Source organism: Martes martes (genome assembly GCF_963455335.1).
Source record: "Martes martes genome assembly, chromosome: 4".
NCBI classification, from domain to species: Eukaryota; Metazoa; Chordata; class Mammalia; order Carnivora; family Mustelidae; genus Martes; species Martes martes.
Window position 1 is genome coordinate 34,730,687 of NC_137891.1, and position 72,089 is coordinate 34,802,775.

The 72,089-nt window shown below is 45.7% G+C and overlaps 1 protein-coding gene across 1 annotated transcript; it reads right to left on the minus strand.

The window, feature by feature from the left end:
• Positions 1-19,966: 19,966 nt before the first annotated feature.
• ODF1 (outer dense fiber of sperm tails 1) lies at positions 19,967-28,955 on the minus strand (the record flags this gene model as incomplete). Its single annotated transcript, XM_080802463.1, has 2 exons — positions 19,967-20,399; positions 28,639-28,955. The coding sequence occupies 2 exons, from the start codon at positions 28,953-28,955 to the stop codon at positions 19,967-19,969; spliced, it is 750 nt and encodes a 249-aa protein (XP_080658589.1).
• Between the last annotated feature and the right edge of the window lie 43,134 nt (positions 28,956-72,089).

A 72,089-nucleotide genomic window follows, 5' to 3' on the forward strand; every position in this document is an offset into this window, starting at 1 on the left:
GTCCTCCAAAGGGAGGTGATCTTGCCCAAATAATCTTTTTTTGTTTGTTTGTTTGTTTGTTTGTTTTAATGACTCCCTTGTCCTGCCTTTAAAAACCTTTCCCTATCTGTAGGCCTTTGGAGCTTCTTGTGATTTGCTAGATGGGATGCTGGCCTGATTCATGAATCATTCAGTAAAGCCAATTATTATCTTTAAAATTTACTCAGTTGAATTTTTATTATTTAACAGGAAAGAGATCAAGAAATTACCAGACCCCTGGGATCTGAGGGATGGACTGTGCTTTAGTGAGCTTGCTGGAGGCTGGGGGAGTAGAACACAAGGTCTGCTGACCTCTCATTCCTGCCCTTTCCTTGCTGATTCCATTTTGCAATCCTCAGCTCCAGCCCAGGCCACAGAGAATGGAGGCCACCAACTGATGGGACTGCATGGGGGCAGGGAGGCAGAGAGAAATCCAGAGACGTGCCTGGACTTGCCTGGGTGCATCTCAGCCCATGCCAGCCCTGCTGTACCTGGAGCCAGGTGGGTTTCTAACTTAAACTACCTAAGGTAGTTTATTGAGGACCTACTTTGTGCCTCCGGTACTTGGCAGAGTTAATTTATTTAGTGATCTCAAAATACACCAAGGCCGTATCCTTGCTACAGTAAGAAAAAAAAAAAAACCTCAGAGAAACTAGTTACTTGTCCAAGGAACAAAACAAAAATTTTTACCTTCCTTTGTATACATATTTCTCAATTTAAATGTGTTTCTCTAAAAGGTGAATGTGGAGCAAGGAAGTAGAGAAAATGTGGAAATTTTACTAGGAAGTGTGGTTGAAGGAGTCAGGGGATAGAGAAAGGGTTTGCTTGCTTTGCTTTGTTAGAGAAGAAGAGGCACGTGTTGGTGTGTGGCTGGGGAGGCTCTCATGGGGAGAGAGGAACGGATCTTACTGGAGAACGGGGGGCATGTTTGGGGTGGCAGGGCTGGGAGTCAGAGAGCAGGAACAGAACCGAGGTACCTGGGAAGGTCTGGTGGTGGCAGGGGCTGCTTCATCTGGCTTGCTCCCAGCTTATGACACCGTCTAGACTCAGGAGGGTGCAGGCGGGAAATCACTTATGCTCTCTCCATCTCTAGGAGTGTTTTACCCACCGGGGGTGCCTCTTCCCGCTTTCTGCTTGCCGTCTTCCAAGTCAGTGTGGGCCATGAGCCAGCACCACAGGTGTCACCTGTCAGAAACAGAGAACTTAGGGTCCCTTCACCTGTTGAATCAGAATCTACAGGTTAATAAGAGCCTCAGGTGATGTGATAAGCAGTCAAGTTTAAGGAACTCTGGCTTACAACTCCCCAGAGCCCCCAACTTCCAATAGCACCCCTCTTTGCCAGGTCACCTTGCTCCTCCAGACAGATTCTTTACCCATGTCCCTTTTTAAGCCCACAAGTCCAACCCTGGGAAATATGTGCAGGAGTGGGAGGAAAATCTTTTCCCTCTGCTCATCTTCAGTTCTTTGGCTGGGATCCCAGAAATTAGACTGACAAAAGACAGAATAAAAACAAAAAACACATAGAAGTTTAGTAACATGGACATTTGCCTGGAGAGCACTCAGCCATGAGTAACTCAAAGAGGTGGTTAGAACTTGGGCTTATACAGCATGACAAAAGAACAAGAAAGTTTTAGAGAAGTGAGGAGACGAAGGAAAAGAACTTTGAGCTCCCAGAGATGGCAAATTGTGGGAAAGCAAAGATATGGGGAAATAAAGGCTACTTTTAGCAAGGTTTGTTATGTAGATTCCTTTGGTCTTAAAAGAGTCTAGAGTTGTCTCCAGTGATTAACTTCTGTCCTTCCTGGTAGAGAGGACAGGGGGAAAACCTTTATAAATGTCCTGCTTTTAGGCAAATAGGGGGAGGGCAAATATTTAAAAGGGCAAATATTTATAAATTTTTAGGCAAATAGGGGGAGGGCAGGGAGCTTTCCTTGTATCTGTTTCTTCACAATTGCCTTTAGCTCAAAATAATCCTTATACCAAAGTAGCATATTAGGGGTCTCGTGGTCTGCTACTCTTCACATGCTTTCCTCTGGCCCTCTCAGATCTACGGCCCAGGAGAGCCACCCTCAAGCAGGGGCTCCCTTTTAGAATTCCCAGGTGGGGTTAGGTGCCAGCCGCTCTTCCCCGCAAATCCGAGGGACACACTTCAGACTCTCTGAGTGTTCTCTCAAAGCTTCTGTAGGGAGGGAAAAGCTTTCCTTGACCCTCTTAGGGTGCCAGCTAGGTCTGAAAATGAAACTGACAAAGACATGAAAAGGAGAAAAGCATACAGGTTTATTTGTGCTGAGTTTTATGTCACCCAGGAGCCTTCCTAAGGAAGTGAAGACCCGTGTATTTTCACACCATGTCCGATGAAGAGTGGTGTAGATGAGGTTGTGTACAAATATGATAGAATGAGGAGTATGGAGTAAGTGTCATGAACTTGGGGGGGGTGCTGTTTATTAGGGTTCTTGTTGGTGTTGAAGGGGAACAGACTTTGCCACCCCAAGATATGCTTCTTGGCGTATTGATTATTTTAAGCTGATTGTTTTTTTAAGAAACTGCAGACACAGAAGAAGCTTTGAAAGTGGAGACGTTTCCCTTTCACAAGGGACATGTAGATTTAGAAGTGGCCCCTCCATTAGTAAGGGCGCCTCCCTGTCTGTAAGATGGAGATCAGGATGTCTAAATGCTTAGAAACTCTTATTTATTTATTTATTTATTTTTATTATTTTTTTAAAGATTTTATTGATATATTTGACAGAGAGAGAGAGAGAGAGATCACAAGTAGGCAGATAGAGGCAGGCAGAGGGAGAGGGGGAAGCAGAGAGCCTAACACAGCACTCGAATCCAGGACCCTGAGACCGTGACCTGAGCTGAAAGCAGAGGCTTAACCCACTGAGCCACCCAGGAGCCCCTAGAAACTCTTATTGATGAAGAAGGCAGTAGCTTAAATCTGCACAGCAACCTTATCCTTGCTATTTGTGCTTTTCCTGGGAAGCGCCCATAATGGACTCCCTGCCCCAACACTTTCCTTTGTCTTTAGCTTGAGATGGTACTTAAGGTCATGAATTCAGTCATTTTGGAGAGTTCCTTCATTTTCCTGGGTCTCTTGCATGTATATGGGAGGTATACATGCTATTAAACTTTTGTTTATTTTCCTCCTGTTTATCTGGTTTATCTCAATTTAATTATTAGGTCAGCCGAAGAGTGTAGTAGGGAAGAAGGGAAAACTTTGCATCCACTGCAGTGTCCTGTTGTCCTCAGATGCTAGGATGCTCCTTTCCTCCAGCTGTAGGGAGGGCACCTCTCACAGGAGGGTTTTAGGACCGCCCTGGAGAAGGGCAGGGGAAGGTCAAAGTGAATTTCCAGCTTCTGCTGTTTTCTCATACACCTCCAGCTTAAAATATCCAATATGCTGTTTTAAAAAGTTTATCTTAAGAATAAAAATACCAGGGCACCTGGGTGGCTCAGTGGGTTAAAGCCTCTGCCTTTGGCTCAGGTCGTGATCCCAGGGTCCTGGGATCGAGCCCTGCATTGGCCTCTCTGCTCAGCAGGGAGCCTATTTCCCTTCCTCTCTCTCTGCCTGTCTCTCTGCCTATCTGTGATCTCTGTCTGTCAAATAAATAAATAAATAAGATCTTTAAAAAAAAAAAAAGAATAAAATACCAGTTATTTTACTAGCAAAAATGAGTTTAGTTGGGAAAAGCAGAGGTCTGCAATCCAGGACAAGCAAGCTAAGGCAAAACCATCAAAAACTCCAGAGAACGAAGTTGAGGAATGCTCTTTTATGGAGGAAAGGAGGAACTGGAAAGGCTGGCGTAAACAAAAAGTCCGTTGAGTAAACTGGGAGTTTGAAGTGCAGTGGCTTTTTGTTGGGACAGTGTCTCATTGCCTGGGCTGTTGCTGGGGATGAGGAAAGGCTTTCTTCCTCTTGCTGGGAGGGCAAAGGAGTAGCCACGTGCCAGGCCATGGCTTTCTGTTAGGTCTGTGATTGACAGTGTGGAGTGGTAGGGTATGAGGGCTCCCCCTGCTGGCCTGCTGACTCCATTCTATGACATTTCCTTTTACTAGTTTTCACCCCAAAAAAAAACAAAACAAAAAAAATTCAACTGAGTGAATCCGAAGAGCTAATTGACTTTATTCTATGATTTGCAAACTGGGCAGCATCCCACCGAGCAAACAGGAAAGAGCTCCAAGGAGCTGTACTGGAGAGAAGGTTTTCTTATTTTTGTTTAATTATTATTATTTTTTATTATGTTATGTTAGTCACCATACAGTACATCATTGGTTTTTGATGTAGTGTTCCAAGATTCATTGTTTGCATATAACACCCAGTGCTCCATGCAATATGTACCCTCCTTAATACCCATCACTGGGCTAACCCATCCCCCCACCCCCCTCCCCTCTAAAATCCTTGGTTTGTTTCTCAGAGCTCATAGTCTCTCATGGTTCATCACCCCCTCCAATTTCCCCCCCTTCATTTTTCCCTTCCTTCTCCTGATGTCCTCCATGCTATTCCTTACGTTCCACAAGTGAAACCATATGATAATTGACTTTCTCTGCCTGACTTAATTCACTCAGCATAATCTTCTCCAGTTCCACCCATGTTGATACAAAATTTGGGTATTCATCCTTTCTGATGGTTGAGTAATATTCCAGACAGAAGGTTTTGGTTTTTTTTAAAGGCAGAGGGGAGGTAGGATAAAGAAGTTGCAAAGGACAGCAAAAGGATTATTTTGGGCAATCCACCTCCCTTTAGCAGAGCAGTACTAGGTGATGGGGAGGGGAGGTTTTTATCAGGTGGATTGGCCTCAGGTGCTGACCAGGAAATTCCAGACTGACTGGTTAAGATTACATTCCTGGGAAAGAATGAAACAGCAATTACGTTAGTCATTGAGCTGTGGTTTGGTGGTATGGCCCTAGCACCAGTGACTCCATTTTGAACCTGCGGTTTTCTTCTTAACACTGCCAAGGTGCCATATTTTGGGGTAGCATGTTCTGAACCCCATCACTTCCCACACTCATTGAGGTGTGGTACATGTCTTCCTTCCCTTCCAGTGATGTGGGTTAGAGGGTGCACAGCTCAGCACACTGACCTACATCTCTCTTTATGGAAAGCCTCACCACCACCTGCTTCCATGACCAGTGAAGCCCTAGCCTTCTTGGAGATGCTTGGGGACAGCAGGGAGGGGGCGCAAGTTATGAGTACAGACAGCATCACAGTCTCTTAGAAAGTCTTACCTAGGTGTTTGTATTTGTTATCCGTTTCTGTGCACCAAATTACCCCAAGGTTTAGCACTTAAAACAATAGACATTTATTATCTCACAGTTTCTGTGTGTTAAGGATTGAGCTGTGTCCCTCCAAAATTCGTACATTGAAAGCCTAACCCCTTCCAGTACTTTGGAATGTGACTGGGTTTGGAGATAGTGCTTCTAAAGATGTAGGTAAGATTAAACAAGGTCATAAGATGGGCCATGATCCAACATGACTGGAATCCTCGTAAGACGTGGGATAGGTAGCCGGGGTTGTTGGGTACAGAGGAGAGGCCATGTGAGGACACAGAGGGAAGGTGGCCATCCACAAGCCCCGGACAGAGGCTTCAGAAGAAACCAAACCTTAGCTGACACTTTGATCTTAGACTTCCAGTCTCCGGAACTGTGAGAAAGTAAACGTGTGCTGTTCAAGCCCCCCAGTCTGTGGGACTTTGGTATGGCAGCCCTGGCAAGCTGGTACACTGTGACTCAGCAAAGCACAGCTTAGCTGGGTGCTTTAGGCCTAGGCTCTCTCCCAAGGCTGCAATCAAGACGTCTTTCAGGCTGCGGTCCTTTCAAGGCTTGACTGAGGAGGATCCCCTTCCAAGCTCACTTTCCCGGCTGTTGGCAGGCCGCGGGTCCTCGCTGACCGTTGGCCAGACAAGTCAGTCCTTGGCTACGTGGACCTCTTCATAAAGCACAGCAGCTGAATTCACTCAGAATGAGCAAGGGAGCCCGACAGAAGCTGCAGGCTTTTAATAACCTAATCTCATAGTGACATCTGTCACTTGTGCAGTATTCTATTTATTAGGAGTGAATCGCGAGGCCTCGCCCACACTCACGACGAGGCAACTGGAGAAAGGCAGGCGTACCAGGAGGGTCATGAGAAGCCATTTTAGAGGCTGCTTTCTGCCCTAGGCTAGTCTCCACTCTATTAGGACTGAGGAGCACTTAGCGTCTATGGCATTATTTTTTGTCTTTGTCTTCAATAGAAATGTGGACGACCAGGAAAGGACCCTGTGACATCCCGTTACACTAGTGACAAGAGAGAAGGCAGAGAATGTGGATTCATATCCCAGTGGATTTGGTGGTAGGAAGATAAGGAAAGATCAGAATGGTTCTATTTTCCAGAGAAGTAGGAAGTGTGGTCATTAGCTAGAACTGGGACTGTGGAAGGTATGACCAGTCTTGGCTACTCGTACAGCAAAGACTCACGCTCCCTCACATTCCCCTTCCAGATTATAGTGTTGCCCAGCTGGGAACAACATATCCCAGACTCCCCTGCATCTAGAGAGGACCACATGGCTAGTTGCCTGTCTACAATAAGACAGTCTGTGGCATTTCCTGGCTAAGGAAGTTTTGCATTTCTCCATTTTTTCTCATAAACACACACACACACACACACACACACACACACACACACACACACACAAGCTGTTGGGTGGGTCTGGAGAACTTTAAAGCTCTAGGAAAGAGGAGCCACAAGTTAAAAGGTCCCTGGTTCCTGAGAGCCATCTGCCAACAAGAGAATTTCTGTCCCAGACTTTTATGTGAGCAAGAGATAAACTTATTTTCCAAGCTACTGAAAATTCGGAATTTGATTGTTGCATTACTCTAGGGAGCATTCCTCCAACTAATCCTCGTGTGGTAGGTTTGAGACTCGGGAAGCAGTATGAAATACTGGTGTTGGTGAGTGGGCAGAGAGGGAACAGATGCTCTTGGTGGGACAGCCCACCACATGGCAGGACATTGGACCGGGGGACCCACTCAGACGTCTCCATAGTCAGAGATGGGCTGGGGAGGGGCCGCGCTGCACAACAGAGGCTGTGGACCAAAAGACTTCTCAACCCTCTATGCCCCGGACCCTAGTACAACCTAAGAGGAGGGTGCCCTCAAAATGACTGAAAATGGACTTCCCACCAGCCACATGAAAGAGGAGTGTGAAAGTACAATGACTCGTACTCCATAAATATGGGTCTGCCAGGAACATCACACATTTTTACTTTGAATTAAATTTAGTTTCCAAGCCTCCACCCTCCCAAACTCGGTGGAAGGCCAATTCTAGGCATTATTGGTGCTCCAACCCTCTCCCTAATGCTGCATAGTAGGCAGGAGGCCAATGTGGTGTTCCAACAAGGCAAGGCCTATCGTCTTTGATTCAGGATGATCAGTGCTGACATTCTTAAAGGGAGCACCCAAGGTCCTCTGCAGCCCTGCTCTATTCTCTGGGCAGTTATAAGAATAGGACCAGTTCTATGAATACTCAGAAAGCCACTAATCCTGGGAATCTCCCCGTATCTCTTCCTACTCCCCAGAATACGGTCTTTCCCCTGGAGCAACTCTGTTACACGTCTTTGTCCTCTGCCTTCCATGGTCCTTGATCTTGTCATCACGAGAAACAAGCTGAGTGACAGTTTCAGGCGAGTCCAAGAAAAAAAATGTCAATTCTTCCTGTTAGTTACTGTCCTCACTAAGTAAGAGATGCCGCCACTCGGTGAATGAGGTCGTTTCCATTGTCCAAGCATAGCCATTAGGCTTAGTTCGCAAACATTTGTGGACAAGACCGAGGAGGCCAGCGGTGGCCACGAGAACGCATCACTCGTACCCTCCTGCAGGGAGAGCAACTGACCAGCAGCCTCTGAGGCCCAGTTCTGAAATCTTTCTCGCGTTCACACCAAGACCACGCCTCCGAGGGGCTTTCAGCCTGGGAGGGAGCAGGCCCATTGCTAGGGGGCATGGTCTCCTCTAGGAGGCACCGGGTTTGGTCTCTCCATCACTTACTGCCTGACCCACATTATGGTCTGAAGCTGGGCTTCCCCAGCCTCTTCCAGCTCCCTATCGGTTTTCTCTCAAAGGATGTTTCTCCTAATAAATTTCTTGCACCTTTCATCATCTCACTTCTGTTTTGGGGAGGACCCAGCTTAACCTGTGCTCCCCACTCGGTACATTCACTGTGCGTTTTGTAAGTATACCATGTATTTGGATAGCAAATATTAGTTAGTACTTCCTGTATTTCAACTGTGAAATGCTACATACAAGGATAAATGTTTTACGTGTAACTGTGAAGACTTCTCCCTGCCTTAAAGAGTTAACTCTCGTTTCAACTGCACTTTAACATTGATTTTTGCTAAATTTGGCAACTGCTACTATTCAGTCTGAGCTTTAAAACCTCAAGTGGCTGTTGAGTTCCCTCATGGCCCTTAACTTTCCCTAGAAGGTCTGAACTTACTTAAAAACAAAACAAAACAAAACAAAAGTCAATGGCATTGCAAATACATAAAAGCAACGTGATGTCATTCAGAGTAGTGTAGAAGGGGATTTCCCACAATGCCATCGTCCTAACACAAGAGCTGTCGTTTTCTGGGTCCGTGTCTCCCCCACTCGCTCCTCTTCTCTCTCCAGAGTCTCCTCTCTCTAGAGGCTTGTTCACAGAACTGCCTGTATTCAGCAGGAGCCTCAGGTTCTCAGACCTGGAGGCACATCAGAATACTTTCTGGAGCTTTTAAAAATGACCACGCCCTGGGGAGCCTGGGTGGCTCAGTAGGTTAAGCTGCTAACTCTTGGTTTTGGCTCAGGTCATGGTTTCATGGGTCGTGGGACTAAGCCCAATAGTGGGCTCTGGTTCCTCGTGGAGTCTGCTTGGGACTCTCTCTTCCTCTCCCTCTGACCCTCCCACTCGGGCTTGCTGGCGCGCACGCGCACTCTCTCTCTCCCCCCCCCCTCTCTAAAACAAACAAATAAATAAATCTCAAAAGGAAAAAAAATGACCAAGCCCCAGGCCTAAGCCAGATCTCATTAACCTAAATCCTCTCTTCTCCTGTTTTGGAGCCCAGGTGCAGGATAGAATTGGTCAGACTCTGTCACGTGTGCCATTTTACCAGCACTGGTTAATTCACAGAGCTTCGCTTTTTATTTCCTTTGACCTCTTGGTCCCTGATCCCTACTCTTACCCTCCCCCTAAGGGTACCCTAGGGACTTTATATATGTTCTTAAGTGTGCATATATGCTTATAAATGTGTAATGTTCTTTGGGTCTTTGTGTTCTTAACGTAGAGTCATAAATTTCATTGTTTGTTACCTTTTCCCCTCAATACTATGTTTTAAGGTTCTGTCTTTATTGACCTATGAGTATCTATTCATAGCTTCTCATTTCTGCACACTATCCCTCACACTTTGCTTTCCATCTCCTACAGATGGACACCTGTGTTGTTTGTAGCTGTCCTCCGGCTCTAGTGGTTCCACAGCAAGCGTCCTCATGCCTGTCTACCCACCCCCCCCCCCTGCCGTGAGCCTGGGGAGAAACCACCCACCACCCCGCCAACCGGGAGGAGTGCTCTAAGTGACCAGATGGGTGTTAGAGCACATACCATCAACATGATTTATCACTTTTGTTATGACTTTGATCACCTGACTGAGGTTGTGTCTGTCAGATTTCTCCACTACGAAGTTATTCTTTCCCCCCACTTTCTATACTGTACTCTTTGGAAAGAAGTCACTATGGACAGCCCACACCTAAGGAACGGGGAGTTATGCTTCACTCCTTGAGGGCAGAGTCTTCATAAATTATTTGGAATTCTGCATGAGAGATTTGTCTCCTCCCCTCGTTTAATTATTTAATCATTTTTATCCATATAGATGCATGGATCTTTCCTTTATACTTTGGGTTTAATCCAATACCACTTTATTTATTTTCATTTTTTGTATTGTTCCAGTTTCGACCATTGGAATCTCTTTCAATTGGTTTCCATGTCCCTTTGACATACCCCCATCAATGTGGTTTTTGTTTTTATGTTTTTATGAGTACTTCCTTACATTCTTTTTTTTTTTTTTAAGATTTTATTTATTTATTTGAGAGAGAGAGAGAGAGAGCGCGCGCATGGGGACAGGGGCACACAGAGGGACAAGCAGACTCCCACAGAGCACAGAGCCAGCATGGAGCTGGCATGGGGCTCCATCCCAGGACTCTGAGATCATGACCTGAGCCAAAGTCAGACACCCAACCAACTGAGCCACCCAGGTGCCCGAGTACTTCCTTACTTTGGTGCTACAAGATCCTTCAGGTTCCTCTTGTGTATTCCTTGCCCTTATCCTAGAATCCTACTTCTCCAAGGAGTCTTGGAGAAGTAGAGAATGGTATTAGCAACCAAGGTCAGAGCATAAGATCTGCTCATTGCTAGTTGGGTGTTGCTGCTTCTAGGTCCTCCCGGCCGACAAAGCAAAGAAATACATGTCTGCCATACACACCAGGTTATATATACATATTTTTTATAGATATGTATAAATCAATAGATATTCATATAGATATCTATATGAACAGGAGTTCATTTCTATGTCTGCAACTCTAGTACACAACCTAGTCTCTTCTCCTTGCTTATTGGTAAATGACCACTCTGACAGTGAGAAGCCTCACTCCCACCATCCACCAATATTTACACAACTGTTCATTTTCAGCATGCAGGTTTATCAGAATTGTTAACCCCATCCCCTCATGGGAAACAACTTCATCAACACGAATATGGTTTTCTGTGAAATTCTTTTTGCCTTTAGTTTTATAATTCCACTTGTTTCTAAAGCTAGTTAGGTCACCACCTTTTCCCCTACCTACTTCAGTAAGATGTTTTAATATATTTATAATACAGATTATTTTGTGACAGTCTACATTCTAGCCTGGTATCGCTTGACCTCTTACATGATTTTTTTAAAATTTGTGTATACTGGTTTACCCTTTATGCTTTAAAGTTCTATAGGTTTTGATAAGTGTATAGTATCTATCCTGTACTTATATTCACAGTATGATACAAAATAGTCTCACCACCCTAAAAAGTCTCTCTTCATCTATCCAAGCCTCTACCCCCTCCTACCAACCCCCTGACAATCACTCTTCTTACTGTCTCTCTAGTTTGGCTTTACCAGATCTCATATCACTGGAATCATACAGTATGTCACCTTTTTAAATTGGCTTTTTCATTGAGCAATTTGTATTTAAGTTTTATTGTCTTTTTTGTGACTTGATACTTTTTTTTTTTAAGTAGGCTCCACCCCCAGCATGGAGCCCAAGGTAGGGCTTGAACTCATGACCCTGAGATCAAGATCCAACCTGAGATCAAGAGTTGGATGCTTAACGGGCTGAGCCACCCAGGTACCCCTGTGACTTGATACTTTTTTAAAAAAATATGTATCTATCACAGAATTACATCCTATCCTATGGATGTGCTGCAGTTTTTTAATCCATTTGATGTCTGATTGAAGGACATCTTAGCTGCTTCCAGTATGGGGAGATTGTAAATAAAGCTGCTATGAGCATTCTTTTTTGCCCATTTTTGAGTTGCTTGTCTTTTGCTTTTTAAACTCTCTATTAAGGATACATACTTTGTCAAGTTTCAGCTGTTTTTTTCCCTAGCCTATTATTTTTCTATTGACTTGATTTTTGTCTCAATATTTAAAAATGTAATTGACTATATTTATAGTTTTTGTTATGGCTACTGGATACCCTGTCTTTTTTCTTCCTTTCTTGCGGTATTATCAAATTATAATTACATTTTTAAAAATAGAAGAACAGTTAACATACATATTAGTTTCAGGTTACAACATAGTGATTTGAGATTTTTATACATCATGAAGTGTTCACCACAAGTGTAATCACCATCTGTCACCTTACAAAGTTATTACAATACTACAGACCATATCCCCTATATGGTACTTTCCATCCCCATGACTTACTTATTTTATAACTGGAAGACTGTAGCTCTCAATCCCCTTCATGCATTTTGCCCACTCCCCCCACCCCCCACTTCTGGCAACTACCAGTTTGTTCTCTGTATGTATGACTCTGTTTCTGTCCTGTTTTGTTTGTTCATTTGTTTCTTAGAGTCTACGTTATAAGTGGAATCATATGGGATTCGTCTTTGTTTTCCTCTGACTTATTTCACTTAGCAGAATACTCTCCAGGTCCATCCATGCCATTGCAAATAGCAGGATTTCATTCCTTTTTTGGCTGAACAATATTCTACTGTATATATACGCCACCTCTCCTTTATCCATTCATCTACCGATGGACACTTAGGTTGCTCCCATATCTCAGCTATGGTAGGTAATGCTGCAATAAACATAGGGGTGCACATATCTTTTTGAATTAGTGTTTTCATTTTCTTTGTGTAAATACCCAGAAGTGGAATTTCTGGGTCATATTGTATTTCAGTTTCTCTTTTCTTTTTTTTTTTTTAGGTTTATTTATTTGTTTTTAGTAATCTCTACACACAAGATGGGGCTCAAACCCATGCTCGTAAGATCCAGAGTGGCACACTCCTCCCACTGAGCCAGCTGGCACCCCTGTATTTCAGTTTAATCTGAAGGACCCTCCATACTGTTTCTCATAGTGGCTGCACCCATTGCCTTCCCACCAACAGTGCACAAGGTTTCCCATTTTCTTCATATCCTTGCCAATACCTATTTCTCATCTTTTTGACACTAGCCATCCTAATGGGTGTGAGGTGACATCTCTTTGTGGTTTTGATTTGCATTTCCTTGATGATGAGCAATGACGAGCATCTTTTCAATGTCTGTTGGGCATATATATGTTTTCTTTGAAAAAATGTCTATTCAGGTCCTCTACCCAGTTTTTAATCAGATTGCTCATTTTTTTTTGTTTTGAGTTGTATAAGTTCTTTATATTGGATATTAATTCCTTACTAGATATATCATTTGCAAATATCTTCTCTTGTTCAGTAGGTTGTCTTGTTGCTTTGTTGATGGTTTCCTTCACTGTGCACTGGGAACCCTATCTTGCTCTGTTTGTTTTCCACAATCCCAACGTTAAAAAACATCCTCCTGAATTTCTTTTCTGTTACATACTAAGGAAGAGTGAGTAAGTTTAAGCAAAAGGGGTAGAAATGCTAAAGAATAACAGAGGACTTGGGGGATAGTGACTCTGCGGCCGAGAAGCATTTTGCTTGTGAATTCTGAGTGGTCCATTATGTGGGCTTTCTAGGATCTCTAAGTCAGAGTTTTCATGGATTTTATAGACACAGTTTTATAGACACTGTAATTCTAGGAGCAAGGAGCTATGTGGCCAACTTTGGAGAATCAAGACCAGACCCCAGTGTTGTTTCCCTGAGCTCATCCATCTCATTCCTGTATCCCTTTATTTGTATGCTCCATATTTGTCTCCCTCCTAGACTATCAGCTCCATAAAATGAAGAGCCAGGTCTACCTTGTTGCTCCGTCTTTCCTCAAGGTCAGGCATGATGTCCTGTGGGTAAGCAGGTAAGGAGGAAAGAAAAAAGAAGAGGGTGTTGGTCATTTTCCATTCATCTTAAAGTTTCATGTTAAGGGCTTCTCTGTTTTGTTGTAAGCCCTGGGTGGCTAACCTCATTGGACCACATCCCCAGGCTCCCTTGCCCTCCAGTCTCCCACTGCGGTTGGCCAATGGGATGAGATCTCAGGCAACTGGAAATCGGGAGGACAGAGAGGTGAGTTTTTATTTCTCTCACATTCCACCTGCTGGGCGGTCCTTTTGGCAGCAGATGTCCCCTTCTATGGTCCCCTATCCAGGGCTCCAGATGTCACTGGACATCAATGATCCGTTTCCTTCCCTGCCTCTGCAGGTCAGGTTGAGGGCCGCTTTCCTCAGCCGGTAGTTACTGTAGGCATCAACATCCCTCATTACTTATATCTTTAAAAAAAATCCCAGCTGAGGTTCAACTCTGTTTCCTGCCTGGATTCTGACAGTTCCCTAAAGGGCAGGAGATAGGGAAAACAGCAAAAGGAGCTTGGAAGGATAAGGGGGCTCCTCAGAAAAATTCACACAAACCCAGTAAGAACAATTCTTAGTCCTCTCAATTATCCAGTGAGGGAAAGAGGACTTAGAAACGGTTGTGTGAGACCCGACACCCAGTGGCCCACTTGAGTCACCCCAGCTATCCTACAGCTGGTGGCTCTGTCCTCTGTGTGCCCCTCAGTGGGCTTGGTTCTGTCTCCATAGGAATCCCTGATAAGGTGTAATTATAATTTACACTGGAATGAAAACTCCTCGAAGATGAAGATTTGGGTGTGGACCATTTCTGCATCCTGGCTTGCTTTTCTCTTAGGCTGCTGGGCACAGAGTGTGTCCTTGTGTGGGTTCACACAAAGAAGGAATGATGGACCCTGTGGGCCCACTCTTCCAGAACCTACCCTTTCCAAGGAGATGGATCCGCCTCAGAAGCCCCTGGCCAGGCCCTGAAGGCTGAAAATATTTGACCCTGAAAATACCGGAAGGTGACTAAGTTGCTGTCTCAGGAAAACCAACTTCCTCTTCCAAGACAGTTGCCTAATCTGTCATCAAGTTGTTTTGCCCAGACACATGCTGGTCTCAGGCATTCCTACTGCCTTTGAAAGCTTCTTCAAGGGGTGCCAGTTTGGCTCAAATACTTTTCTTTGCTGTTGTGCCCTTTCACTCTGTTGCTGTTACCTGAATGATCTGTCCCAGCCCTTTCACACCTTAGTCAGGAGACCCTGACCACACACCGGCCAGATGCATGGCCCACACCCCTCCATCCCCAAACCAGGACACGGTCATTTGGAATCTGGGCGGTCCTGGAAAATCTGGAATATACACTCATTGTATTTATAGAAGCAGCACTAAGCCTTGATCCATTTTCGATTCAAATGGTTTTAGTAACCACAAACATATGGGGAAGAAGTAGCAAACAAAACTTATTTGTGTTTGACTGTAGTTGTTTTCACAGGCATAGTGAATTTTCCTATATTTTCCATATTCCTAGAATTTTCTAATGCAGTATTAATTTCAAATGTTCCATGAGTGGAAATATTTTTAATGCTAAATATTATGATGTTTTAATATTATTGTATTGCTTTCAATAAGAGCAGTTGTTTACATGTATAATAATGACATTTTCTACACCACTGTAAGATTTTTTTCATCTAAAATCACCAGATGACCAGATGACCAACCCTGGAGTCATCCCAGCCCAGGTACCAGATAGTGAGTGAAGCAGCCTCCAGAACATTCCAGCCATGACCTGTCTGAGTTTCTAACTTACGAATTCATGAGTGTAAAAAATAGACAAACCAGGGTACCACTCTTTTCAGACTATTTTCCTGGGTTTGTGCAAGTATAGTTATCACTGAAGTTTGAGTTGAAGAGAAGGGCTATCTTTCCCCAGAACCTTCCAGACTGGTAATTCCAGGAACTCCAATGCTTAGTGGTCCCCATTCTACCCAGAGCAGAAGTTATTCCAACCAGGTCAGGTTATGCTCATGCCTCTGAGGGGGCTCTGTACTGTGCAAAAAGAGAAAGACGACCTGGAAGAGGTTCTAACTGGTGGGCCAGTTGCCTCAGGAACAGTGAATGCTGGATTTCAAACACCCTTTTGGCATCCCGGTTCTAGGACCCTTCCTGTTACAGACATGTTTTCTGAAACACACCCAAGGCCCTGGAATCATGGGCTTCATCACCTGTCAAAAGCCAGGTTTATGAGCCTTCAAGGCATAGTGCTGTATCCACCAAGTATGCTGACCTCTGTGTGACTAATACCGGAACTTGACAGTGGTTAGGGAGAAGAGTACTTAGTCTAATTGTCAAATTTGTAGACATTCATCAGGATCCAAAGGCCTAAGCAGTGATATATTTCATTATTGTTTTATAATTTGAGGGACAGGAACCAATACTTACTGTACAGCTGCAGACTGGAAAGCAGTGCTTCTGGGTCAGCATGGAAAGCATTTGCTCCCTGAGGGTAACTTCTGAGTTGATCTTCCATAAATCCTGTGACTCATCTTAGAGTCTGTTGAGAACTTATTATGATGCATGCCAACAACCCTACAAACTTTGCTTGAATTCATCTAGGTCACCCAGCCAGACCATCTCTCCCTCCCTCTGGTTACAAACCCACAGTGTCTTCTGGTTTCAGTATCAATTCTACCTTAATTTTCAGCATAATGTCCTCAGCCAAAAGGCTAAGTTGTGCTGTCCCAACCTTTTCCAGTCTGTGACACTCATAGATTTGTAGGGGAGAAAGGCAGGCAGAGAAAGAGAAACAGACACAGAGAGAGACAGAGACAGAAAAGGACTTTATGTGTAGGGAAGAGAAGTTGAGACATTTAAAACTACTTATTCTGGGTCCCTGGGTGGCTCCGTTGGTTAAGCCTCTGCCTTCAGCTCAGGTCATGATCCCGGAATCCTGGGATCGAGTCCCACATCGGGCTCTCAGCTCAATGGGAAGTCTGCTTCTCCCTCTGACCTCCCCTCTCATGCTCTCTCACTCTGTCTCTCTCAAATAAATAAAATCTTAAAAAAAAAAAAAAACCTACAAATTCTAACAGTTCTGGGGACATGAACAATTTGTAAATAAGATTATTTTACAACTGAGGAACAGTCAACTGAGGATCTTTGACGTCATTTTCTAGAACACTACATGAGTTTTAAAAGAAAGCTCTCACGGGGCACCTGGGTGGCTCAGTGGGTTAAAGCCTCTGCCTTCAGCTCAGGTCATGATCCCAGGGTCATGGGATCGAGCCCTGTATCGGGCTCTCTGCTCAGAGGGGAGCCTGCTTCCTCCTCATTCTCTGCCTGCCTCTCTGCCTGCTTGTGATCTCTGTCTGTCAAATAAGTAAATTAAAAAAAAAAAAAAATCCCTCAAACAATACATGGTAACCAGTCGGGATGGATTCCCCTCAATCTTGTACCTGAGAAACTTAAGTATGATGCTATTAAGCAGCTCTTTGGCTCCAGAACATACTCTGTTTTCACTAGGAAGTGTAACTACCTTCATCTCCAACTTTAGTTCTAGAATATTTACGCAGCATGCGTATTAGAAGGCGGCATGTTAATATGTCCTCTCATTGTAACATGGCGGACAGCAAAGCAGCTCAGAGGCTCCCTCATCTTTCTGTTAGCCCTGGGCCAATTTCTCACCTCTGCCCACTCCAGAGTCTCCCTGCTGTTCCCATCTCCCCACTCTGGTGGACGAAGGAGGGTGTTTCAGGTGGACTCAGAGCCATAGAGCTGTCTGAGCCCCAGGGGTCCATCTGACCAGTAAAAGGCAATTTTGAGATGAGCAAATGTTACTTCTCCTCCCTCATACCCACTTTCTCCTCCATCTCAGGAACCTAGTTAGTTCATGCAATGAACCCTGCTTTCTGCCTTCCTTCCAGGATGCAGACAAGAGCCCCACCCAAGCCCGGACTCCTCTGGCCTGCGTCACTTTCCAGCCGTCCTCTGTGAACGGTGGGCACTTCCCACCTGCACCATACCATTCAGTTCTTGAGTCCACACTGTCAAGTGTCTTGACAATACACTGCAGGTGTTAGTCTGGCCTTGCCTAGAAGGAAGTCCTGGAGAGGTACTGCTCCTTTATAACGGCTCCTGGCACCGCGCTTTGCTCAGAGCAGCTACTCAGCAAGTACACATTTGCCTTTATAGCAAGTCTTTCCCTGTGAGGGTGGTGAGCAGACTCGGACAACCAACCCACCACCCACCGCAGGGCAGTCTCTGAGCTGAGGGCTGGCCACTGGCTTCCCCTGAGGCATCGTCCAAGGTAGTGATGTCAACAATGCATTCCATGCAAAGGCCCAGCTCTGGAAGGCCCTGCTGGCCTCTCCTAGCCCTTGTAAATTCATTGTCTTTGGCATTCCCTTCTTCCCTAATCCCTCCACGCTCCCCCTCCTTCAATTTAATTTCAGGCATTTGTGAAAGGGGTATTTTCTTCTCTCCATCCCTGCTGCAGAGCACCGTACCTGGCATTAAAAATCATAAAATCTACGGGGCTCCCCATGTATGAGGGCAGCGGGAGCAGGAGATGCCATGGACCCAGCTGATGCCTCCTATGCTGGAGCTTGGAGCAGACTTACGGCAAGCAACGTGACTTCAGTGGCTAAAGTGACATATCCTGCCCAAGGGGGGCTCATAACCCAATTCAGACTACTCTCCCCTGTCCTCTTAAAAAGAAAAAAATCATAAAGACTCACTGGATGAACGAATTACTGGGCTGACGGGAGGGTGTGTGGGTGAGCGGGGAAATGAAGGACTGGACAGGTGCCAAGAGCGGTGTGGAACGACACTTTCCAGAGGACAGAGATTTCTGTTTGTCTGAGACCCACATGGGATTCTGTTTGAATTCACGGGGTGAAATTTTTTCAAAATCATTTTCCAAAATGTGTAGCTTAGAAACTAGAATATTTATAAATCAAGTTATGGCAAGACACTTGTAAGTGTAACTGTACAATTTGGTACACACAAACATACTTATTTATATGTAGTTCCTAAATAATAAATTTTTGAGATGTTCGGTGTTTTTTATTCACCACCCGTATTAGAGGGCCATTACGTCCCTCAATTGAAAGCAAAATATGTCTGCCATCACCATCAATATTCTTTAACCTTGAACTCGAAGGAAGCTTTTAAAGAAAAAAGGCTGGGAGAGCTTTAAGATCCCAAGCAGAGTTTCTCAACCTTAGCTGCAGGTTTCAATTACCTAGGGAGGCATTTTCAAGTCTCCATGCCCAGGCTGCACCTCAAATCTATTAATTAGAAACTCTGGAAATGGGAGCCAAGCATGAGTATTTTTTCTTTTCTTAATAAAAGGCCTGTTTTTCCTTTTTCTTTTTAATATTTTTCACTCTCTCTTTTCTATTCTTTTTTTCCTTTGGTTTGGTGTCCATATTTTTAAAGCTCCCCCAAGTGATTCCCATGTGCAGTCAAGGCTGAGAATCACTGCTTTAATCCACACGTAGCTGAGACCATTGAAAGAAGCCCGTGCAAACGTGAGGTTTTATGTTCCCGAAAGGACTCAGCTCAGAAACTGGCACTTGTCTCATTCTGATCCCTCCCAACAGGTGCTTCTTCCTTTTCACTTATTTCTGTCTTGGCCATCCTGGATGGCTCATGGGTAATGTCCGGGAGGACCCACGTTCAGGCGATAGATGATGATTTTGTGATACGCTAGCAGGTTGTGAAAGCAGTAGTTTTTCATTCACGAACTTTGAACTGAACTTCTGTGTCTACAAGAAGTTTCAGGGCTTGATAAAAGCAGTTGAAATAAATCACAAGGAGGTTGCAAAGCAGCCTGAACCAGAGCTGGGCATTCCCTCCAAATCACAGAAATGTTGAGAAACGGAAAGCTGTTAAAGGACACGGCACCCTAAGTCCGTGAACGTGCATCTCCCCCCTCCACCCCCACCTACCCACCCACACCCACTCCCGTGCTTTGGCGCTCTGATCCGTTGACCCAGTAAAACACCCCAGTGCATTTCCCAAGCAGAGCGCGTGCCCCAGTGCGCCCCACTGCGGTAGCTTTGCAAAGTGCTTGCCTTCAACCCCACTGGTCTCCACGTGGGCTTTATCAGCTTGGTTTCCGAGCTAGGCCATCTCACCGGATGGCTTGGAGAAACAGCGTCTGGGGATGCCCACCCAGACAGTATCTTTTCCTGGAAGTTGGCGGTAGCTGGTACCGGGAGGACACAGAGGGGCCCGACCTCCCCGGCTGGCCTTCCTTCGGTTCCCCACCGCCTGTTCCGGGCGATGCCCACTAACCGCGCCGCGCTCCCGCAGCAGGTTGCGCCAAAAGACTTTCACACGCCACGGGTGTGTTGCAGTTATGTATTCAGTTTCCTAGGGACTTGAGTACCACGGGCCGTGGGAAGAGGAAGAGAAACACTGGAAGAGCTGCCTGGCTGGAGTACGGGCTTTCCGCTAAGTTATGGGCTCCTACGCTTTACAAAATCATCTTTCTACAGGAAAATCGGCTCCCGCAGGGGTAACACGGGCTGCAGGGGTCGCAGGGGTTGCAGGGGTTGCAGGGGCTGCAGGGGCTGCAGGGGCTGCAGGGGTTGCAGGGGTTGCAGGGAGACGTGCAGGGGTAGCATGGAGACTCGATCTTGACGCAGCTGCCCAGCCCGTAGGAGTACGTCACGTCCTTCTCGTCCACGCACGGCGGCAGGCTGAACTCTTTGCAGATGTTCATGTAGCTGTACTTCTTCGAGCCGAGGCAGTCGTACCTGTTCTCCCGCTCGGCCGACACGCACACCTTGCCGTCCTTCACCCGAACTTTGACTTGATCGGGCTCAAAGCCGCACACGTTTACTGATCCTAAAATGTTACTGCTACAGCAAGAGGAGGCCAGGATTCTATTTGTTGTTCTTCTTAGTCTGCAATTGGGAAAAAGGGAGAGGGTCTCAGAAGCAGATCTCAGACACAGCTTGAGAAATAAGTATTAGTATTATTATTATAATATATATGTTATATATATATTATATATATTATATATTATATATGTTATATATATTATATATTATATATGTTATATATATTATATATTATATATATTACATATTACTATATAATAGTAAATAGTATTTATTATTACTATTATTTTTTAAGTAAGCCGTCTGCCCCACTTGGGCCTTGAACTCAGGACTCCAGGATCAAGAATCACGTGCTCTAGCCAGCAAGGCGCCCAATCTCTCTATTTGATTTTGTTCTTGTTTTTGTTTTAAATAGCAAAACTAAACACTAGTCATTGTGAAAAGTCAAACTTTATGGAATTGTGTAAAGTAAAAAATGAGAGCCCTCCCATGTAAATCGCACTCTCCGGCGCATAAACCTCTGAACAACAGATGGCGGCTTGGCCTTCCAGATCTTTCTCTTGCATTTGAGTCCCAGGTCCTTTTCTTATTAATTGTGGAAACTTGCCTCAGTTTCCTCATCTGTAAAATGGAAATAATAACAGCACCTACATCTTAGGGCTTTGGGAAGATTAGATGAGATTATAAGTTTTGCTTAATGCTGTCCTTGATCCATTATAAATCTTGCTTAATTGTTACTGTGATCATTATTACTACTGTTAAATGGAGACTCCTGAGACTTTTTTTTAAAGGGGATCCTACTAATATACCATGTAAAATCTGCATGTTAAAGATAGCTGCCAGCCTCAGAACCCAGCCCTGCTACCCATGAGACTGGGGACCCCATTGGGCCATCCCACAGACCAGGCCTGAAGTCTCCATCAACGAATGACAAGGTGAAAGCGCCCCAGCAAACAGAGGTCCCTGTGGTTCCTATAGCGCCATTTAGCAGTCCTGAGTGAATCCTTCATAGTAAAAAAATAACACAGCAGCTCTCACTGATTGAGCACTTGTGGAATACTGAGAAGTAGGAAAGCCAAGTGTCTAAAAGCACAGGTTCTGCAGCCAGAAATTTTAGGTTCAAATGGTGGCTCTTATCCACCTAGGATAAGTTACTTAGCTTCTTTGTGCCCCAGTCTCCTCATCTGTAAAATTGGAACAATAATAGTAGCCTACTTCTAGAGTTGTGAGGTTTAAGTGAATGAATGATAAGTATTTATAGCAGTGCTTGGCACACAGGTTAGACAGCCTTGGGTTAGCCCTACATGCTTTGACCTTCCTTGGGGTCCTTTTTTTTTTTTTTTTTTTTTTTCCCTATTTGCTGATCCTTCCAAGGACAACCTAATATTCTGAAATGGCCTTTTTATCCCTTAACAGGAAAAAAAATCTGTGTTCTAAGAGACAGTCCTGGCAAATCTTCTTGCATCTCTTAGCCTTACTGTTGGTAGGAATGCAAGTTGGTACAGCTACTTTGGAAAACATAGTGGAGGTTTCTTAAAAAGTTAAAAATAGAGCTACCCTATGACCCAGCAATTGCACTACTGGATATTTACCCCAAAGATACAGACATAGTGAAAAGAAGGGTCATATGCACCCCAATGTTCATAGCAGCAATGTCCACAAGAGCCAAGCTGTGGAAGGAGCTGAGATGAATGGATAAAGAAGATGTGGTCCATATACGCAATGGAATATTTACTCAGCCATTAGAAAGGCTGAATACCCAGTATTTGCATCAATGTGGGTGGAACTGGAGGGAATTATACTAAGTGAAATGAGCAGAGAAAGACAATTATCATATGATTTCACTTATTTGTGGAACATAAGGAATAGCATGGAGAACATTAGGAGAAGGTAGGGGAAAATGAAGGGGAGAGAATCGGAGGGGGGGATGAACCATAAAAGACTGTGGACTCCGAGAAACAAACTGAGGTTTTTAGAAGGGCAGCAGGTGGGGGGATGCATTGGCCCAGTGACGGGTATTAAGGAGGGCAGGTATTGCATGGAGCACTGGGTGTTATATGCAAACAATGAATCATGGAACACTACATCAAAAACTAATGAGGTACTGTAGGGTGACATAATTTAAAAAAAAAAAAAAAAAGGAAGGCCTTGGAGTGTGCAATCTCTAGAACCTCTTCCAGTTTGACAAATCTAAACTTTGTGATTCGATGATTGGTTTGAGATACCTTTTTAATTCTTTCCTGTTATGCTGAATTTTGTTTATACTCCTCTTTTTGTTATGTAAGTTATATGAGTTCATTGCAGAAAACTTAGAAAATATACAGATAAACAAAAAGATGGAATATTTTGTAAAAAAAAAACAAAAAAAAAACAAAAAAAAAACCCATAATCCTATAGAGCATGTAACATTTTCATGTTAGATTTTCTTCCTGTGTGTATTTCTACATACATATGTAGATTCTGGTGTGTGTCCTTATTAAACCATGTTACACATACTGCTTTGAATGTGTATTTTTCGCTTGATGGTCTCTAACATGATTGGTTTAACAAGTGTGAGCCCTTAGACCGAAGGTTACAAATCAAGGCTCTTAAGAGGCTAATTAATTACAAATGATTAAATGGAATAATCTAGAAGACCAACAGAAACAACTGTGCTGGGCACCCAGAGGACTGTGATGGTCAGCTTCGTTTCCACCTCTAGCTCCAAGGAACGTGGGGTGCAGGGGGTGCAGATGTCTCTCGTGCCCGGAGTATGCCAGGATACCCACAGGCCACACTCCGGAGAAAGGAAGAGAACTGGACTTAAAAAAAAAAAAAAAAAAAAAAACTTTAAAAAAAAATCTTTATCTCTGTGGAACAAAACAAACAGGAGAAAACACACTCTATCTTCCATGGATGGACAGAGAATAGCTTCCGAAGATGCCCCGTGTCCTCCCTAGATGGCCCAGGGCCTGGAAGGCTGAACAGCCAAAGCCAAGAGCGGAACAGAGAGCAGAACGAGTGCACCTGGGTCTCTCAAGAGGCTCCCATGGTGTGGATGTGGGCTGAGAATGAGAGTCCTGTTCAGCTCAGACCTTCCCACTGGGGATGAAAACACCAAACCTTGCCATGAAGGGGGCTGGGCCTCACAAAACAGGGCCAAGGAGCCCAGGCAGGGTTGCTAGGACCCCTCACGACAGCCTTACTGATTCCATCAAACGCCTCCTGCCCTTTTCAGGAGATGGATCCGGCAGCCAGTTCTACAAGCCAAAGCCAGCTTCCAGATCCTTCTCCTTCTGTCAGCCATCTAAGTCTCAGAGTGCAATTGCATGTGTTGTCGTTGTGGTTGTTTTGGCTCCGGCCCTGCCACTCGGGCCCCTTTGCCCCTGCAGCAGCTACACAAAGGTCTCACCAATGCAAGCCTTCAGGAAATTGCTTAAAAAGTCTTGGCCAAGTTAGGTCTTCTTCCTTTCACTTCTCGGTCAGGGGTTATCAGCGGGGATGTGTGGGTTTCAGAGAAATTGCAGGAGCTGTATTTTACTCATCAGCTCTAGCTCTGAACTTGCAACTTGACTCCTGTCTGGCGATGTACCTATCACCCCGCAGGGGAATGCCCTTGGCTCTGCGGTGTTCTGGGCAAAGGGAGATCCCCTCCTGTAATTGTGATCATGAGGTTGGAGCTGGACCACGTAAATGTAGGGCAATCAGCCCCTTGGTTCGTCGCAGAAGCCTGGCAGAGGCGTTGAGGGAGAGTGAGTGGCCGACAGTGTCTGGGTCTGCCACTCTGGGCTGCCAGCTCTCCTCCCTGCGGCAGCTCAAGTTCTCCAGAATGTTTCCTGGAAGTGAAACACCCTGCCCCCGGCAACAGTGAGCTATACGGTCAGCCCTTTAATCACAAAGACATGGATGAAGTCCAGCCTTGTGCTAAATAAAATAATGAAGATGTCAAAAAGGCCTCTCTCTACCCAGGAGCAGAGGGGAGCCGGTCTTCTTGTAGCAGTCCTGGGAGGACTTTGCCTTTTCTCCTAATGGTAGACCCCTTCCAAAGACCCACGGAACTCCATTCTTCCTTTCCAACTCATCTTTCATTTTCTCTTCTTTTTTTCTCCCTCCTCCCCTTCCCTGCCCTGTCTTCCGACTTCTGTTTGATACTGAAGAGCGGTGTCATTCCGGGAGCAGAGTAGCAAACGCAGGTGCATTGGAGCTCCCAGTGGTGCTCGTTAGAACACAGCTGGCTGCGTCCCACCCCCAGAGTTTCCAATTCAGTGGGCAGGGGGAGGAGCCCAGAATTTGCATTTCTAACAAGTTCCAGGTGATGCTGGTCCGGAGCCCACTCTTTGAGAACCACTGACCAGGTGGTTAAGCGCATGGATTCCAGACTCAGGCAAACCTGGCTTCAAGCCCCGGCTTTCTCAGCTCCTCAAGGTCAAGAACATGGCTCCTGAGGGAGGCCTGGGTGGCTCAGTTGGTTAAGCGGCTGCCTTCGGCTCGGGTCATGATCCCAGGGTCCTGGGATCGAGTCCCACATCGGGCTCCTTGCTCAGCAGGGAACCTGCTTCTCCGTCTGCCTGTACTCACTCTCTCTGACAAATAAATAAATAAATTAAAAAAAAAAAAGAACATGGCTCCTGAATCTGCTTCAGCATCTCTAAGAGAGCCAAGATGTTACAAGGATCAAATGAAGATGAAAGGTCTCGCCTAATTTTCACTCAATAAAGGTAAGTCTCTTTATCAGGCTGGACCTGGTGCTGCTGGCGGGGACTGAGCTCCCAGATCTGGGGTTAGGAAAGGATTAGGAAAGGAACAGCGGGCCACACTCGTTTCCTCCTCTGCAGGGACGCTGATGGTCAGAGTGTTATGCTCTGCCCTGTGGGTCAGAGCTTGGAGGGATGGAGAGATTTCCCGAGGGCTTAGACCTGGGCAGGGACTCCCAGATTCCCCCCACTCCCCACCCCCACCCCCGCCAAGGCTGATAGTCATCAGCCACACCAAGCCCAGTGAGTCAATGAAAACCTTAATCCTAGAGGTGAAGGAAAACAAGGAAACAAAGGAGAGGGCGACAGCAGATTTTTGAAGTTTGCAGAAGATGGTGCCCCTCCGGTGCGGGGATTTTCAAGGGAATATCGTACTGAGATTCAGACCAACCATAGACGGTGGTTGGGGGAGTGAAGGGAAGCGCAGTCTCAATCTGAGTTTCCAGGTATTAATTAGTAAAGGGTGTGAGCTTGACCCCAATGCACCCAGATAGCACAGCTGTAATCAAGCATTTGTCAGCAAGGACTATCGCGCTGGGGCTCGGGGTCAAAAAGGGGCATCCTTTCATTAGACAATCAACTCCTTCCCGCAGGGCAGAGGAGGGGCTGGCTTTCCTTTACACCCTTTCCGTAGGGAGGATCCAGAAGGCTTCCAAGCCTCATGGTGAATCACGTGCAAACTTCAGACAGGCTGGTGGCTTTGGCTTCTTACAAAGGAAGCCAGACCCCGTCCCTCAGTCCCTCCAAATCCAGAAGAGGCAGGAGGAAAATCAGGGGAACCACTAGTGCTTGAGGCGCAAAGGGTAGTCTGGGGAGGAAAAGAGAATCTCAAAGAAGCTAAGAAACAGAAGTACTTACTTGAGTGCCGACTAAAGAAGTTCCTGCCAAGGTATCTTTTGAAGCCGCTGCTAGGTACACAATGGCAATGGATTGGACCTATACCTCGTCTAAAAACACACATGTGCATCAGCCAAATAACATAGACTCAGGAATGTTCATGCAACTTAGGGCAGAAATGTCAGCCAAGCCTTCCTACCAGTTATCAAAAGAAACAGTTTGACTCTCACACAGAAAAACAATTTCAGTGGGGGTATGGCAGCTACAGACCAGGGAATCTTTCCTCTTGGACGAAGAACCTCAGGATAACACGGGCTGGCATCCGAAAGGACATGTCCTACCTAACCCAGCTGGTAACATCATTTAAAGGGGTCGGAGGTCACATGAATATGATTTCTAAACTCACAAAGCCTTGGGCAAGGTTTCATACCCAAGATTGTTTCCAAAAAATCTAATCAACATGGTATTTCTGGATCTATTTAGTCATGCTTTGGGGGCTAGGGTTGAGATTAGGAAAAAGAGGCATTTCGTTGGAAGAAAAAAATGTTAACGGTAGGAGTCTTCTGGGACTGGGACTAGATCAGGGTTTAACATTTTCATCCATGGTCAGGAAAATGGAATACTTAAGTTTGCAGGTGACACTAAGCCCTCCTGGATAGTGAAATGTCAGGCTGTCAGAAAGAGAGCACAGAATGGCTTCACAAGGTAGTATGAATGGGAAGAAAGTGGCTGGGAGGAGACACAGGAGAGTAAGCCCGAGGTCATTTCCAGAATGGACTCAGAGTTATCAGTTCAGAGACTGGGGAATTCATGTAAAGACATCACCAAATTCATACACTGCCTCAGGCAGAGAAAAAAAAATCAGCAAAAATCCATTATCGAGAAAAATCTCACAGCCCACAGAAAACATTATCTCTTGTATAAACCACACTGCTGAGAATTAAGCTTGAGGTTGTGTCCACCACATGCCGAGAAATAGGGACCGGAGCTGGCGGAGGGTGTCCAGAGGGCGAAGAACAGAGAGGCATTCTTGGAGAGTCTGGAGAGGAGGGACAGCCAGGAGACAAAACCTGGAAGGACTTGGATGGAGGGGATTCAAGGATTCAGAGGCACAGGGACAGTGGATACAGGCCTGCTCGCAAGTAACCCTCCCTGTAGACCAATTAAAAAAGGAATCCCTGACTCAGTGCGCAAAACTTACGTAACTTGATGCTCTGAGGTATAAAAATAAAAACTATTTCAGATTGAGTGTAGATGAATTTAGAGGCAATAAGCCCATCCCAAACTATGGACAGGTTCATTCCTGACCTTTGGTGACTGATGACCTGGCCAATAGTTGCTCTATTGCCTTTTCTAGTGTAATATTCCAGTCACTGCTCTCAAGTGTCTGTCTGTGTCTCAAACTCTGTATTTTTCCATCCATCCACCCACCTACCTATCTACCTATCTACCTACCTACCTACCTACCTATCTACCCATCTAATCTATTAATCTACCATGGGGATAGGAAGGATGTAGTTTAAGGATAGAAACTTGCAATGAGCAGTAAATAAGTTCTGAGATGTAATGCCCAGTATAGGGAACCTAGACAATATGGTGTTATGCTCGTCAGACTTGGTAAGGGACTACAGTGCAATTATTCCAACCACTAAAAAGAAATGATCCTCATGGAACATGAGAAGGGTGCTAATTATCACTACAATGACAATCATCATACTATGTAAATGTATCAAACACATGATACACCTTAAATTGACACAATCGTATATGTCAAGTATATTTATCAAAAAAATCTATCATCCGTTTGTGCCCACCTTGCTAAAAGCAGTAGCATATTAAGTAGTCTTTCTTGCCTCTTTCATTCAATATATCAATGTAAAAAATGCTTCATCATTCTGCTCTATATCTACCTAGTGTCCCAGGATATGGCTTATTTATTTATTATCATAAATAAATTTAACCATCATTTTCATCAATTGTACCAGACCAGCTGGCATACAGTGCGAAGTGAGAGACGGAAGGCTTTCTCCGGCCATCAGAGGAAATGTAATCAAACAAAATTGTAAAAAGTGGCTTTGAAAATTACCCAATTCGATTAAAGCTCTCTCAGCTCTGCTCTGAAAGCTACACCTCTCGGTTCTGCAGTTCTTGTGCACAACCTCTGCTGCCGCTGGAGGGGAGACCACAGAGCGGGCCCTGCTCCAGATGGATTTGAAGGCGGCCTGGAGTTGGGGAATGGGAGGCGGCTTTTCCCACCAAACCCAGGGAACGCCTCTGTTGCTCAATTTGCTCCCCTGACTGTTCTTGAAGCCTCTGGCAAACATTAAGGAGCTGATCAATTGTTATTGCTTCTCCCGTAGTCATTTCTGTAAGCCCAAATATACTCAAATCACTTTACTCCTAACCAGAAAAAATGTTTAGTCTGCTCCTTCCAATAGCTTTTTAACGACGCCCCCTCTCTCTTCCCCTCATTAGAGCCCCGTCATTCATCACGTTGGCACTCCAGCTAGAAGCCCACAACCATCTCGCCCATCAACATCATTCCACTGTCCTTTGAGACTCTCACGATTGCCACCGCGACCCATGGACTCTTCTTTCCTTAAACCTAGGCTGAGACGGGACCCGTTACCCCCAGTCCTTCCCATCTTTGTGTGAGTGGCCACCGCTCCGCCCCCTCCCCCCAACCCTCCCTTGACTCCTAAACCTTCATGGGGCGATGCTAAAAATCGTACTTAGCCAGCTCTCTTTTTTCGTCCTCTATGGCTCTAATGGCTTTCCTCTCCAAACTTCTGAGCGACGGTCGCAGGCAGTAGAGCTTGACATCACACAGGCAGCACGGGTAGAGATCGCAGAGGCCGCAGGAGCGCGCCCGCTTGGAGTAGCAGAGGCAGTAGGGGTAGGGGTGCAGGTCGCAGCAACAGTAGGGGTGCATGTACAAGTCGCACAGACACCGCGTGCACTCGTCAATGCATCGCAGCTGCCTCAGCTCCCGGTCCACCTTCTTTATGTCCCTTCTAACACTGTCCAAGAGACAACTCAGTGCAGCCATTACAGTCACACCTTATTGTTTCGTGAGTACCTTTGGGAAATGGCACTCAGGGGGAAAAAAATTGTTCTAAGCTCTTCTCAGAAGTTTCTTTTAAAAATAAATGAGGCCCACATGGTCCACTTGCTTTAAAGCTGGGGGTCTGTGACCTCACCACCTGCTGCGTATTATGACATAGTCTTCTGGTTACCACGTGAACCGCACCCAGTCCTGGTCTCCAGAGACCCACCTTGGGGTTACAGAGCTGCCCTCAGAACCACACTGGTGTTGAGATTTCATTCACCCTGAAGTTGGGTGGGTCCCCTCAAGCAGTCACAGCTCTTTGGGATTCATGGCCATGACCTTCGGCGTCTTTGGCTTGTGTATGGCCTCAGCCTGACTAGGGCTGCAAAGATCACCGGGTGGGGGAAGGAAGGAGCCGCCTGGCTCCTTTCTCTCTGCCCTTCTAGCTCCAGCTTGACTGGACACTTAGCGCCTATAGTCTAGGAGTCATTCTGGCTCCCAGTTGATGTGTACAAAGGCTTCTTTCTTCACAGAGCTTTCCTGTGTTCTTGCCGAGTCATTCTCAAGTCAGCCTCCGTCCTTGACCTTCTTAGCCCCAAGTCTCTGAGTCTTGCCCATTCTTTCCTTTCTTTTCTTTCTTTTTTTTTTTTTAAGATTTTATTTATTTGAGAGAGAAAGAGGGAGATAGAGACAGAAAGCACAAGCAGGGGGTGGGAGGAGAAGAAGGAGAAGCAGACTCCCTGATGAGTAGGGAGCCTGACACGGGACTGGATCCCAGGATACTGGGACCATGACTTGAGCCAAAGGCAGACGCTTAACCGACAGAGCCCCCCAGGCGCCCCGTCCTGCCCATTCTTTGATATCTGGCATCTTTGCTTCCCTGGAGCTTCAGTTCTCTGGTGCCCAGGGTCCTGCTCTCAAGCTCCCATCTCCCAGTGCCCAGGATCCTGTTGGTCACTGCCTCCCAGCAATTTCACCTCCAGCCTTCTGTCCAAGCCTCTAGGGGCCTTGTCTCCAAGTACCCCTCAAATGTTGCTGCTTGATACTCTAACAGCCGACTGTCCAATGTTGCTTAAAGCCAGCTACCTGAAATCCTCATCTGGGCCAGTTTCCTGTGCTCCCAGCAGGATCAGTATGCTGGACCTCGGTCAGCCTCAGCCTTGGTGCAGGTACTTCTACTCCTCTGGGCCAGTCCCTTCAGACCACTCTCCGGCTCTCAAATCCCCTATTTATGGAGTAAGTCATAGGGTACTTGAGGGCAAGCACTTGAATGTAGCACCAGAAGAGACAAGAGCCAGGTGTGAAGGGACTCGTGGGCCAACTAAGGGGTTTGAACTTGATTTTGAGCACAATGAAGAATCACTAATTTTCTTTTCTGTTGAGAGGAGTTGAAAGATAAGTCTGATAGATAACGTTCAGCCCCCAGCATTGTAAGGGGACAACAGCAGAAGTAACTTCTGCTGGAAAGAAAGGACAACCAAAGTCTGGACTAGGGATCATGGCTGTAGGGATGGTGAGAAGGAACCCAGTGGGATCCCCTTCCCCTCATGTCTGCTCAGACTCATCCCATCTACTTTCCACATTGCAGCCAGCATGATTTTCATGTATGAATCGTCACCCCCCAACCCCGCCCGCCCTTCTCCGTCCTCTTAGAAAAAGGGCCCAGTCCTTACAAAGTGCTGAACAATAGGGCCTCTGCCTCCCTCTCCATCTCTTCCCCCATTATTATTCCTGTAATTCATTATGCTTCAGCCACAGTGACCTTTCTCAAGGTCTAACTCATTTCACCTCCTTCAGGACTGGTGTGCACACTGTTCCATCTGTTTAGGAATTGAGCTCCCCACCCCATGCCCTTGATCTAGAATTAGTTAACTCTGGAGGGATTCTTTATTTTATTTTAAGTATTTTATTTATTTATTTGACAGAGAGAGATCACAAGTAGACAGAGAGGCAGGCAGGGGAGGGGGGCGGGAAGCAGGCTCCGCACTGAGCAGAGAGCCCGATGCGGGACTCGATCCCAGGACCCTGAGATCATGACCTGAGTCGAAGGCAGCGGCTTAACCCACTGAGCCACCCAGGTGCCCCTGGAGGGATTCTTTAGAACTCCTTTTAAATGTCCCTTCCTCAGAGAAGGCTTCCTGCCCCCCCCCACCCCCAACTAAGCATTTATAAGCACACATTTCTTTCATGACATCATTTGTCTATTTCCCCAACTAGGCTGTATGCTCTATGAAGGAGGGACCTTGTCTATTTTTGCTCACCATTAGATACCTAATGCAATGCCTGGAGTGTAACAGGGGCTTAGAACTTATTCATCGAGTGAACAAATGAGTGAATTAAACTGAACTTAGTGAACAGAATGAGGATGAAGGGAGGGAGGAATTAGTAATGACTCCTAGGTTTCTAGCTTGGCAGAATGGTTGCCATTGACTGAGGAAGAAGAGTAAGTCTAGGGTCTAGGCTAAATATGAGGTGTTACTGACAAGTTTAAGGTGGAAATGTTGAATAGCCTGCAAATAAGTGGGTCTAGAACTCACAGGAAAGCTGGGCCAGAGATACAAATTCAGGACCCACCAGTCCATACACAGTCGGAACCCTGGAGCAGACAAGATCCTTCAGGAGAAGGAATAGATTGAGAAAAGAAGGGAGCTCAGGTACGATCCCAAGAACAATAACAAGCAATGGAGAAAGTGAAGGAGCTCCTGATTACTCCTAGAAGGGGTCATCAGAGAGGTGAGAGCCACCTACACAGACGTCTAGACCAAGCCTAGCATTCCCCAGTGTTCCCCAGCCGTGACCTAGGGGGCCCCCTTCTGTGCAGATGACATGTCTTAGTAAAGAGGATAAGTTTCCCTGGAGGTATGAGAACGGGAGGCTGGCCCCTGACTCATCTGGGATATGATAAAGCAAAAGTGAATCATCTTCCTCTATAGACAAATGCTTACATCTCTCAAGAGCGATCCCACCCGACTCTGAAGCATGAACTCTGTTAATAGGAATATGGCCCGCTCTTTCCTGAGAGTTCACTGAAGGAATTATACAGATTTCTTTAGCTCCAAGTGATAGACTTCTGAATTCCTACATCATGATGAATTCTATCCCTTAGCAAATGTCAGCAAAGGTTAAAACAAGTAAGCTTTTGGTTTTAGATTCTTAAACACACAGGTTCCAGAATTTAAGTGCACACATCTGTATATACATGGCACATTACTAAGATGGTTACAGCTTTATTTTAGCTAGGATTCTTCCATGATCCTATCCTCCTAGTGATTTTACTCTTCACCGTAAAGCATATTCTTGACATCATTTCAAGTGACTCAACAAAGATAAGATCTCCTTTAAAGATCAAATGGAAATATGACCTATCCATGTCAGAAGGAGATTATAGAAATTTACCAGATTTGATAGAAACCCACAGGAAAGATCTACAGTCACAGCTCCCTGAAGCGTACACACAAGAAGCTTCCATGGGCTCTAACGTGGAGATGGGGGCCCTTTCTTACATAGGACCATGTCTGTGGAGGCTCCCATCCCCTGTGGCTTGTGCCCAGACAGAACCTCCTCTGGGATGGAAGGCAGGCCTTGGCAGTTTCCCAGGCTGGGAAAAATGGATGCTTGGTCCTCAGTGTTGGTGGAACTATCAGCTAAAGAAGGTCTTTCTACCTCTTCCACCAGCTGGCCAGCTACAGGTCAAGTCCATTCAATGGGGCTATATTTCAAACATAGTCCTCTACCAATCACTAGATCGATATGTGATACTTACACACTGAATACCGAAATCCTACATATGAGGAGTTCTCAACTGTGTTAACAAGAATTCATTGAAGGTGAGAGACCCCTTGGGAATGAACTGCGGTTATCTCTGAGTAGTGGAATTATAGATGACTTTTTCAATTCTCTTTCTAGACTTTTTGGGGGATTTTTAAGTGTCCTCAATGAGGATATTGCCAATTTTAGAATGAAACTTTTTGAGAGTGTACTATCTGTCACACTATCAGCTTTGCCCTGAATCGCTAAGCCCACTGCTGGCCTCTGCCTCTCAAATCCAAGTGGGCTTCAGGACCACCCTCTGAGGTTTGCTGTCCAAGAAGTCTTCCTATGGTGGACATCCAGTGTTTGGCCTGCCCATTTTCCAGAGCTACCTCCCCTCCTACCCTGCCTTCTGCCGTCAGGTACTGACAGTAGAGTTGCCCAGTCAAAGGGGAGGTACGCAACCAAAGATGGCCGATCCAGCTCTCTTCTGGGACTCTGATCTTTCACAGGGAGACTAGTGACGGCTGTGGCTGACAGTAGACCCTGAAGAGATAATACCTTAGTTACTTGCCCTTTTCTGTCGTTTTCAAATTAGTTCTTCAACTTTGCTTTGAGTCTGTGAGCTCTCCATATTTTTCCAATAAATTTCTGTTTCTCTTACGTTATTCTGTCGGTTTCAGTTACTTATGACTGAAGAACACAGTGATACAACAACTGTCCCAACCCACCGCCCCGGACCTGTCCAAGGGGGACCACTCCAAGCTGAATCCGTAGGTCAGCTGTTGCTCCAGTGGATGTGGTCCCATGCTAGCCCAGCTCCTTCCTCTTAACCTAGAGCTAGCTGCATCAATGTAGCCGCCGTGACTGAAAGCCCTAAGTAAGTGCACGATAGCACTTTAGACCACTGACAAATTAAAACCTGATGCTGCTAAGAAAAGTTGCTTCATAAAAATGAATTCTCTCTCTCTCTCCTCTGAGAGGGAAAAGGCTAAGGACCGGAGAGAGTGAGCGCAGGAGGCTCCCAGAATCTGCTGTTTGTATGACCCATAATTGGAGCTTGGGAAGAGATGAGCAAATGGTTTGAATTGTGGTCATTCAAACTAGGGAAATGTCTAGAAACACCTGGGAAGGCCCATCCACGGACACTGGCTCTGGGGCAGGAGAGACGTCACTGAGGTCAGAACCTCAGAACCTCAGAACTCAGGCTAATTTTTAAAACCAAGATTGCAAAAAATCTTGAGCTTTGGGAAACTGGAGTCATCCAGACCCACTTCCTGCTGAGCCAGGAATCCCTGCTCCAAGCACCTCAGGCAGGTAAGCTTGGAAGAACTGGGGTTTGTATACAGATGGGGTGTCCCCTTACTGGTTTAGGGACTCCTATGACCAGCCATAGCCGCTCGTATAATTTTATTCCTCTTTCCCCACCCTCCACCGGTCCTACAAGGTCTTTAACAAATATCTTCCTGCTAAAAAAGGTGAGGAGGGATGAGGAGGAAGAGGATGTTTGTCAATAACTTTCCAGCTACGCCCAGCAGGAGTGAAATTGGGGAGGGGCGTTTGCTCTTCGCAGGCAGAGTCTGAAAAGGCATCTCAGCAGGTAGTTCCTTTTCTTCTTTCGGCAAATGAGATCATGCAGGCGTTACTGGAAAGGAGGCATGGGAATTTTATAGGCCAAGTATATACATGAGTAAATTTTCTCACTAAGATTTGAGGAGTGGACATGGTGTGTGAGTGATCACCATCTGGCTTTGCCTGGGACTGAATACTTTCCTGGACGTGGGACTTTAATGTCAAAACTGAGGCAGGGGATGCAGCCAGGAGAAGAAGGTGGGAAGCCAAAGTGCCTCTCGTGGCCCATGCATAATACACCCGGTTAAATGATGGGGCTGGCCTCCGTGGGGTGCAGACCTGTGTTCCTGCTTTAAAGGCTGGTAAGGAGCCTCACTGAGTGTTGGGTTCTCCGTGACAGCTGTGGGCTCTGACTCCTCTTTTCCCTGCCCTCTCAGATCCCTTCTCCTCCCCCTCCCCTTGAATTCTCCAAGAAAAATCATTAGCTCATTCTGGATTGTTCTTGATGAGGACAGAGACCAAAACCCTTCCTTGAACTTCACACTGGAGTTATTCACACGTAAGAGCACACTGCCTGTTCCCCCGGCCAGAAACCGAAGGGCTTGCCTGTACTGCGGACAGTGTCCCAGTTAGCTCGAGGGGGTCGAGAAGGTTTATTATTCTCCGACCAGCACCCCATGACCACCTACATCCGAACAGATGCTTGGTTGAACCGTAATGATAGTTTATATCTAGCGAGTGCTTGAGCCTGTGTCAGGCTGATCCTCACAACGGCCCCATGAAGAAGAGATTATTTACCCCCATTTTACAGATGAGACTGAGGCACAGAGTTCACACAGCAAGTGGCAGAGCTCAGTTCCACCCTGGCAGTCAGCCTCTAGTGTCTTCATCTTCAAAGATCGGTGGCCCTTAAGATGATATCTCTTGGGCCCCCTGGTGGCTCAGTTGGTTAAGCGTCTGCCTTTGGCTCAGGTCATTGTCTCAGGGTTCTGGATCAAGTCCTGCGTTGGGCTCCCTGCTCAGGGCGAAGTCTGCTTCCCCCTCTACCACTCCACCCTGCTCTTAAGAGCTCACTCTGTCTCGCTCTCTCATGCTCTTTCTCTCACAAATAAATACATAAAATCTTTTTTTTTTTTTTAAAGTAGCAACAGGGGGCACTTGGGGTGCTCCGTTGGCCGTCTGCTTTTGGCTCAGGTCATGATCTCAGGGTCCTGGGATCAAGCCCCATGTTGGGCTCCCTTCTCAGCGGGGAGTCTGCTTCTCCTCCTCCCTGCTCATGCTCTCTGTCACTCTCTTTGTCTGTCTCTCTCTCTCTCAAATAAATAACTAAAATCTTTAAAAAAAAAAAAAAAAAGCAATAGTAAACCCATTACATATTAACATGGTAACATTTTATTATGGGAACTCTGTTTCCAAAACAGAAAACATGTAATGGTGGGGCATTATTTTGCATTTTTACAAATCTTTCTAATATCTGGCTTTATAGAGGACAGATGACATATCTTCTTCTGCCTTCCCGTCTGTTGAGATGGGTCATGTTTTGTTATAGTATGTTTGCTTTAAGTACGAAAGGGAAACCAGCTTTACACAAATGTGTAGTTGAAGAAGGAAGAACATCTCATTCCCCTACAGGGGTCTTGGGGATCCCATGCTGTGAATCACTGCTTTCCTTATAGTTCTGGAAGTTAGCCAGCACCCTGGCATCTCGAAGGTACCATAACTAAGCTTTTCCTAAAAGCTTTAATTCAGCCTCACTTTGGAGAACTTGTTCTAGAGGTTCTGGGGCATCTGCTTACCTGTTGATCCCTTCTCTGATGGTGCATATTGATAAATAAGACCCATATAACTGTTTCCTCCTGAACTGAACCCCACTACCATCCACTGGGGGAAGACTGGGGGGGAACCTGGCGATAATCCTTCTAAGACCTGACCTGCTTCCCACCCTAGGTATAAATTTCTGCAAGAAAGGAGGTCCCCAACCAGAGCTAGTCAGCCAGGCTCTTTCTCCTGGGACTTGGGCATTGGGGAATGTGCACTATGGGATTTGAACTCAGAAATTGAGGCTGCCATTGTGGGTCAACCTCCCTAGCTATGGAGCCCTTGGTTCTTCATGGCTTCTAGATCCTGCTTCAGATGTCTCCAAGGACGAGGCTCCTGTTTGAACATATTGCTCATTTTTTACCCCATTTAATTGTTCTAGCAAACATCCAAAGGTCAATAGCAGTTGTGGCTCTCAAAAGAATGGGAAGAGTTAAAAGTTCAGACTCCAGCTGTGAATGTGTGTGTGTGCATAACTGTGGGTGTAAAAAAGAGAAGAGAAGTTCATTAGTTATAAGTGAAATTTTAAAGACATATGTAGCAGGATCCTGGCTTCCGTCAAGTTGTAACCCCTTCAGGGAGTTGGTTGGGTCTGATTCATCCCATGGTCTGGATTGGTAGGTCCAGCTAGTGTCCATTTGCTTCTTGAGAAGGAACCCCCTAAAGGCAGAGGGAGCATAAAATTCAGATTGGAGGGAATCCTGGACACAGAGCTGCGGGGTGTCCACGGCCCCATTCTATTCTCAGCCCTGTGCTATGTCCATCCCCTGCCCTGCACAGATTCACCATGCAAGGTCAAGTACAGGGATATAGCCAAGGCTTACAAGAGAGCTATTCTGTAAGATCGGTGTTCTAAGCAGTAATGATAGCTACCCATCCCAGACAACATTCGGGGCTCTGGTCACGTGTTTGTGCAGTCGGTCCTCGCTGCCAGCCCTTTGAGGTGGCTGCTGCTATTGTCACCATTTCACAGGGGAGGGATCTGCAGCACAGGGCAGGACTGCCCAGCTGACAAGTCCCCCAAGGAAAAGGTGTGCATGGCGACATCCCTGTGGCTCCCAGCATAACCCTCTTGGCTCTGCCCCCCAACACTTTCAGTGGGGAAATGGTATTCTTGGAAGCTGGCATTAGGATTTCCCTTGGGGGAAAACATTCTCTATTTGAGAAGGGGAGGTAGAGAGGGGGTCAGGAGAGTGAACTGTGAGAGGTCAGGAACCCCAGGCAGAGAGACAGCTCATTTCCTGTGCCTTAGAAACCAACAAACAGGGGCGCCTGGGTGGCGCAGTCGGTTAGGTGTCTGATTTCGGCTCAGGTCGTGATTTCAGGGTCATGAGTACAAACCCTGTGTCAGGCTCTGCGTTCGGTGGGAAGTCTGCTGGAAATTCTCTCTTCCTCTGTCCCTCCCCTTGGGCACACATGTGCATGCGCTCTCTCTCTCTCAAATAAATAAATCTTTAAAAAAAAATTAAAAAATATTTTAAGGAGCGCCTGGGTGGCCCACTTGGTTAGGCGGCTGCCTTCAGCTCATGTCATGATTCCAGGGCCTGGGATCTAGCCTCACATCAGGCTCCCTGCTCAGCAGAGAGCCTGCTTCTCTCTCTCCCTCTGCCTGCCTCTCTGCCTACTTGTGCTTTCTCTCTATCTCTTTGTCAAGTAGATAAATAAAATCTTTAAAAAATATATTTTAAGAACAGGACCTGCAGGTTCTAAGACAGGAGTGGGAAGGGAGAGGAGAAGGAGGAAGATGAGACACAAGTCAACACGGCCAATAGAAAATCCCTCGGGGGCAGGAGGACTTTAGTGACCGAACGTTTTATTGAAGAATTTACTCAACCTATGTCTTGAAAGCGACAAATCATGAGCACCCAGCCTGGTGAATTCTCACACAGTGGACATACCATGTAACCCGTACTTACCTCAGGAGGAAGGACATTCTGAATGTGCCAGAAGTCCCAGCCAGGACTCTTCCCCCGCATTCGCCATCTCTCCCCACCGGCTTCCTGGTGCCAAAAACTCATTTTGCCTTTTGTGTCTCCCTTGTCTTAGTCAATGGCCTAGTTGTGTCTCTGTTGGTGCGTGTAGTTATGCTTCACCTCCTTTTCACTGCTCTGTGGTAATCCAACACGCCACAGCCTGCTTACGCTTTCTTCGTGGACGAGTGTTCCTGGATGGACATTCAGACATTCTCCATTTGGGGCTGTTGTTGGGACTGAGGCCGTGCGGTCTTTTTCACACACATCTTGGTGAACCATAGCGTTCCATAGCGTTTTTGTGGAATGTAATTCCTGGGTCAGCGTGTAGGGGAGGCACGAGTTTCAACTCTACCAGCTACTGCTGACCAGTCTCATAACGTGTGTGTACCCATATACGACTGGTGGTGGGTTCTTTTTAAGACTAAGGGATGTCCAATCTCTTTATGAATTTGTCCAGCTGGTATAGAAACTTCCATCTCCTCTTCAATGTTCAGTAATATCTAGCACATTTCACATCACTTATATGAATGGAAGGGTTTTTTTTATATACACGAAAATCAAAGAACAAGCTGAGGTTCACGGCAGGGCCACACTGGTATAGCATGTGGGTGCTGGTGAGGGACGTCCGAGGCGGATGTGTCCAGAGATGACCTAGAGGAGGTCCCAGCAATGTGGACAGAGGCCTCCAGGAGCAGTGCCATTCCAGGAAATTACTAGAGGCAGCACCGGTGCTGGGAGTCCCAGGTGATGGCACCCTGGGCTAGGAGGTCAGAGTCCTCAGGCTACAACTGGCCCAGGAAAGGTGACAAGACATCTGCAGGTGACTTCTAGGCTAAATGACCAGGAACATCCATAGAGCGAGTGGGAACAGGAGATGAGCAGAGTGGTAGACTCGGGTGGGGCCGGGGAGGGCCACTTGTGAGCTTCTGGAAACACTTATGCAGAGCTCCCAGATTGGACAGTAACTAGGAAATACTCAGCAGAAGCCTGGGGGTGCTCAACGATGGGTCGGCGCCACCCAGAGAACTATGGTCTGTTCCTGTTGAAGTTAACCCTCTGGGGGTACCTCTGGGTGGCCAGAGGGTCAGGGCACAGTCAGAGTACTAATAATGCCTGAATTTACGTTTCTCTTTTTTAATTTCATTTGCTCCTACTTTTGGAAACAAATGTTTATCTCTTACGTAAATAAAGCTGAGTGTCGTTTTCCTGATGTTTCTCAAAGGTCTGTCCCCAAACCCCAGCTTTCACTGTGATCCTTGTTACGCTACCCCCCACAACAGTGCGGTCCACCAGCAGCATCAGGGAAATGGGAGAGCAGGGTCTGGGGTCATGGAAGCCTCCCTTACAACCTCCCCACGCTCTCCCAGGGCCCTGGTGATGGCTGGAGGGTCCGTGGTCTCAGACATGGTCTTCTCATCCAGCAAGCCTACCCTCTCCGTCTCCCCCACTAACTCCTGGCATCTCTCTGAGTCTTTAGCATCTCGACTTGCTGGCCTCCTGCGACCTTCACCTCACCTCCGGTCCAGCCCCAGCCTGGGTCCCTCCAGTTTTGGTCGTCCAGAGTTCTTCACCTCTCTCATCTTCATTCCAGAAGCTCTGCTTTCTGAACACCATCTCTTAGCCTCCAACTTTCTTGTTTTTTTTAACAACACACTGAAGGGTTTTGTGGGTTGTTTTTGTTTTTGTTTTTTTTAAATGTATGGAGGACTTCAGTCCCTGAACAATCCACCAGCTGCCCCCTCTCCCCCTCCCCTAACCTATGAGCTCTACCTTGCCTCTCACCACCTCCCTACCATGCCAGGACTCAGTGGCTCATCTGAGCTGGGTGTGGGGTGGCAGGGGAAGCTCCCAAAGTGAAGGGGAGCACTGATGGCAGACAGCAGCCCACACCTCCCTCTTTCTACCCCAGGGCCTTGCTGTGTCCCTCCCGCGTCACTCCCCTTCCTTAGTTAACCCTGCTCATGCTTCAGTTCTCAGCTCAAACACCTCTGTCCTCCTGTGCCAGGCTCTGTCTCAAGCACACATCAGGTGTGTCCGTGGGCACATGTCCAGAGACTCAGCCTGCCTCATGCCCCTCTGTGTGCACAGCGCCCAGCACCATGCCTGTTGCACAGCAGACACAGTTGGGTGGTTTGGGGGTGATGGAACTGCCAGAGAACATGTAAGGGGCTGTAGCTGATGGCAGTGAGGTGGAACCCAGGCAGGGCTATCTTTCAGGGTCAAGAGAAAGACTCATGCTCCTGGGCCCCCTAGCCAGAGGCACTTCACCCTCCTCTGGGCTCTTCTCCTCCCCTTTGGCTGTGGACACCCTCTGGCCACAGAATGAGACCAGCCTCTCCCAACACCCCTCCCGACTTAGCCAGGGCACGTCCTTGTGGGAGTTTCTAAGGTCCCCTCATGGCTAGTGCCTTCAAGGGGACAGCTGAAGAGGACTTCCTCTGGCTGTATTGCCATAAGCCCCGTCCCCTAGGAAGTGTCCTGTTCCTCCCACAATTCCACCCTCTCTTTCACATGCACAGGGGACCCATTAGTTGGTTGAGATGGGGACAGCAAGTGATTTGGATGCATGTATGATAACGTCACTGAAACACTGAACTGGTCACGCAGGTTGCATGAACCACCTCCCTCCCCTCTCACACAGAACACTCTTGTGTTATCACCCCTAAGAAGGGTATTTTTGCTGAAACAGAAAACACAGTCAAAGGGAAAATGGGACTAGACAATAAAGGGGCCTTGTTAACCTCCATGATGAACATGTATAATCTGCCTGTGTGTACAACAGAGCTGCAGGCATGGTTTGATCAAGACGCTAGCTCCATTTCTCTGCACTACTTCCCTCAGTTCCCTTTTTGGGTATTGGCTTCATACTCGGGCTTGCTACCCTCATGCTCACAGGATGGCTAATAATAATAACCAAGGTTACAGGTTTCCTGAGTTATACCTGGATGAGAAACAGAGTTCACTCTACAGCTCTTGACAGGAGTCCCAGGCTTTGTTCTGATGGCGCCAGCTGATGTCACGTGCCTACTCCTTATTGCTGTAGAAAGTCATTACCATTAGGATAGTGCTCAGCGCATCCTGTGTAAATACTTGGACTGGAAATTTTCAAGTCTAGGTTTCCCTGTGATGCTATCTTTAAGAACAAGGCTGATAGCCACTGCCCTTTCTCCTCTATTTGATTCCACGAAGTTGTAAATGATGCAGGATCTGGCGCCAGGGGCTCCCAGGGCTCCATGCAAGGAGATGAGTATTTCCTAACACTTGTCTTGCTAGAGTTCCACTGCCAAATTGAAGGCTCTTTTATTCGACAGAATTACAACCCTGCCCCCTTCCCATGGTCCACCATGCCAGCAGGCTTGAAATCCCTATACTTACACTGCCCTGAAAGTCAAGGGCGTCCTCCCCTGTCAGGTAGTGTAATGGACTGAATTTTGTCACCCTGAAATTCCTACGTCAGGGCCCTCACTCCCAATGGGATTGTATTTGAAGATAGAGCACTGAAGGATGTAATTAAGGTCAAATGAGGTCATATGAGGGGCCCCAATTCAGTGTTACTGGTGTCCTTCTCTGAGGAGGAAGAGACATGAGGGTTGTGCACAGAGAGGTTGGGTAAGGACCCAGATGGATTGTGGGCCTCCGAAAACCCAGGACAGAGGCTTTAGGAAACCAACCCTGCCCGTCCCTTGATCTTGGGACTTCTAGCCTCCAGAACTGTGAAAACAGATATTTCTGTTGTTTCAGCCACCTGATCTGTGATATGTTGTTATGGTGCCCAGGCAGACTAATAAGATACATGGTTATGAGCCAACCTTGCAGTAGGGTAACTTGCCAGCAGCAATGTGGCAGCTGGTCGGTGACAACTGGCCCCCCAGGGACAATCTGCCCCATGTGGAGGATTCGCCGGTTCCCGTGGTGTAAATGTTCCTGCTAGGGCCTCACTGAAGCTATCAGTGTGACGTCATTGACGACATGATGATGTATGGAGTCGAGAGAAGTACACCGCTGGCTCTCACCAGCCGGGGGCTCCAGCATTTGTCAGCCAGTCCCAGGAGCAAATACTTAGAGTAGCTCATTGTATGGCAGGGTCTCATTTCTTGTTTTTTGTTGTTGTTGTTGTCGTTGTTTTTTAATGGTATTTTACGAACTTTTCCTTATTCCCACCCCAAACACACACACTCTAGGCTTGGATTCTGAGAACAGGAAGTAGCTTAAAAATAAAGCGATCCTTCTATTCTGCTATCCCTCAACTCCGTATCTTTTACTACAAATCTGTTCAATGCATTAATGGAACATAGGAACAGAGCAGAGTTGTCCACAGTGAACCGGCTTTTTTTCTTTGCTGGCTTTTGTTTTGGATCCAACCAGTTCTCCTTGAGGGCCAAGAGCGGGAAAGCTATTTCCCACCCAGTTTGGGATCTGTGTTTTTGTTTCTTCACTCATGCAAAGGAGGTAATTCCCAGAGACCTCTCTCTGCTTTCCTTCCCCACTATTCACCCAACACGTTAGCCTACTTGAGAAAATATGTGCTAATTTTATATCCATCCTGGGTTTCACATCTCTTCCCAGAGCAGTTCTTTAAAGTACTTGAAATTCATAATGGAGCATCATGGTTACTTAGACACAAATTTGAATGATTAATTGGAGATCTTCCATTCCACTTTAATTCAGTGCATTATACCGAACTCTCCTACCTCTGCCTGTGGCAGCAGCTGAGGCTGAAGGTTCTGCTTACGCAAGTACCAGGGCTGCCGGCAACACCCCCATTTCCCATACTGCGAACTCTCGAGTCTTTACTGAGTGATTACTAGCAGGGTTCCATAAGAGCCCCCTCACCCCGAAATTCTGAGTTCCTGCTGCTGCTGCCTGTCCCCACTTCCCTAGAACACTGGGCTCTGCCTTTGGCCGGCGGCTGACTTTTTGTTCAGGGAGCGTGTGCCTGGGCATCAGGTATCAGCTCCTGGTCGGGGGGGTGGAGGGGTACCTGCTGGGCTCAGTCCATGTGCCCTCAGTTACCCCGCCTGTTCCTGTCCTGTGGGGATGCCACTAGAGCACACTTCGGTGATGCTGCTGCAGATACTGCTTGGTTCTTTTCCGGGAAGACCTCCTATGAATTCGGGAAATATCCCGAGATGTGCTGAAGCGGGCGTGTGGCAGGGGAAAGACCTGATTGCGTGTGTCTCCTCTCAACTTCGCGCTCAGTGATGTCACCATGGTGGCTTGAAATCGGCCAGAGAGGGAGTATTTACCGCAGGGAAACCAGCGAACATTATAAATCAAGACTAATTCTTTTTTCCCCCAGAGCACCCACTTCCGGCACACCCCTAGAAATACCCCTTTAAAAGAAATCCCTCCAAGGAACCTGGAGCCTGTGCAATGAGAATCTTCTCCATGCCACTCCCCACCTCTCTGGAAGCTAAGTGGGAGCAAAGCAAATGTGCATCACACATCCTCTTTGGAAGGACCCATTTTCTTTTCTACCCTTCTTGAACACTGTTTGCTCATTCGGACATCTGGTAGACTCCACTAACGGCCAAATTACAGGTGCCTGACCAATTGGTATCTCCTTTCTTTTCTTTACACTGATCTCTCCGGGGGGTTCTCTCTAATAACACCATGAGCCAATAAGCAGTGCTGTCTGTTCCCAGAGGTTCCAGAACCCTAGGGAGGATTGCAGTGAATACAGATCTCAGGGCCCAGCCTCCAGGGCATTCTGTCAGGGGCTCTGGGTTGGGGCCCAGGAATCTGTATTTTCAGTAAGCCCCTCACCCCTGCCCCCACACCAGGTGGCTCTGGTGTAGTCAGCAGAGGTCCAGAACCCTGGGTTGGGCTGACGTCTGGAAACCATGGCATGAACATCTGCAGGTATGCTGGGCTTCTCCTCGCAGCTTCTGAGCTGGGAGTCAGCAGGGTAAGGCCGTAGGACTCCCTCAGCCTGTTCTGTTTTCTGGGTTGACAGGCAACATCTGAGAGCTTCTGCCCTGTCCTCCTTTAGCCCACAAGACACGGGAAGTCTCAGTGACTTTCCTGATGACCCAAGGACACAAAGGCTGGCTCTGAGGTACAGGAGGGGGTGAGCTGATTACCCGCCTCTTGCGAAGCATAATTGCACATCATTTCCTCATTTGTCATTTCCAGAGGAAGCACAGAGGCTACCAGGTGAGCTCAGCTGCACCTAATCAAACGTCAGGCATGTCGCTGCCCTGACTCACAGTTACACCCCAGTCTTGCACTGATGATGAGTGGGCGTTCCCCCCTCTTCTGGTGACTCCCAAATTTCAGGATGCTGATGAATCACCCAAGGAGCTTGTTAAAAAGCCTGATTCCCAGGCTCCCGCCCAGGCTCCTGTTTCATTTGGTCCAGGCTGGATCCGGGAATCCCCTTGTTCAACAAGCTCACCAGGTGAATTTATTTGATATAGCTAGTTTTACTGAAAGCAAAAAGTTTTATGTGAAATGTCTAGTCTTTAGGGTATTATCCTCCCTTAAGGAATTCCTCTAGAGTAACAATGAATCAGCTTTTTCCATAGCTCTTTTTAAAAATAAATACCGAGTTTCAGAAATCCAACCACGCATTCCAGCAGAGGAAAGCGAGTACCATGGGGGGCCATCTGCCCGGCGACACGTCCACGCCGAAAACTGGTACATGGTGAGTGACAAGAGAACACCCCCAGGCAGGTGGGCTGTTCCTTCAAGAAAGCCCCGGCTGTAACAGCTGGATGCGATGTTCCCCCACCACGGTTAATTCAAGTGGTTTCTTTTTGTGAGGGTAATCACCAAATTAAATGTTTTAATTACCGAAATTATATATGCATTTCTTCCGAGAAAAGAGCATCATCGGAACACAGTATCCACTCCCCAGAGGGGAAAGCTGCTTTGCTTGCTGGGAAGGGGCTGTCTGGAGGAGTCCATTTTAATTTCATTATAAAACCAGCTTGAGAAATAAAGGCATAGACTGACACGTATTCCCAGCCAGCTGTGACTTAATGAGCACAATTCAAAGCTCGGAACCTGCCAGTCACATCCATATTAATATGGCCGTGAAACAAGCAACAACAACAACAGAGAAAGTGACAAACAGCTATTTCTAGTATTTGAAATGAATTTTAAATTACTGTTAAAATGGCTAACGCGGGTGAGCATCACTTCGAGGCAACCCAGCTGTCGGCCTCCTTGCCTGTCAATAAGGCCCCTTGCCGCAGAGGCAGACGGGGTCCCGGAAGGAAGGGACTGTTTTCACACAGACTGGCAAGCCCCGAGTCCTGGGGACAAGTCAGTGGGTTTGGCAGCACAAGTGTGGCTGCTCCGCTCCTGGTTCTGAGCCAGATCCATGCCCCCGCCCCCCCGCGCCCTGCACCGCCCTCCCTCCACCCCTCGCTGGCACCAGGCAGGCCCCCACCTCTGGCGCTTTCCTCTTTCGCATTGTTTGCTGCATGGCTGTCCAAGTCATCACGATCATAAATGTCTTTGTGATTCCGATTTCCCTAGTCGTGAGCCCAGGAAAATAACAAAAATATCTTGTTCCAACCTTCTGAGATCCTAAAAATAAAAGGTGCTGGGTAAGCCTGCAGTGTTAATAAGTACAAAGTGAGAGGGTGGGTGGGGGAGACAAAGGAAATGCAGCCTGAAGAGAAACCTTGGTGTGTGCATTTCAACAGTCAACAAGAAATAGCCACCTGCTCCAGCAGAGGAGAGAGGGCCCCTGGGGGAGAGTGAGCCATTCTTACAGGACCCTGTGGGTGGGGGTAAGGCCCCTTCTCATGGTTCTGGAGAGCAGGGCGTGAACATTCTCAAGGTGAAGATATTTGCATCTCCCTGAACTTGAACTCTGCTGAGGGTTGGTTGGTGGTGGTGATGGGTGGGGGGTGTGTGTGGGTGTGCACGCACATGTGTTGTGTAACTGGGGGGCAATCATGATTCAGAGCATGGGCCATCAGACCAGACAAATCCTGACTCTTCCACATATGAGAGTCAGTCAGACCGTGGGCCTCCATTTTTTCATCTGGAAAGGGGGCTAGAATACTGATCTCATTGGACATTTTCTGTGAGTTAAGTGAGAAAATATAAGTGCACGCTTAGACTCGGGGCCTGGCCCGGGGTCATGATTCTTGGTACCATCTCCGACACCGTCCCAGTGTTGTGGAGTTTCCGCTTATTCCTCAATTAAAAAGATTTTCCAGCACATGCTCAGCCACCCAAAGTCAGCATTTCGATTCAGTGCCTTGTCATAAAACTCCGAGTTGCAGCAACTTTGAGAACAAGAGCAAAACGTTTCACTTCTTCTTTCGTACGCGGCTCATGGTTAAATCCAGATAAAGGATGTGACTCAGTGAGTCAAGTCTAACACAAAGAGAGGGGAGACTGGCCCCGAGATCACTGACTAGATTCTAAAGCTAGCCCAGGAATGGCAGTGACAGAGGCACCACCACAGACCGCAAACCCCACTCTCTCTGGTAGACCTCAACGAGAATCCCAAATCGATCAAGGCCTAATCTACAGACTGCACCAGGCCTCAGTTTCCTCATCTGTAAAATGGTCATGCTAACACCTACAACACAAGTGGAGTTCCCTGGGGACGTTGGCAGCATGCTTACTCCAGTGCTGTGCACGTAGTAACACTCAACGTATTTCCAACTAGGTGCAGACTCGAACCCTTCCATGTGCCTGAGGCCTGGTGAGTCCCTCGGGGACACCCGTGGCGCTTAGCAGTCATCCTCCAAAGCTTAGCAGCTTGGACCGTCTTCATTGCCATCTGTTATGGCTTGAATCATGTCTCCCCTAAAAAAAGATATGTGAAGTCCTACCCCCAGTACTTCTGAATGTAACCTTGTTTGCTGATAGGCTCTCTACAGACGTAATCAAGTTAAAATGAGATTAGGGTGGGCCATAAGCCAGTCTGACTGGTGACCTTCTAAAGGGGTATTGTGACCCAGAAGACAACAGTAAGACACACAGCGGGACCCTGCGTGAAGACCGAGGACGGAGCGTCGCGTCTACAAACCGAGGAAGAATGGGGATGGCTGGTAAACCTCCAGAAGATGGGAGAGGCAAGAAGAACTTCCCGTACAGCTTTCAGAGGGAGCAGGGCCCTGTCAAAACCTTGATTGCACACTTCTACTTTCCAGAACGGCGAAGGAATAAATTTTTGTTGCTTTAAGCCACCCAATTTGTGCCAATTTGTTAGGCAGCCCTAGGAAACTATTACACCATCCTTCTTACAGAGGAAATTTGGTTATGCATAGGATAGAAATGAAGATTTAGGAATTAGGTCAAAGCGGGGTTGTGGGAACGCACCAGAGTGTTCCTCTGGGATAAAGTGAGCAACCGAACTGAAAAGAAGAGGTCATTTTGCTTTGAGATGTACGAACACACACTCATTTTTCACCTCGAACTACTTACTATTTTTCAAGCTCTGTTCCCTGAAATCTTCAGGTTCCTTGGAGAATTTTATAAACAGTTGCTTTCAGGGTACCTGGCTGGCTCAGCCAGTAGAGCATGTAACTCTGGATCTCAAGGTTGTAAGTTTGAGCCCCTATGTTGGGTGTAGAGATTGCTTTATAAAATCTTTTTAAAGATTTAAAAATGCTTTCAATTTCTGTTTCTTTAGCATATTCTAATTATTTTACTGGCTTTAAATGGCATGGTCTTATCAAGTTCTTTATATGAATAGCTCATTTAATCCTTACAATTACCCTATAAAGTGGGTGCTATTATCCCCCTTAATCTACAATTGAATGAACTAAGGCATAAAGAAACTGAGCAATTTTCCCTAGGCCACAGAGCTAGTAAATGGTAGAGCTGGGATTCCAACCTGGGGAATCTGACTCCAAAGCCTTTGTTCATAACTACTTCACTCGAGTGTCTCTAAAAGCTCCACACACACACACACACACACACACACACACACACACACACACAAGCACATACACTCAGACATTCCATATCAGATTGCAACGTCGCGGACACTCCCCTCGCACAGACTTGTGCTGCCAGACTAACCCTTCTGTAGGGAAAATCTCTTTCATTTATTCATTCCGTGAGCACACATTTATTGACTATGTATTATATGCTTCTGTGATCTTCCTGTAACTACACTGATTAGGAAGATCATAGTTTTATCTTCACTGCTGAAGAATATTCAGATCCGTGCATACCCATTCACCTACAACCCAACCTCATAGTGAGTTGTGCAATAATTGGTACTTCAGGTGGTAAACACGCCATATTAATCATCTTAATGTTTATTGCAGTTTTGGATGATATCCGATTGCCTTTTATACTCATAATAAATATTAGCACTTAGAAGAGAATGCTGGTGATTCAGTGTTTGAGACAAAAAGTTTCTACTACTCTTCTTTCAAGCTTTTAGATCAGTGTAATTGGAGAGTATCCCGAAGTTGCAAGGCAGGCAGTTAAAAGCTGTAACACTTGCAAAAAACACAGGTGTGGAGGGGTGGCTGGGTTGCTCAGTCATTGGGCATCTGTCTTCGGCTCAGGTCATGATCCCAGGGTCCTGGGATCGAGCCCCATGTCTGGATGGCTGCTCAGTGGGACCTTGCTCCTCCCTCTCTCTCTGCTCCTCACCCCTGCTTGTGTGCATGCGCTCTCTCTGTGTGTCAAATAAAGAAAATCTATTTTAAAAACTGGATTTATATATATTGGAATTCAGTGTAAAGTTTCTTTTGAAAACAGATAAAAGGTCTGCCAGACCACCATCCATCCAGATGGCTTGTGGGCAAAACAGACAGGGTTCATTTTTCATCTCTGTTCAGCTGCCTGGATCCCCTCTGCCCCATGACCATGGATCCAGTCTTGGGACAGTTACTTCCAATCAAATGTGCAATCTGTTCTAGAGAATTCTCAAGTGGCAGAATGTCAGACGCTGTGGCTGGAGGTCACCCCAGAGGCTGCTCATTCTTCCTGTCCCCACAAGGCAGAGTAGGGCTTCGGAAAAGTCTGATTCAACCTTGTGGCAGATGAAAGTGTCCTCCTGGAAATTCTCTGCTCTGAGAGGTTCTGAGCAAAACACAAGGACTTCTCTTCATGGAAAGTCTTCAGTGTCAAAGCTGTTTTGCGCTTCTAATGAGAAAGAATGAATTCCATGAAAGGGAGCCTCCTTCCCAAGCAAAAATGAACAGAGTGCCTCCACCAGTGACACATCCATCAACCTGACTGGAGGAATGGTTTCTCATTATAGAACTGATTTCATAAATAGTTTATTTTCTTTGTTATATAGTTAATACACGTTCATTGCCAATAACATGAGAACATACAAAGAGCAAGAGTAAAAATAAGTTAAGATATTCATAGTCTAGATACTCAAGAAAACCCACTGTTAACGTTTGGTATTCGTCCTCTAGATCCAAACTCAGCAAATTTTTCTTTTAAGGACTGGATAGGAAGTATTGTAGGCTTTATAGGCCAAGAGCTAAAATGGAGGGTATTATACAGGTACTTAGACAACAAGAGAGAATACAAACTGCCATAAAATTCTTACTGACAAAATTCAAAATATAACAAAAACAACAATAATAGGTGCACTTGGGTGACTCAGTTGGTTAGGCATCCGACTCTTGATTTCAGCTCAGGTCATGATCTCAGGGTCGTGAGAATGAGCCCCGCACATGGCTCTGTACTCAGCAGGGAGACTGCTTCTCTCTCTCTCTCTCTCTCTCTTTTGCCTTCTGCCCCTCCCCCTGCTCCTGTGCTCTCTCTCTCTCTCTAAAATAAATAAATCTTTAACAACAACAATAACAATAACAATGCAAATAATTACCAATAACAATTACCTAATTTTCAGTAATGTAGGTTTACTGATGGTAAGAGTGGAATTTTTTTTTTTTTAAACTAACATTTTGCTTGATTGGGGTTCAAAGTTAGTGTTCCCACTAGCATTCATCAAAATCTGTTCCAAATGTTCATCTGTTATGACTGATGTATAATGAGATTTCATCTTTGAAAATGTCTTTTCGTACAGCTAGGTACTATTAAGTACCACTATCAATCCACAAATGTAATGTTAATTGGGTACATTATTAGAAATCTATTAGATTCTCTTCTTACTGGCCTGTTTGCATATCATTGCAATGCAATAATCACTTTCAGTTGAAGGTTATGTGGAAGTTCCTCAATTGTGGTCAACTGGATTTTAATATGGAAATTCCCTTTATACTTTCATGGAGGTTCAAAAAATGCTGCTGCAAGTATAGTTTGAGTTCTGAAAATATATGTGGGATTGGAGATCTGTCTTCTCATTTTAACCTTTGAAAGCATGGAAAGTATATAAAACAACTTGATTCTATTTGTGATTCAAGCAACCTTAGGTGTCATCAAATGACTTTATTGTAGTATAAAAGTTTGGTACACACACAGTTTGGTCTTTTAATTTTATATTGAATTCCTTAAGAAGCAGTAGCAAGCCTGCAGCGGAAGTCAATTTTCAAAGCCATTCAGTGTTCAATAATAATGATTGTGAAATAAATAAATAAATAAATAAATAAATGGGAAATGTTTCTCATTCAGAAAAACGTGAATTTCAGGTCCAAGTTCAAAAATTGCTATAAATCTTTACCAGTGCTAAGTCCCAGAACTGTAGGGTAGTAGTGAAAATCCAGGTATTTAGCTTTAATTTACGACCCAAATCCCTAGAACCAACAACGGTGAAGTCCACAACAAATGACGCTACCAGTTCAATCCCACATGATAGACTAAAATATTTTCTACCAAATACCAGTGGACAAACAATACAATGAATAACCATAGGTTCTTAATACCCTTCATTTCTACAAGCTTTGTAAAATTTCCAGCTAATACTTTCTCTTTCTGCTCCACACCTATTTTTTAATCACCATTAGTCATTAACACGTCTTAGCAGATTCCACCTCAGTTTGTACTGAATGAGTTAACTTCTTTGCAAATATCCTCAACTCTAGTTGCTCTACGCAGACTCTTCACAGAGGTTCATTCCTCAGCCACTTCAAACTTGGCATTGACTTTTCAAACAACTGACCGATATCAGTAACATCTATCATCTCACCGACGGCCCCAGAAAACCGCTCAAAATTATTTGCTTTGTTTTTTAATTGACTATTTATGTTGCCCCCAAAGTCCTTAATTCTTTAAGCAATTGAAGAAAATCGAATAAACATGTTTATTTTCTCTGGACCTATTTCATCAGCTGTTGTGATCAAATGTGATTTCATTAACTCATTCTCAGTAGTTGGCTTTCCTTGTTGGGCTGAGAATGGTGAGTTGCTTCGGTTGCAGCTTTGTTCTCATTGTTTATGTTCGTGAAGGAATTCTACTATCATGAGATACACCATTTTAAATTTCCTAACTTTTCTGATTGTTGCTTTCCTGTGAGTCGGGAGCACTGGGATGAGTATTGAATCTAGGACTGCCAACGTGTCCTGTCTTCTTTTGGCATAGCTACAGTGTGATCATACGCTTTGCCTTTGGATTCAACAATACCCACACTCCGCTGTACCCTAAAAAATGTGAGATTCCAAGTCCACTTTTCTCTTTTTTTGTTTATTTTGATGGGACTGGAATACACATATACACATGTATTATGTATGTATAAAATGATAAAATACATTTCATGCCACCCCACTGCAGTGTGATTTGACCCTGAATATACCGTTGAATTGTAACCACGCCACCACAATTTTTTGTGCCCTGGTGCGACGCAATTCTGGTTCTAACTACCAGGAAGTGGGTCAGATTGCACAGGTGAAAGGCACAGTTCTCTCCTAGATTCCTCTCACTTTGGACAACAGTCTCGGGCTCTGGGGTTTCCAGGTCATCCACACTTCTGACCAGCTGGCTATAAAGTTAGAAGCCCTCACTACCCCCTCCGGTTCAAGAACGCACTAGAATAACTCACAGAACTCAGGAAAGTGCTGTACTGTGATGACTGTTTTACTGTAAAAGATACAAACCAGGAACACCCAAATGCAGAGATGCAGAGGGGGGAGGGGAGAGGGTCCCCAAAGTGAAATTTTCCATGTTCTCAGGATATGTCACTCTCCCACTATTGTGATACATTTCAACAACCAGGGAAGCTCATCCAAGTTTTGTGTCTAGAGTTTTAATTGGAGTTTCATTACGTAGACATGACTGAATCAATGGCCAAGCAAAGGAATTCCATCTTGAGTCCGCCTTCCTTCCTCAGAGGTCAATCTGAGGTCAATCACATGGCTCAAATGGTTCTAATCACATGGTTGGTCTTTCTGATGTCCCCAGTCTGTACCATCACATTAGCATAAACTATCAGGGCCCACCATGAATAACAAAAACACTCTTAACACTTGGGAAATTCCAGGAATTTCCAGTAATTTTCAGGAACCAGGAACAAACACCTGCTCATCTTTAATACACGTAGCCACTGAGCTATGTGCAATTCAGTAAGGGTGTCACTTACCATCTCTGCTGCATCCATTCAACTCTGCCTTTGTAGCATGAGAGCAGCCATGGCTGACACGTAAACAAACAAGTGTGTTCCAATAAAACTTTATTGGTGGACACTGAAATTTGAATCCCCTACAATTTTCATGTGTCACGAAATATTCCTCTTCTCTTCACTTATAAAAGTCTTCGTTAGCTCACAAGTTACAAAGACGAGATGCAGGCAAGATTTGGCCTGCAGGCCATAGTTGGCTGACTCCTCTCTCACTGAGATAAAGGATTGACCAACTACAGCTTGGGGGCCAGATTCAGCATGCTGCCTCTTTTTGTAAGGAAACTTCCGTGGGCACAGCCATGCTCATTCATTTTTGTATCGTCTGTGACTGTGGGCTACAGGACAGAGTTCTGTGGTCCCAACACGGACTATGGTCTACGACACCTAGAATATTTACAGTTTGGCCCTTTATAAAAAAGTAGGCTGGCCCCTGCTAGATCCATGAGGAGGGGGAGTCCAGGTACTGCCTTGAACACATTGACGGCATTGTTTCACCTAATCCTGTCAGCACGGAAGGTAGTGAGGTGAAGGAACTTGTCCAAGGTCACATAGCTTGTATGTTGAAGCCAGAAGCAAACTTCCCGCCACTGTTGGCATTTCTTGGCTCGTAGCCACATGACTCCATTCTCTGCTCTGTGTCTCATTGCCTTCTCCTGGGTCAAATGTCCCTCTGCCTCTGTGTTACAAGGATACTTTGTGACTGCATGTAGTACCCACTTGGATCCTTAATCACATCTGCAAAGATCTTTCTTCAGTATACGGTAACGCTTTGAGGGACCAGGGATTTGGACCTGATTGTTGAGAACCATTACACAGCTTCCTAAAATTGGTAATGCCCAGTATCTATAGAGGTATTATAAAGAAATAGGTGCTCTTTCCCACTGCAATTGGGTGTGAAATCATTAACATCTTTCTTTATGGAGCACTAACCTCAGTATGCCTCTCTCTACCCTTCTCTGTCCTCCTGTGCTTCTGGGGGCTGGCCATCGTGATCCTGGGCTCTGGCCTCTGGGTGAGTCCTGCTAATGAGCGTCATGGGAAGGACCTGGGAAGCTGGGAAGAGGGTGAGGATACTGTTTGCCTGGCTTCCTCCGCTGCCCAAGTTTGCTGCATCTCTGCACAAAGAGAACAGCTCTTATCAGGTGACCTTTCCCATAAGTTACCCTCTTCAGCTTCTGATAAGTGCTCCCTTCTGCCCCCTCCAGTCTAGGTGTGGTAATCTCCCTCGGCTCAGTACCCTCCATAGCTGGTTTCATCCCTTTGTATACCGTCCTTTTATTAGATGTCTCTCAATCACCCAGTTTTAGTGTGCCACCTGTTTCCTGTCAGGCCCTGACTTGGGCTGGCAGTATGTGTCAAATCAAAGATCTATTTATAAGGAAGTCCATTAGCAGAATTATTTATAATAACAGAAACTCAAAACAGCCCAAATAACCAAAACAGGAGACTGGTTAAGCAAATTATGGTCTCTCCACAAAGAACATAAAAATATATTAACAATCAGGGCACCTGGATGACTCAGTCATCAAGAGTCTGACTCTTGATTTCTGCTCAGGTCAAGATCTCAGAGTCAGGGGATCAAGCCCTGCATTGAGCCTTAGGTCTGGCTCCATGCTCAGTGGGGAGTCTGCTTCTCCTCCTCTCCTTCTGCCCCTCCCCCTGCTCATGCACACTTGCTCTAAAATAAATGAATCTGGGGCACCTGAGTGGCTCAGTTGGTTAAGCAACTGCCTTTGGCTCAGGTCATGATCCTGGAGTCCCGGGATCAAGTCCCACATTGGCTCCCTGCTCGGCAGGGAGTCTGCTTCTCCCTCTGAGCACTCCCCTCTCATGCTCTCTTTTTTCTCACTCTCTCTCAAATAAATAAATAAAAATATTTTTAAAAATAAATAAAATAATCTTTAAAAACATATATATAAACATATTGTAAAAGATTATTACCTAAAATATATTCCTAAGTAAAAAACCCCACAAGATAGTGTATATAATAATGTCCCATTTTTATGAAGAAAAAATTAACGGGGGAAGAGAATTAAAACCATATGTAACATCACATTTTAATAAAAAATGTATCAATATATGTTCTATATCTTATACATAAATGTGCATATTTAGTTGTATATATGTTATACAACATACTATATGTTATATAATGTAATCATGTTATATTTATATAATATATACTATATGCTATTTAGATTTATTATATTGTATATGATGTCACTTGTAAAGAATGATCTAGTACCTACTTGTCATGTGTGTTATATATAACATAAGTAATATATATGTGATAGAAACCATGCGTGTATATGTATGTATGAATGTATCTCTCTTCCAGATGTGGGCTAAGGTCATTCAGCTCTCTGGGCTTGAAACAGAATGGGTGGTATCCTCTAATCCATGTTTGTGTTAAGTACAATGTACGTTCAAGATTCATCCAGATTCCCAGGGGCTCACGGCGGTGTCCAGAATCTCAGCCCACCCAGGTTCCTCTTCCCCCTTCACTGCCCCAGCTCAGACGTGGGATTGAGCCACTTCTCTGGAACTGGAGAATTTTGGGATTTTTTCAAAACCACCTGCACAAGGCAGATGTGTGTGTGGTGGACTTTGTCTTAAGGTTCAGAGCACTACGCTCCCTTTCCTGCCGTCAGCATCCCAGGGCCCCTTGCCTCTCAGGCTCTGCCCACAGTGGGGGAGGGCTTGGCTGTCAGGGCTGGTGGGCGTGGGTGGGCGTGGCCGTGGGAAGCCGTGGGTGGGCGTGGCCGTGGGAAGCCGTGGGTGGGCGTGACCACGTACTCAGCGTTAGGCCGGACGCCAGGCCTGGACAGGGCCTTCCTCTAGGCTCTCCTAGGGCTGGTTTCCCCCACCCCATCTTTACCTCGTGCTCTCCACCACAAGATTACAGACCGAGATTCCTGGCTGATTCTGGCAGAGGTCACTCTGGGACAGAAACGACCAACCAGAGGACACTGAACCGTGAGTCCCTCCGCTACGCTAGTCTCTCAAGGGAAGCCGCTGAGCCCTTGCTTCCGGCCTAGACTGGAGCAAATCCTGGCTCGACGCTTGCCCGCAGTGGGATTTGGGGCACAGGCCTTCACGTGCCTCAGTTTCCCTATCTACGAAATGGGGATGGCACTCACAACTAAAGGGGTACATTAAATACAGACAAGTATCTTTGGATTGGATGGTAGACAAACGTTTCTTAGAGTTAATAAATATGGAGTGGTCAGGATGTTTGTCTCAAAGTAAATACTGTTAAATGTTAGCTCTTGTATTTCTTTTCTCCACAAATAGGCATTATGTTTCCCATGAACATGCAGGAGTGGTAACTGCAGTTTGGTTTTGAATTGTATGTATGTAGCTGGGGTTATATCTAAAATATCAGAGAAAAATATTTCAATACGTGGGAGGTGGGATCATGGTGTTTACTTTTTCCTTTGTGCCTTTGCAAGTTTCCCGAGTTTTGTACATTGAGCTTTTGTTATTTTTGCAACTATGGAAAGATGCAAATTTTTTTTTCAAAAGAAAGGCGAGTGAAGTCTCTTGGGATGATGGTGGTGTAGGTTAGGAGAAGTCTTTCCCCCTGTGTGTAAGTAGATTAAACCCTCAAGACTAGGCAAGGCTTCTTGGCTCCTTGGGAGATGGGTAGTCCTTTAAAATTAATGACTCCCCATTGTTTGAATTTCATAAGAAACCTGTGATTATTTATTGCTTTTCAGACTTGCCATTTCAGCATCTTAAAAAGAAACCAAACAAAGAGAAATTAAAGTGCAAGGCTCGATTGCTTCCTACAACAAATTGTTCTGAAAATTTCCCCTTCGATTCCTAGATTTTAAGAGGCTTAGCTTGCTTCCTGCCCCCTAATGGCTCTATTAATTTAATCTGTTCAAAGTCTCCCCGGAGTCTAAATCTTTGGTCCTCAGGGCTGGTTCCGGCTGGTTCTGGCTGGTCTGGTCTCTTCCACAGAGTTGTGCTGAGCTGTTTCACACGTTACCCTGAGTTCTATTTTGCTAGCTTTTTCCTTCCAAGAGGGTTTCTCCTGGCCTAATTAAGTGAGCTCCGGTATTCGCACGAAGTTGCACATTAAGTGAAATGATGCACACTCATTTCCCTTTTCTCCAGTAGACACCTGGAGCTACGCATTTGTCCTAATTTTCCTGTTTTAGTTCCTGATCATTTCTCTTATGGGCACTCGGTAGCTTAATGTTTATGTAGCATAAATCGGTTCTTGGCATAAAAACAGACCTCAAGCAAGTTCGTTCACTTTTGTTTCCTTACCTATAAAGTGGGGATAAAAACATATGTATTGGTTTCCTAGGGCTCCTGTAACAAATGACCACAAACACGGTGGCTTAAAATAACAGAAACTGATTCTTTTCGTGATTTTAGAGGCAAGAAGTATAGAGTGGTGGCATCAGCAAGGTCATACCCAGCAAAGGCTCTGGAGGAGAGTCCTTCCAGCTCTGGTCTTCCTTGGTTTGTGGCAACGTAACTCTCATTGTCGGCTTCCAGCTCACGTGGCCTTTCCTGTGTCTTGTGTCCTCTCTCCTAAGGTCACCAAGTCATCCAGTTTGGGTCCTCCTCTAACTCCAGGATGTTCTCATCCCTAGTCCTTAACTTCATTATAACTGCAAAGACCCTGTTTCCAAATAAGATCCCATTCACAGGGACTTGGAATTACGATTTGGACATAGTTTTTGGGGACACGCTACGCCACTCCTAGAACCTGTCGACCTTGTTGAGTTGTGTGTGAGCATTAAAATGATATGATAAGGGGCGCTTGGGTGGCTCAGTGGGTTAAAGCCTCTGCCTTCGGCTCAGGTCATGATCCCAGGGTCCTGGGATTGAGCCCCGCATCCGGCTGTCTGCTCAGCAGAGAGCCTGCTTCCTCCTCTCTCTCTGCCTGCCTTTCTGCCTACTTGTGATCTCTGTCTGTCAAATAAATAAAATCTTTTAAAAAATAAATAAAAATTTTAAAAAATAAAATGATATGGTAATATACGGAATGCACCCCCCACAGAGCCTGACACACAGTGGGTGCTCAACCGGTGGGGATCATTATTATCGCTGAGTGGGTACTTAGATTGGGCCAGGCCTGACACCGAGCCTATCTCTGCCTCAACCCACTTACCCCTGACAGCATCCCTCTAAAAGAGGTTATGCCCCCATTGTACAGATGAACAAACTGCAGTTTCAGAAGCTTAGAGGGGATGGGAGTAAGCTGTGGCACGGGCCCGCAGACCAAGGTTTGTGTCACTCCAGAGCCTGCGTCCTTCTCCGTGGCCCTTGATCAGCTCAGTGTTGCTTGTCTTTCTGCTCCTCTGCTGTGACCCAGCACCTTCTCCTCACCCCTTGCACACTTGGCCCTCTGACCCAGAACTGTGTTGGATGGGAATCATGAAGCAACAGAGAAAGAAAAGCCAGGAGTTTCTCTGAGTTCCCACACCCGCTTGAGTGTCCTGGTGACATGACAGCTGGCTTGCCCCAGGGTGAGGGACCTGAGAGAAGAAAGTCACAGTGCCATTCATGTGCTCACCTGGGAAGTTGCACACGTCCCTTCTGCCACGTGAGTTTGTTGGAAGTGAGTCACGAAATTCAGCACATACGAAAAGGAGAGGCAGATTTGGTATTACCCTTTGACCTGTCAGAGACATGTTTAACACTTTGAGAGATGTATCTGGGGGCGCCTGGGTGGCTCAGTTGGTTGGGTGTCTGCCTTCAGCTTGGGTCGTGATCTTGGGGTCCTGGGATTGAGTCCCATGTCAGGCTCCCTGCTCAGTGGAGAGCCTGCTCCTCCCTCCCCCTCTGCTGCTCCCCCTGCTTGCACTCTGTCTCCTTCTGTCAAATGAATAAATAAAATCTTTTTAAAAAGTGAAAGAGGGGCGCCTGGGTGGCTCAGTGGGTTAAAGCCGCTGCCTTTGGCTCAGGTCATGATCCCAGGGTCTTGGGATCGAGCCCCGCATTGGGCTCTCTGCTCAGCAGGGAGCCTGCTTCCTCCCTTCTCTCTCTGCCTGCCTCTCTGCCTACTTGTGATCTGTCTGTCAAATAAATAAATAAAATCTTTAAAAAAAAAAAGTGAAAGAAAGATGTATCTGTGGACATATTTAAAACTACCACACTCCATGAGAGGAAGATGGCTTTCATTGAAGAACTTAATCTGGCTATTTAAGCAAAGTTAGCTATGCAGACCTTTAGGAGAAGGAGCTGAGGAGACCTAAATTGTTCCACATAAACAAATGGAAAGAATTTGAACATTAGGTCAAAAGAAGGAAAGAAATGAAGTGAGGAGACGGAGCACGAGCCTGGCAAAGACTTGTAAGAATAGGTCTCGCTAACATGTTTGATGCTGACCAAACGAATAAACTTTTCTACACATACACACCATCTTTTTTTTTTTTTTTTCAGATTTTATTTATTTATTTGTCAGAGAGATAGAGAGAGAGTGAGCACACAAAGCACACAAGCAGGGGGAGCAGCAGGCAGAGGAAGAAGCAGGGTCCCTGCTGAGTAGGGAGCCCAAGGCAGAACTTGATCCCAAGACCCTAGGATCAGGCCCTGAGAGCCAAAGGCAGATGTCTAACCGCCTCAGCCACTCAGGTGCCTGCCCCCCCCATCTTGTGTGAGAGGCTTATTATTATTATTATCATTATTATTATTACTACTACTACTACTACTACTACTACTATTATTACTGGGTTTTTAAAGATTTTATTTATTTATTTATTTGAGAGAGAGAGATTGAAAAGGGATGGAGGGGGCAGAGAGGAAGGGAGAGGGAGAGAGACTCTCAAGCAGACTCAGCGCTTTGGCTGGAGCCTGACTTGGGACTCGGTCTCATGACCCTGAGATCATGACCTGAGCCAAAATCAAGGGCAGGATGCTTACTTAATCAACAGAGCCACTCAGGGGCCCCGTGAGAGGCTTTTCATGATGATTATGGAACCTAAGCAGGGAACACACTTGAGGACAGTTAAGCTGATTTGTGAACTTACACTACGTTACAGAAGCAAATGCTAGAGCCAGAAGGCCTGGCCCTGGGAATTTTCAGAAATCTCGAGAAAAGCATTTTCATGAGCGTGGAAAGGGAAGTGATCTTAAGAAGCAGTAGAGGGGCCCTGCTCCGGAGTTGTTACTACTAGGCACGGTGCACAGAGAGACGTCTTCACTGGGCGGGGCAGAGCCTATCCTCACTTCCAAAAGCAGCCTTCAGGCAAGAGGGTGGGTACTAGCTCCTCGGCGTTAATTTTGCTATTAACTATCTTTGGAGGATCCAGGGTTTCTGACAAAATCTGAAGATGCCATTTTGTAGTTTTTCTTCATTATTTCAAGTCATCTGCTCCTCTCTTCTATAATGATTGGAGCTGGGGTATTTCAGGGGCTTCAGGCTTAACTAAACCTGAAAAATAAATTCAGTGTCACTCCACTTCATGAAGGCATGACGTCAACTTTATTGTACCCATCATTCTGTTTCATGTAGTCACTAGATTTGTACACCTCCTTTCTTCTGTGAAACGTAAAGCCCTATTGAAAAACCTCTTGGGGCGCCTGGGTGGCTTAGTGGGGTAAAGCCTCTGCCTTCAGCTCGGGTCATGATCCTAGGGTCCTGGGACCCAGCCTGGGATTGAGCCCTGCATTGGGCTCTCTGCTCGGTGGGGAGTCTGCTTACCCCTCTCTCTCTGCCTGCCTCTCTGCCTACTTGTGAGCTCTGTCAAATAAATAAATAAAATCTTTATTAAAAAAAAAAAAACTCTTGAAGAACATCCCTCATATTTTAATATTTAACAAAAACCCTTTGACAAGGAAAGGCACCAAAGGAAAGAGGGTTCATTGGAGGAGAAACCCCATGAAGCTCAAATGTTGAACATTTCTCCTAGACTGTAGTTGGCCAAGTCATTACATGTTTAAAAGTCATGCATGGCTTCTTTCTTGTAAGTCACTATGTCCGTCAAGGGAGGGTCCTGGCTCTCAATGGAACCCCAGTGCTCAACATTGGTCTATGTGCTATAAATATTTGTTGACTCGGGCATTCCTAAGAGATTGCTAATACTAAGAGATTAATTAGGATCTGGTTCCAGAGAGTTCCCAAAGGTAAAAAATACTTTGGAGTAATGAAGGCCCTGATCAAAAGGTCCTAAATTTTCTTGTTCTTTACCAATTTTGATCAGGAAGATTCAGGAAGACAGAAGGGGCAGTTCCCAGGGTGGGATTCAGGGGGGACGTGGGGTAAGACAGCAGAGGGCTGGTGATTTGTCCATGCTGTAGACATCCATTTAGGTGAGTGCTTTTAGACATGCTTTGGCCCATTTTCAAAAACTTCACTACCAAAAGGTCATTCACAATAACTGAATGATGGGTAGACTGAATTAAATTCTGTCTTGTAGTATTCTCCCTTACTTTTACCCCTACATTTTGAGTCCCTAAATAGATGTTGAATTCCATGAGAACAGGGCTGGATCTTTCCCATCTCGGGCCCCTACAGCAGCCTTCTTTGGCCCTGCCCTCCCTCCATTACTGGCCCTTCTCCAAGTTCACCAATACCTCTAGCCTTCAGGATCAGTACAATTACCCAGTTCCATAAATAATGCATCAGCTGGAGCCTTCTTATCCCTTGGGACACAGAGAAGATTGTCTCAAGCATCCCATTCCATAGACTTTGGAAAGCCTCGTGCCTTCTCTAAGCCTTCTGCGTGTTCCCGGGGCCCTCCATTCTCAGTTACCTCTTGCTCTGAACTATTCCCGTGAATTAATTCACCTTAGGGCTTGTCTTGCTGTTTTGTATCACCCAAATGTGAGACTCAGCCATTTCCTTATTTTCTGTAAATTCACATGGACGTATCTTTGTATGTATGGCAGACTTTATTTTTACTAAAAATTCGGGAAGATGGAAAGCTTTGTATCACAGAAAGTTAGACGAGTTACCTTGCTCATTCTTTGTAGCCTCCCTGGTCTTGTTCTTAAGAACATCCTTCTGGGGGCACCTGGGTGTCAGTCAGCTGAGCATCCAACCCTTGATTTCAGCTCAGGTCATGATCTCAGGGTTGTGAGATCATTCCCCACATTGGACTCTGCGCTGGATATGGAGTCTGCTTGGGATTCTCTCCCTCTCCCTACCCTCACCCCCCACCCCCACCCCAGCTTGCTCTCTCTCTCTCTCAAAAAACAAAAACAAAAACAAAAAAAACCCAAACAAACAAAAAAACACGTCTTTCTGCCATTTCTTCTGCCTTCTGCCAGGTTACATAACCTCCTCTCCACCTTCTTCTCTCTCCTTCTTTTCCTTTCTCTTAGGAGAAAACAAAACTCCACAACCCTCCCCACCCCCACTGTTTTCTGTTTTTTTTTGAGCCTCCCACACATATTCAAGGACCACACTAAAGTTCTAAAATTACAACCCCAAAGGAAAAGCTCTTCTTCTAAAACAAATTGATTCCCATCCGAGTTTTCGTCTGGATATTAATTAGTAGGACAATATGGAGATGGTTAGGATCCTAGTTATTCTTTTTTTTTAATGTTTTTATTTATTTATTTGACAGACAGAGATCACGAGTAGGCAGAGGCAGGCAGAGACAGAGAGAGGGGAAAGCACGCTCCCTGCTGAGCAGAGAGCCCGATGTGGGGCTCAATCCCAGGACCCTGGGATCATGACCTGAGCCGAAGGCAGAGGCGTTAACCCACGGAGCCACTCAAGCGCCCCAGGATCCTAGTTATTCTGATTCCCGGTTTCCCTGTCTGTTAAATGGACATACTATAGCACCTGCTTCATAGAAGAGATGTGAGAATGAGTAAGTCAAGGTGTAAAGTCCTTAGCACAGTGCTTGCTACATGATCCACCCATCTTATTTGTTCCCGCTCTTCTTCTTTATTGAGGTTCTGTTCAGTCATCTGGGTCCAAACAAGTGCTGGCGTCCCCGTAGAGACCTGTGAGCTCTTCTAGCCGGAGCTGATCCGTCCTTCCAGTCTCTCCCTCTTCCATGCATTCTTGTGGCACTGGATTTACACTTCCTCCAGGCAAATTGGAGTGCACAGATACATAAGGCAAGCCCCTAAATGAATTTATAGTCTAAAGGGAAAGACAGACATGGGCACATAGAAAGGGAATGACCAAGGACACTAGGAATGAGTGGAGGAAGGACAAGCCAAGAGGCACATTCACCGGCTTCAGGGTCTTCAGTTCAAAGTCAGCAATGGGATCGCGTTGCCAGTGTTGTCAGCCCTAAACACCATTCTGCAGGCCTTCTCTCCGGTTTTCAGCTGCTGCAGACTTTACCACTGTGTAGTTTTAGGGCTTGCCACTGTTACACTGTGTCGATTATTTCAACATGTGTGTATCAGTCAGGGCCTGATCAGGGAAGCAGAACTACTATGAGTTATGGGATAAGAAATGTATTATAGGAAATGGACCTTCCATAATTTGGGGAAGACATAGGGAAGAAAAGGTTTGGAAAGAGGAGCTGAAGGTTCAGAGAAAAGTCAGTACCCAGACCTGGCTTACAGGGAAATGCTGAAGCCAGGCAAATCCAGCTGCAGGAGTAGGACTGGGAGGGGAGCTGGGCTAGAAATCTACAGAGGATTGTTGGCTCTGTATGATGGTTTCCTCTGCATGTTCCCAGCACAGCATCTGTTGGCACGCCCAGGGTTGCTGCTGGCAGAGCAGGCAGACAGGAAGGAGGGCTGGATGCAGAGTGGGGAAAGATGAAGGCAAGCTGGAAAGTGCTAGCATGTCCATCCATCAGGCCGACTCTTACCAATGACCACCGTTAGACTGTAACGTTACCTGCCTCATTTCTGCTTTCTAAACCTCATGCCGCTTCACTTTTGGCCAACTCAACCCAGAATCACACAGAGAAAGGAATTCTAGGAAACAGTTCCCGGTAGAACAATCCAGCAAAACATTCATTATGAATCTCAGTATTCATGGCAAATTGGAAAAATTGCTGGTTGCTAATATCTACTTCTTGGAACAAAGGATAAAGAACAAAGAGGGAAAAGTTATAGAATCTGGGTAAATGGCACAGTCAGATTTTTAGATCAGACAGTCAATAATCAGATTCACACATATACGGATACACAATATATGATAGAGATGGTTCTGTAGAACAATGGGAGAAAGGACAGTCTTTCAGATAAATGGTGCTGGGCCAGTTCGATGTTCAAATGGAATAAATATTAATCTTGACTTCCTATCTCACAGCATATATAAAATCTGTTCTAAGCACGTTATAGATCTAAATGTGGAAGATAAAACAGCAAATCTGCTAACGGATAAAATAGGAGACTGTTGGGGTACCTGATTGGCTCAGTTGGTAGAGCATGTGACTCTTGGTCTCGGAGTTGTAAGTTTAGCTGCATGTGGGCATGGAGCCTACTTAAAAAAATAATAGAAACTGAAATATGGGGGTGCCTAGGTGATTCAGTCAGTTAAGTGTCTGCCCTCAGCTCAGGTCGTGATCCCAGGGTCTTGGGATCGAGCCCTGAATCAGGCTCCCTGCTCAGCGGGAAGTCTGCTTCTCCCTCTGCTCCTCCCAATGCTCGTGCTTTCTCTCTGTCTCTCTCTCTTCAGATAGGTAGATATAGACATATACATAGGTATCTATAGATCAAATAAATAAATAAAATCTTTTTTTAAAAGATTAAATATAAAAAAATTTTTTTTAAAAAGGAGACTATCTACCGTGACAGGTTGGGTAAGATTTCCTAAATAGAACCCGAAAAGCACTAAATCCTTTTGAAGAAAATACAGAATAATTGTAAAGTACAGTTGTTGGATGGGGTTATGAATTAATTCAACCAACCACTTTGGAAAGCTGCTTGATGGTGTCTGCTGAAGTTACATATATTCATAGCCTATATTTCAGCAATTTCACTTTTAGATACGTACCCAGTATAAATATATATGTAGGTTTATCAAAGTATTTATCTAAGAATATTCATAGCTGCTTTATTAGTAGTCAAAATCAGGAAGCAAGCTAAATGTCCATTAACAAAAGAGCAGATAGGAGTACCTGGTGGCTTGGTTGGTGACCTTCAGCTCAGGTCATGATCTCAGGGTCCTAGGATCGAGCCCCACATCGGGCGCCCTGCTCATCTGGAAGTCTGCTTCTCCCTCTGCCCCTCCCTCCTGCTCATGCTCTCTCTTGCACATGCTCTCTCTCTCTCTCAAATGAATAAATAAAAAATCTTTAAAAATTTCCCTTTTTTTTTTTTAAGATTTTATTTATTTATTTTACACAGAGGGAGAGATCACAAGTAGGCAGAGAAGCAGTCAGAGAGAGGAGGAAGCAGGCTCCCCGCTGAGCAGAGAGCCCAATGCGGGGCTCGATCCCAGGACCTGGGATAATGACCTGAGCCGAAGGCAGAGGCTTTAACCCACTGAGCCACCCAGGCGCCCCTAAAAATTTCCCTTTTTAAAAAGAGCAGTTAGGGGATGGGGCGCCTGGGTGGCTCAGTGGGTTAAGCCGCTGCCTTCGGCTCAGGTCATGATCTCCGGTCCTGGGATCGAGCCCCGCATGGGCTCTTTGCTCAGCAGGGAGTCTGCTTCTCTCTCTCTCTCTCTCTGCCTGCCTCTCTGCCTACTTGTGATCTTTCTCTATCAAATAAATAAAATAAAATATTTAAAAAAAAAAAAAGAGCAGATAGGGGCGCCTGGGTGGCTCAGTTGGTTGGTTCGGCTTGGGTCGTGATCCTGGAGTCCTGGGATGGGATCCCACATCAGGCTCCCTGCTCAGCGGAGAGTCTGCTTCTCCCGCTGACCTCTCTCCGCTTATTTTCTCTCTCTCTCTCTCTCAAATAAACAAATAAATAAAAATCTTCAAAAAAAATAAAATAGAAAGAGCAGATAAATAAATGTGGGTACATGTATGGAATACTATACAGCAATGTAAATGAACATCTTTTGTTCTAGGCAAAAAGAGATAAATTTCACAAACATTTCGAGCAAAAGAAGCCAGACACAACTAAATATAAAGCGTGCGACTCTATGTAAAGCTCAAAATGGATGAAACTAACCTATCACACCATAAGTCAGGATAGTGGTTTCCTTTAGGTAGTGGGAGTTAATAACTGAGAGGGGGTATTGGTGGGGGGTTGCTTTGGATGAACTGGGAATATTCAGTTTTTTACCTGGAAGGTGGTTCCGATCTCTGATAATTCATTGAGCTATATGTGTATGAATGTATGCTTTCTGTATGTATATTTTACTTCCAACTTTTTAAAAAGCGTATTTTTAGGGGGCCTGGGTGGCTCATTTGGTTAAGCTACTGCCTTCAGCTCAGGTTATAATCCTGGGGTCCTGGGATTGAGTCCCGCATCAGGCTCCCTGCTCATCAGGGAGTCTGCTTCTCCCTCTGACCTTCCCCTTCTCATGCTCTCTCTCTCATTCTCTCTCTCTCTTTCAAATAAATAAATAGGGGCACCTGGGTGGCTCAGTTGGTTAAACCTCTGCCTTCGGCTCAGGTCATGATCTCAGGGTCCTGGGATCGAGCCCTGCATCGGGCTCTCTGCTCTGCAGGGAGCCTGTTCCCCCCCCACCCCACATGCCTCTCTGCCTACTTGTGATCTCTGTCAAATAAATAAAACCTTAAAAATAATTAATTAATCAATAAACAAAATCTTTAAAAAAAATAAAAACAAGAAGCTTAGTTTTAGAAAAACTTTTAAAATGTCTTATATTATCCATCACCAGCAGTCATATCTAGTAGTCTTTTTCTTACTTTTCTCTCTTTTATCCCTCCTACATTATTTGCTACCCTCTGGCTCTAAAAGTATGTTTCCTGTCATAATTTTTCTTGCACCTTGGACTTTATTGCTCCACAAATATTTCTTGAATATCTACAATATGCCAAGCATTGAGCCAGGCCTAGAGTTCATGGCAGTGACTAAGCTAACAAAGGCTTTGACCTCATAGAGCCCCAGCTTCCAATGGAAAGAGGCTTCTAAACAGATTATTGCATCATAACTGACTCTTCTTCCCCCCCCACTCTTAAAATTTAGGCCTTCCCCAAAGTTTTAGATTAAAGCCAACTTCTCAAAATCCTCTGTTTGTGCCTGCTAATGGCCTCATTTCCCCCCACATCATCCCTGTGTAAAACCTCAGCATTAACTGTGACAATTTCCTTCATCCTACATCCCAAATTCTGCCTCATCTTGCACATTTCTACCTCTGAAATGTACACACCCACTCCTGCTTTCCAGCCCTGTTGTTTCCAACCAAGCTGAAGTCCTAACTCCTTCTGTTGCCCCCTCATTTAGGGTTGATTTATAGAAATAGAAGCCACGCAAGCTAGTATGATCAGAACTCAGGTTTAGGTAACTCGCAAATTGTTAAAAAATCCAGAGAAAGCATTTGAAACAGAGCTTTCCCCAACCCTTGGAATCCTACTGCCCCTGTCAACAATGGGAAAGTGACTCCTGTCTCTATAGAAGTCCTTGAATTAGGAAACAAGTGACCCCAGTATCTTGTTGCCTCTGTATCATCAATATCCACAAAATGGATCTTTGTCCAGAAGTCCAGCTACAAAGAGGGGGTGAATTATAGTTTCCAGCTTTCCAACATTAGTGGGTACAGGTTAGAAAGGATGTCAAGCCTGCCAGACCTCGCTGGCTCCATCACCTCCTAGCCAGACATCCGGCTTCCCTGCTCTTGCCCACGATTTCCTTTCTCTTCATTGCTTCTGGCTCTGATTGTTATCACTCCACAGCTCAAAAGCCTCTTATGACTCATCCTCCCCGATGAATTAGGTTAAAATGCCCTCACCTGTCATCCAAGGCCCTGTGTAATAGCATCCCAACTGGTTTTTCTGTTTTATGTCCTACTCCACTCCTACAATTTCCTTCACACAGTCTACACTTTCCCACCTGGTGCCTTTGTGTATCCTCTACCCCTTCCTGCCATCATTGCCCAGTAAAATACATAATTTATTTAGACATTGTGTCTGAAGACAGAGATGTGGGCTGGAATCTTAGCTCTGCCCAGGAAAATGAGATCATTCTGAACTCAAAACCTCAATTTCCTGCCCTGTAAAATGGGGATAATAATAGTACCTAGTTTATAGGCATGTTGGAAAGACTGGTGGAGATAAGAACCTGAGCTGCAGGTGCACACCCTTGACAGATGGCATCTACAGTATTGTCCGCCTGATCTTTGCACCCCCTGACTCAGGTGCTCAGGAAATACTTGGGTCATGACTGGACAAGCCAAACCAAGCAGCAACAGGGGCCTTGGCTAACCTAAGGTCAAACCAAGGTGATTCTTGGTCCCTTCCTGGTCAGGGTCAGGGCCCTGGGTGGGGTCAGTTTATATCAGAAGTATGGGTGGATGAAATTTCCACTTGTTTTATCAAGTCAGGAGAAGTAAAAGCTAAGAATCTTAACAATTAGGCTGCGACACAACCCCATGGTGTAGGCCACAAGAAGTTACCAGTGCCTCATGGATTGAAAACTGGGTCAAGACTCCCTTCCCAAGGGGGCTGTGTGGATCAGTGGGTTAAAGCTTCTGCCTTCAGCTCAGGTCATGATCTCAGGGTCCTGGGATCAAGCCCCACATCGGGCTCTCTGCTCAGCGGGGAGCCTACTTTCCCCCCACCTCTCTCTGCCTGCCTCTCTGCCTACTTGTGATCCCTGTCAAATAAATAAATAAATAAATAATTTCCCTTCCCAAGCCTTTATTTGGAGGGCTGTCACCGCTGTGCTTGGAGAAATCAGTATCCGAACACAGAAAGTGGAAGGAGGCAGGAGGTCTCAGATCAGGTACATTCCGATCTGAGCCCCAGTGGAAAATACTCAGGCAATCTTGGTTGCTGCTGGAGAACTGAAAATTGATGTACTCCACTTCGGGGATCCATGTGGCAGTATTTATTACATAGGAGGATGCACATACCCTGTGGCCCAGCAGTTCTGCTTCTAGGTCTCCGCCCAGGGAAGACACTCTCCCAAGGAGACTCGCTCAAGGAAACGTTTATAAGGTCCAGGAGTGAAACCAACCTTGAGTCTCCATAAATGATGAATAAATAAAATGTGCATTGAAACATTACAATACAAAATGGCTAATGGGAAGGCATGAATTAGATTTTTGTATATCAATATGGATAGATTCCAAAAGTATAATTTAGAGTGAATAAAACAAGTTGGAGAACAATGCACTGAGAATGTTAAATGTATAAGAGTGATACAGAGATTGTTTAGGGATACGTATCTTATAAGCTTTAAACAGTGGGCTGAAGGCATCCAAGCTGAACTCATCATTGTAGTTACTTCTGGAAGGAGGAATTAGACCAGGAATCAAGAGGACTTAAATTTTGTCTATAATATTTTTTTCTCTTTTAATTAAAAAAATCTTAAACCCTTGAAGGACAGATATTAACAACTGAATTTAGAATGGTATTTGGGGTATAAGAACTCTCTTCTAAGTGAGGATATTACTTTTTCATCAGAAAACCAGCATATGGCTATGAGTCTGATTTGGGGTGTGTGTCTGTGTGTTGTGTCGTGCTGTGTTGGAGGAGGAGGTCCTAGGGAATAACTTTCATTGTGGTCCTGGAGGAATGTCCACTCAGAGATGACAGAAATTAATCATCACCGTGACATTTAAACTTGAACAACTTAAATACCTATGGGCCTTTTGACTCTGATGAAAGCTGTGTCCTCTTGATTCTAGGGGTAAAAATATTTGTGCACACAATTTGGCATCTCGTGTTGTGCGCTCCATAGGCCTCAGGTTGGATCCTCACCACTGCGGGCTCTCCAGAGGTTGGCTTCTTTTGACCTCCAGAACAGCTATTAGAAATGCATGGCAAGGAGACCAGAGAGATTTGTTAAAGGAATATATAAATACAGCCATTGTCTTTGCAGAAAGGCAGTTTGAAGTGAGGGAGTGAGAGAGACAAAGTGTGTGTGTGTGTGTGTGTGTGTGTGTGAGAGAGAAAGCTGCCGAAGCCCCCCCTCCCCCCAAATAAGCACAGCTTCTCAAAAGTTCTTAATTTGCTTCCTGAAATGCAAGGCCAAGGTAAGTGCCAGCGTCCCAGCGTCCCAGCGTCCCAGGCCTTGGAATTTGCTTCTCTAATCCTGGAGCAGGACGATTAGGGAGACTCGCTGGGTCTCAGTGATGTCTGTTCTTCGTGCAGGGACCACATAGGGTCCAGCAGGCTGAACGGTCAGCCTCTGTCGCCCCTTGCTGGAAGGCCTCAGGCTTTCACCCAACATCCCTGGTGAGACGGAGCCTCCCTATGAAGGGCACACGCAACCCCCTTTTGCCCCCTGACCTCAGGCAGGGGGCTAAGTTGGCTTTTGAAACTGAACATTTTTTTTTTTTTAAAGAATCATTTTGGTATTTGGAGTTTCTGAATTTGACTTCTAGCAGAGGAGTTCAAATAGAGGAATGTAATTGAGAAATAATTTGAAATGTTTCTGTCTGGTGCATCTTTTCTAGTTGATAGGAAGGTCTGTGGAGTGGAGGGTGACAAGCTGCCGGGCCCCCTGACAGCAGCTTCCCGACTGTCTCGTTCCCAGGGTTAGCGCTATGGCCAAAACACTAGAGAATGCATTAGACATTTAGAGGAAACTTAATCTCTTCGAAAGACCCAAAGTCAGATGTAGCCTTAAATATTTTATAGGAAAATATTTGCAAAAAATGTGACTTGGCAATAAATCACAGGATGTACTCATTAAGGTTACTTGCTGACGGAGACAACTGGAATAATGATCCAGGCCCAGAATTATTTTGGAGCCATGAAGAATCTGTCAAGAGATATACTTAAAATCTTGTTCTTTCATTTTGCCAAGGCGAACTTCTCTTGGGGTTGGGTGAATAAAGCCCAGGGTGCTCCACTCTGAAATCCAGAGAAGCAACGTGACCTGGGACACAGAGCCCTCACTCTGCTTGGGTTGAAATAGAAGAATGGGCCTCCCTATCCCTGTTGCCATGGTCTCTCCTTCAGAAATCCCACCTCTGCAGGTGGGGGTGGATTTTAAGGAATTCCTTGTCTGTAGACAAGCTCTGCTTCCCCAAGGCCTCCCCTGGAACCTCATGTAGGAGACTCTTGTTTTGAACCCATCTGGGAAATGCACACAGCACTGGTGCCAGCTCTCTGGGGGAAAATATTTATTCCCAACAAACACGCACCCGGAAATTTCAGAATCCAGATGTCGGTTGTGCACCGCGTGCCTCTGCCCCGGAGAGAATACTGGGAGCGCCCCTGCTGCGCTTGGCAACTTCTCTTTGCTCACAGGTTCCATTTTGCTAACTTGGATACCGAGGCCAGTGTCAGCAGCTCCTATCAAGAGCGTAGGTTCTCAAACATGGGCTTCAGAATCCCCTGGAGGGCTTATTAGACTGGAGGCTATTAGACCCCCTTCCCAGGGTTTTTGATTCCATAGGTCTGGGATGGGGTCCCCAGATTTGCATTTCTGATAAGTTCCCAGTTGATGTTGATGCTGCTGGTCCCAGGACTGCACTTTGAGAACCACTGGTCTGTGCTTTTCATCTGAGGTGCCCCTAATTCCTCAGCTTGGGTCTCGTCCCAGAACGTAGCCCTCGACAAACAGCCCTTCTTGACACAAACATCTTGGAAGGAAGGGCAGTGCAGATATAGTGCGCCAGACACAAGAGTCCAAAGTTATGCATAAAAGAGCCCTTTTGTTTTATGTTCAGTAGAACATTCTAATCCGTTCTGGAGACCACAAAGGGAGTCTGGAGTGGCTTCTCTGCTCCCTCCCACCGGCTTGCCCTTCTTGGGGCTCTCTCACTGAAGAGGGGTTCTCTATCATTATGAGTCTTGGGCACCCAGGTGGCAGCTCTCTCCCTTTGGAGGAAGAGCCTTTCCTTCTAGACATCCTGTCCTGTCCCCCTACCCCATGTGGTCCCTCATTTGGTTCATTTCTTCCGCTGGGCTATGAAATTGTTCATTTCCACCTTTATACCACAAGGCTTGGGGAACTGGGGAATGTAAGGTGGAAAAGGTGAGGAGAGGCCTCCTGTCATATCTGCCTCGGGATGTGTTGTATTCAAGATAATCAGAACTTTCATGCTGTCTGATTAACAATGCCTTGGCTTTGTCCTGTGGTATTATGGTAAAAGCGTCTATTATCTTAGACCTAACTGTATCCAATCCTAGGGACAATCCCAGGAAGGGAGAGGGGTGGTCCGCTGTCCCACAATAATGGGTAAGTGTTTGTTATCTCTCTTGTAACTGCTGCCTTAGCCTTCAAAGGGTGGATTTAATGCTGGGGATCCCTACTCTCAGTGGCTGAGATGGTTTTGCACAGAGATTTCTGTTACCCTTGGACCATACTTAGTAGGCATCAGTTACCTCTTGTATGACATATTCACCCTAATTAATATATAATTCCCTAGTCATGGTTCCAACCTGGCTGTCCTCAGAATTACCTAGGAAGTGACAATAATATATATTATGAAAAAAATGCCTACAATACAGAAAGTAGGGATATGATTGTCTTCTTAATATAGAAAGAGTTCTTACAAATCAATAAGAAAAATACTAATAACTTGACAGAAAAAAAGGACAAAAGATAGAGAGATCACACACACATATAAAAATTCTGATATGAACA